The sequence below is a fragment of the Tasmannia lanceolata genome, unplaced genomic scaffold, assembly GCF_043159265.1.
Source record: "Tasmannia lanceolata isolate RefF3 unplaced genomic scaffold, GAP_Taslan_0.1 ptg000007l, whole genome shotgun sequence".
NCBI classification, from domain to species: Eukaryota; Viridiplantae; Streptophyta; class Magnoliopsida; order Canellales; family Winteraceae; genus Tasmannia; species Tasmannia lanceolata.
This window is the reverse complement of record NW_027518684.1, coordinates 16,431,865-16,489,408: the sequence shown is the minus strand read 5'-3', so window position 1 is coordinate 16,489,408 and position 57,544 is coordinate 16,431,865. Positions and strand designations below refer to the sequence as shown.

The 57,544-nt window shown below is 40.0% G+C and overlaps 4 protein-coding genes and 1 pseudogene across 8 annotated transcripts; 4 read left to right on the top strand and 1 right to left on the bottom strand.

Moving 5' to 3' along the window:
- Window positions 1-4,836: 4,836 nt before the first annotated feature.
- LOC143881072 (uncharacterized) lies at window positions 4,837-6,772 on the top strand. The gene is made up of 2 exons (XM_077384068.1): window positions 4,837-6,396; window positions 6,521-6,772. The coding sequence occupies exons 1-2, from the start codon at window positions 4,843-4,845 to the stop codon at window positions 6,527-6,529; spliced, it is 1,563 nt and encodes a 520-aa protein (XP_077240183.1). The 5' UTR covers window positions 4,837-4,842; the 3' UTR covers window positions 6,530-6,772.
- Window positions 6,773-20,965: 14,193 nt separating this feature from the next.
- Window positions 20,966-21,784, top strand: LOC143880629 (glucan endo-1,3-beta-glucosidase pseudogene; annotated as a pseudogene).
- Window positions 21,785-22,550: 766 nt separating this feature from the next.
- On the top strand, window positions 22,551-24,774 carry LOC143881071 (glucan endo-1,3-beta-glucosidase-like). Its single transcript, XM_077384066.1, has 2 exons — window positions 22,551-22,685; window positions 23,748-24,774. Exons 1-2 carry the CDS (start codon window positions 22,595-22,597, stop codon window positions 24,689-24,691), a joined length of 1,035 nt encoding a protein of 344 aa, XP_077240181.1. The 5' UTR covers window positions 22,551-22,594; the 3' UTR covers window positions 24,692-24,774.
- Window positions 24,775-27,693: 2,919 nt separating this feature from the next.
- LOC143881069 (putative inactive purple acid phosphatase 16) lies at window positions 27,694-31,790 on the bottom strand. Of its 5 annotated transcripts, XM_077384064.1 has the most exons (6): window positions 31,519-31,790; window positions 30,934-31,152; window positions 30,128-30,413; window positions 29,879-30,047; window positions 28,266-28,303; window positions 28,048-28,073 (listed from the first exon to the last, which is right to left on the bottom strand). In XM_077384064.1, exons 1-5 carry the CDS (start codon window positions 31,760-31,762, stop codon window positions 28,271-28,273), a joined length of 951 nt encoding a protein of 316 aa, XP_077240179.1. In that variant the 5' UTR covers window positions 31,763-31,790; the 3' UTR covers window positions 28,048-28,073; window positions 28,266-28,270. The 5 variants fall into 5 exon arrangements, with proteins under 5 accessions (XP_077240176.1, XP_077240177.1, XP_077240178.1 ...); XM_077384061.1 differs by lacking the exon at window positions 28,266-28,303 and having other exon boundaries at window positions 27,694-28,073; XM_077384062.1 differs by lacking the exon at window positions 28,266-28,303 and having other exon boundaries at window positions 27,694-28,073; window positions 30,128-30,398.
- A 9,943-nt stretch (window positions 31,791-41,733) lies between these two features.
- Window positions 41,734-43,986, top strand: LOC143882107 (glucan endo-1,3-beta-glucosidase-like). The gene is made up of 2 exons (XM_077385515.1): window positions 41,734-41,821; window positions 42,942-43,986. The coding sequence occupies exons 1-2, from the start codon at window positions 41,734-41,736 to the stop codon at window positions 43,883-43,885; spliced, it is 1,032 nt and encodes a 343-aa protein (XP_077241630.1). The 3' UTR covers window positions 43,886-43,986.
- The last annotated feature ends 13,558 nt before the right edge of the window (window positions 43,987-57,544 follow it).

Genomic DNA, 57,544 nt, shown 5'->3' with positions numbered 1-57,544 from the left:
TCGTTTCTCGAGTCCATTTGTGAATGGTCATGTGTTCTCTTTAAGCCCGTTTGTAAACGGTACCTCATTTTCGAGTCCATTTGTGAATGGTCTCGTCTTCTCCTTGAGCCTGTTTGTGAACGGTACCTCATTTTCTGAATCCATTTGTGAATGGTCTCTTATCCTCCTTGAGCCCGCTTGTGAAAGATGTCTCATTTTCTTTTAAAAAAAAAAAAAAAAAAAAAAAAAAAAAAAAAACCCGCTTGAGAACGATCTTTGTTCTTTCTGTTCGGAATCCATTCGAAAGTGGTATCTCATTCTCTCGTTGCCCGTTTGTGAACGGCACCGCATCAGGATTTCTTATTATGTTCTAATTCTAGGATTTCATTTAGGGCCTTGCATTAGGTAGTAAATGTTTGCGTCTAAGTTCCGTTTGTGTAGAGTCTTTTGTCGATTAAAGCTACGCAAAATGGCTCTGTCATTTTGACTTTGGTATTCGATGACTACGTCATCTCTACCAAAGAGGGGCATCTGTAGACACCCCATTTTGCTCTACCTTAATCGATAAAGAAATTAGGGTTTGTTTTCCGTCGGTTTTCCAATGTCTTTCTTTCCCGCATCCGTTTGTTACATTTCTAAATATTTTTGGTCGTTTCCGTCGTGTTTCGTATTTTCCCGCTAAATGTTGAGAAGGATTATTCAGAAAAATCTAAACCAGAGAGAATTGGGACCCGTTTGGTGGGCCCGCATTGGGTGCTTCGATTAAATTTGGATCGAGAAAGTTGGACCCATTTGGTGGGGCCGCATGATGCATTTTGATTAAATTTGGACTCGTTTGGTGGGCCCGCATTGAACATTTGTTTAAAATCGAATCAACCGAGGGCCCACATTGTGGGGCCCGCGTTGTGGGGCCTCAGTGGGGCCTCTTGTGAGGCCTCTTACGAAGAGCAATGATGGTAGCTCTCCACTAAGAAACATGATGGGCCCTCCACTAAGAGCAATAATGATGGACTCTCCACTAAGAAACATGATGGGCCCTCCACTAAGAGCAATAATGATGGACTCTCCACTAAGAAACATGATGGGCCCTCCACTAAGAGCAATAATGATGGACTCTCCACTAAGAAACATGATGGGCCCTCCACTAAGAGCAATAATGATGGACTCTCCACTAAGAAACATGATGGGCCCTCCACTAAGAACAATAATGATGGATTCTCCACTAAGAGGGACAACATGATGAGCTCTCCACCAACATATCTCTCTCTCTCTCTTTCTCTCCCTATATATATCTCCCTTCCCATCCATAAGAGAGAAGAAAAGATAAATTTATCTTCCATTATCTCTTTCTCTTCCATTATCTCTTCTAATCACTCCCTCCAATCCCTTTCCTCAATATATTCTTCCATCCCTCTCCCTAATATTCTTCTTCCATTATCTCTTCACTCCCTCAATCACTCCCTCTAAACACTCCAGAGAAAGCGAAAGACGGCGGAGCGGATCGGCGGCGGCAGGATTTTTTATATTTTTTTGGATTGGGCGGAGATCTTCACCACAGGTAGGTGCATTGTTCTCAAAATATTTCTGTATTTTTCCGAATTTTTCTGATTTTTTCCGCAAATTGTGTTTTAAAAATGGAAAACTCTTCAAAAAACATCTTTTGACGAAGAAAAATTAAATTATATACCAAACAGATTCTAAAATTAATGAAATTTCGTGGGAAAATAATATGTTACTGATTCATTTTACCATGAATTTATAAAGATTTTTGGAGTTTATTTGGTATATTATTTAATATTTTCTTTGAAACTTATCAGATTTTAGGAGAATTTTTACTAACATCAGATCATCATTAAAATTCATAAAATTTTTACAGTAGTCTTATCTTCCATATTACTTGTTACTGTAAAAGTTTCGTGTGATTTGAATCTGTTTTAATATGGGATGTAGTGTTAATTTATAATCTGGTCTGGAAATTGTAAAATCCGAAATTGGTAGTAAATAATTTCTAAAATTCATGAAAATCTCACTGCATGCTATTTTGATTCATATAGTATTTCTGTAGACATTTCATAGAATTTAGAGTTATATTTCTACTAGTTTATGTGTTAATTGTGCAATCTGGACATTTAATGGTTTAATCAAGATTAAATGTGAATTTAATGTAAAAATATGCAAAACTCATCCTGTAAGCTACATACATTTTCATCTTGCTGCTGTAGAAATTTCAAATCATTTCGAATTTATTTGCAACAATTTCACTTGTAAAACCGCTCATATGCTTAAAATTGATAAAATCCATGGAAAATTCGAAATTAATTGAAAATCATATAAAAGTTCCTAAAGAACTTTAAAATTCTGTCACATGTTCACTCCTTAATCCATTGAAACAGAAATTTTAGGATCTTTAGATTTTCCTGGAAAAATGGCCAGTGCATCCATAATCGTATCCCAATTGCAACTTGATCTTTGACAATTTGAATATTTAAGTTATAGCATGTTGTTGGCTCCGAGGTTATTGTCCACGGAAATCCTGAGATTCTGCCAGGCAATAAGATGCTATAACCTAAGTATTAAATTGCACAAGGAAAGAGCACACGATTCCCTCCTTTGGATGCCATTCAAGGCCGAAATTGGTGAACCCTAGAACCATTGGTAATCCTTAAATGTCTAGAAACTGAAAATCTTCGAAATCTGAAACTCATTAACCTCGAGAACTTAAATCGATTTATCTTGTGTCTTTCGGAACCATTGGATTATGGTTTCCAATCTAAGAACCATTAGAGCCCAATTTAGGAACACTGGTGTCGTGCCGTGTCCTAGGTTTTAGGGAGTCCTAGAGTTAGGAGTCCAGCCTCATCACGGACGCTTGCTATGAATAGCAACCGTACCATAGGTCTAGTTACACTAGTCACCCGATCTTTCCCTAGGACAAGCCTAGTAAACTAGGATGTAGGCAAAACCTGCATTAGTCTAAGGGACAACTTGCATTCAGATAAGAATCATATAGCATCTTAGATGAAATCCTAAGATAATAAAATCCTCAACTTGAATTAAATAATTCCTCTTAAAACTGTTGAAACAGTCAAATCCGTCTAAGTCGGTGTCCTAGTTGAGTTAGGCATATATAGCTTAGCTTAGGTGCACCGAACTACGTCGACTCTGATCCCAGTGAGGCTTGGGTACGTAGGCAGCTTGGATGTCTGATGGCATACCACCCGCGAGTCGGCACCACAACAAATTGTGGTGTTTTGTATATTAATTTTCTTGTAAATGCTTAATCAAATCACTTAGGTTTTCCATGAAATTAGAATTCTAGGAGAACTTGCACTTAGATTGAATCCAGACAAATCAAGAAATCAAAATACACATTTAGGATTCACATTGAAATTAAATCATAGGATGCATGTCCCGTAGATAACATATTAACATAGAGTTGAATGAGCCATTTAAAATAAATTTAAAAGAGTTAGCTTTTGGAATCGAAGACCGATTATCGGGCAGGAATGGTGCATGTGGTGGATAAATCCCCATACCTTCCATTCTTGTAACCAGGTAGCGAGTCTAGATTTCTGGTTAATTACGGGTCCTAGATCCCACATCTAGGTGGCGACTCTGTCAGTCTCTTTTATGTGGAATTCGGATTGCCTTAGTGATCCCAAGTTCACATAAAAGACGAATCTAAATCAACACTAAGAAGCACATGCCAATCGCGTGGGTACTAGAGACCAAAGGAGAGCGCGCGGCGGCTCGCGCCCCACCCCTCTCGCGGGATCATGTCCCACATGTGGGCTATCTCCTGAGCAAATGGCCAGGGTCTTTCCAATGTCTCTTACTGGGGTGGCGAAGAAGTGGTTTCTACGTCGAAAGCCCGAAGAGGTGAAGACCTTACAAAGCATCTCCAACAAATTTGTAGAGCAGTTTTCTATGGAAGAGGGGATAGAGGTTACCAAAAGGGATCTCAAGCAGTTAAAGCAAGGTCCTCTGGAGACCTTTACTTTTTTCATCCGTCGTTGGCGTCGAAAGTCTGCCCAGCTAAGCGAGAGGCTATCAGAAGAAGATCAGATCAAGCTGGTGATCAAGGGTTTGTCGCCGCAGTATTTCCATTTTTTGTCCCCTCAGCATTACACCGATTTTGACCATCTAATTAAGACTGGGACGAGGACTGAGGATGCAATAGCTAAGGGTCTGAGGGCCAGGCTCCCATCAGAGATCAGGGAAGGAAAGAGACCCGTGGTCGCACAGAAAGAAGTTGACCACGTAAACTATGTTCGCCCGGAGGCCAGGACTGTAACAGAGGTGGCGAGACCAGCCCCAGCCCCAGTAGAACAAAAACCTCTGAGACACTTTGATCCGCTCCCATACCCTTTACCTCTGATTCTGAAAAAGTTGATAAGGGATAAGAAAATCAGGCTACCTGAAATTAGGCCAGTACCTAACCCGTTACCCCCATATTGGAGAGCAGACCAGTATTGTGAATACCACAGAAATTCGGGTCACCTCACTGAAAGATGTCTGGCCTTAAAGCATGCGCTCCAGACTATGTTAGAGAACGGAAAGCTTGAGGTGGAAAGGCCCAATGTAACTCGGAATCCCCTTCCCAATCATCGTGCAATTCCTCCTCCTGCGACGAATGCCATTTTTGTCGAGGAGCCAGTTCTTGATCCATCCATTCTCATTTGTGCAATCACTCCTGATGAACCTTATATTCTAAGATTTGATCCTGAAGAGATCGAGGAGATGGAAAGAGAAAGGTCTTATGCCCTCTGGAGGGGGAGCACCAGCTTGGCAGAGGCGTCCTCTCCATATGTCCTTCGATGTGAAGATGTCGAGGCAGAAAAGGAAACGCATTATGTTCTAAGGATGGGTGATTTTGAAGAAGAGGAGGTAATTGAAACTCCGTATGTTCTGAGAATGGATGCAGATGATTTGCTTCTGTTAGAAGATCAGTGTGACGAGCTTCGTCATGTTACCAGGGGTGGCCGTGTGTTCAAGCCCGCGGAATTGAGAGCAGAAAACCCTGTAGAAGCAGTAAGAGCAGCTGAGAATCAGGGGCAGAGTAGGCCGAGTGCAGATGAGGAAGAAGATAATCTGTTGAAGCAGCTGAAGAAGACCCAAGCAAACGTTTCCATTTGGGGCCTACTTATGTCTTCGTCTAAGCACAGGAAGGTTGTACTCAAGGAGTTGAATGCTGCTCAGGTGTCAACTGAGATCACTCCCGATGAGTTAGTAAGCCTAGTCGCGGTAACTAGGACTTCCAAGGTAATATCTTTCACGGACGATGATTTACCTCCTGAAGGGAGTGACCATGCCCGTTCACTCAAAATTACTGTGATCTGCAACAAGAAAAGGGTACCCGAAGTGCTAGTCGACAATGGGTCCGCTCTGAATATTTGTCCTCTAAGTACTGCAGCAACTTTGGGCTTCGGGCCCGGGGATTTCATTCCTTCTGAGCAGGGTATATTAGCGTATGATGGCACCCGGCGAGATGTCATCGGAACCCTGGCCACTGAAATCCAGATTGGAGGAGAAGACTTCGACATCGAATTTCAAGTATTGGACATTAAGGCTTCTTTCTTGCTGTTATTGGGTCGACCTTGGCTGCATAAGGTCGGAGTTATCCCTTCTACCCTTCATCAAAAGTTGAAGTTTGTTCATAACGGCAGGGTAGTGACTGTAAAGGGTGACCCGGACTTAGAGATTGGGCAGATTTCACAAGAGCTAGTAGTTGGGAAGGAAGCCGATGTCAGCTTGACAGGTTTTTCACTGGAGGTGTCGGTCATATCCATGAAAGAAGCCATGGGCGAGGAAGTTTTCTTCTTGACTAGCACCAACTCGAATGTAGTCAGGATGATCCGTAAACAAGGTTATATTCCGGGCGCAGGGCTGGGCAAATATCATCAAGGCCCTACTGAGTGGCCTGTGATCAGAACTTTCAATGGTCTCTTTGGCCTGGGATATGAGCCGACCGAGCAGGAGGTCAAGGAAATGAAAAGATACATGCTGAAATGGGCCGAGTGCCGCCGCCGGGGACTAGAATTGCCTATGGGATCAATCAGTCTGGTCAGAAACGGCATTTTCAGAAAAGAGGGGGCAGATTTTCCATTTTGCGGGTTTGCTGAGCCATGGACCGATGATGTGACAGGGCAGAGGTTTCCGGGTTTCGAAATATTCTTTAACCTGGAGTTATCAGAAGCGCCAATGAGTGTTCGGATTACTGAGGAAGCATCGGAAACTGATTGGGCCGATGTTTTAGAGCCGAGCTGTCTGAATGTCATGTTTCAGATTGAATATCCAGTGGTTGGCGGTGAGACCGAAGCGTCAGAGGTGGCAGTTGTAGGCAGAGATGCATTCATTCTGAACCCCGCAGAGTTAATCACCCCAGCCGAGGGACCCTTGACCAACTGGACCTCCCAGGTTTTACCTCGAGTAGTCTTTCAGTATAGTCCCGTTTCCTCAAAAGAGTCAGTAGTCTCTAAGTATACGTCTACTTCCCAGTCTGATATTGAGTTTGTTTATTCTAACGATTCTTTTGATGCAGGTACCGTAGAAGTTGGATCTGGTTCCGGAGTCGGTGACAAGTCTCTTTCTAATAAGGTCGAGTCCAAGAGTACTTTAGATGATGAGTTTATTTCTTCAACTGCACATATGCCAGCGTTGGTTGAGTTCAATGTTGAGTTGTCTGTTGAGTCTTTGAATACATCGTTAAAGTCCAATGCAATGCCTGCTGTGGGCTATTCCATTCTTGATGTAACCAATTCTATGAATGAAATGAAAGACTCTTTTACATACATTCCTGTTTCTGTTTCTCCTGTTTCCATTTCAAGTACTGAATATGCTCTTAAAACTGATAATATTAATAATGATAATCAAGATTCCTTCTCTGATGAGGATGCCGACGAAACTCCCCTTGAAATCAAACATATGATTCAACAAGAGGAGAGTCGCCGAGCAAGACCGCTCGAAGAGGAAATTGAAACTGTAAATATTGGTGACGAAACCTTAATTCGGGAAATACGAATTGGCAAAACTTTATCTCCCGAAGAGCGTGAGGAATTAATCACTTTACTTAAGGAGTTCAAGGAGGTTTTTGCTTGGTCTTATGATGACATGCCGGGATTGAGCGAAGACATTGTCCAGCATCGATTGCCTCTAATCCCTGGCGCAAAGCCAAAGAAGCAAAAACTTCGAAAACTTAAAACAGAATGGGAGTTAAAAGTTCATGATGAAGTTAAAAAGCTATTGGAAGTAAAATTCATTCAAGTTGTTGAATATCCAGAATGGCTAGCGAATATAGTGCCGGTGCCCAAAAAGGACGGAAAGGTCAGGATGTGTGTGGACTTCAGGGACCTCAACAAAGCAAGCCCGAAGGACGATTTTCCGCTTCCGAACATTGATCTTCTGGTGGACAATACCGCTGGTCATGCTCTGTTATCTTTTATGGATGGGTTTTCAGGATATAATCAGATTAAGATGGCTCCAGAAGATATGATCAAGACAGCGTTTACTACTCAGTGGGGAACTTACTGTTACAGAGTAATGCCTTTTGGGTTGAAGAATGCAGGTGCTACTTATCAGAGAGCTGCAACTACTCTTCTTCATGATATGATCCACAAAGAAGTCGAGGTCTATGTAGATGATATGATCGTCAAGGGAAAGACTCGACCAGAGCATACTGTCGCTTTAAGAAAATTCTTTGAAAGAATCAGAAAGTATCAGCTTCGTCTAAACCCCAGCAAGTGTGTATTCGGGGTTACTTCAGGAAAGCTACTTGGATTCATGGTGAGTGAAAGGGGAATCGAAGTAGATCCTCAGAAAATCAAAGCGATTCAGGAGATGGAACCGCCGAGGACCGAAAAGCAGATCCGAGGTTTTCTCGGGAAAGTTCAGTATCTGAGACGGTTTATAGCTCACCTGACCATGACCTGTGAGCCTATTTTCAAGCTTCTGAAGAAGAATTCATCGAAGAAATGGACCGAAGAGTGCCAGGTGGCTTTTGAAAAGATTAAGCAGTGTTTATCCTTACCTCCTGTTTTATCCCCAGTCATCCTGGGTCAGCCATTATTGTTGTATTTGTCCATCACAGATACGGCGATGGGTTGTATGCTTGCTCAGCAAGATTCAGGGTCAAAGAAGGAAAGGCCAGTATACTACATCAGCAAGAAGATGCTAGAATACGAAGTGAAATATACAATCTTGGAGAAGACCTGTCTAGCATTAGTTTGGGCAACTCAGAGGCTCCGGCATTACTTGTTATCAAGTAAAGTACTTCTGCTTTCACGAATGGATCCGTTGAAGTATCTGTTTGAGAAGCCTGCTCTTACTGGAAGAACCGCAAGGTGGCTGTTATTGTTATCTGAGTTCGACATTACTTATGTCACTCAGAAGTCTGTTAAAGGGCGGGTCATTGCAGAACAGTTAGCTGATTCCCCTGTGGAAGAGAATGCATTCCTAAAGGTTGAATTTCCCGATGAAGAGATTATGGATGTTGAAGAAGATACTCCAAATACCAGATGGACAATGTATTTTGATGGTGCAGTCAATAACCAAGGTCAGGGAATAGGAGCAGTACTCGTATCACCTCAGAAGGAGTATATTCCTATATCTATCAAGTTGCAGTTTGAGTGCACCAACAACATGGCCGAGTATGAAGCTTGTATTGCCGGACTGGAGGCAGCCTTAGCTTTGCAGATTCAAGACATTGATGTGTTTGGAGATTCCATTTTGATCATTTGCCAGACTAATGGAAAATGGAAGACTCGGGAAGATAAATTGATCCCGTATAATGCATATCTCGAATCTTTGGTCCAGAAGTTCAGGAGCATTACGTTCACTCACTTGTACAGAACAAAGAATCATTTTGCTGATGCTTTGGCTACACTGGCTTCTATGTTAGACATTTCAGCAACAATGGAGGTCCAGCCACTTACAGTGCGACTGCAATGGGAACCAGCACATGTGAACGTTATCGAAATAGCAGCCAGGTGCCCAGATGGAAAGCCCTGGTATACAGACATCGGGAATCTCATATCTGGTGAAGGGCATCCACCTGAGGCTTCTGGAAAAGAGCGAAGAACCCTTCAGAAATTAGCTGCCAATTTTGTTATTTGTGGTGATCAGTTATATCGCAGATCCTTTGACGGAATCCAGCTTTTGTGTGTTGATGAAGACAAAGCAGTTGAGCTTATCGAGCAGACCCATGAGGGAGTTTGTGGACCTCATATGAATGGGAAAATGTTGTCAAGAAAGATTTTGAGACTTGGATTCTATTGGCCCACAATGGAAGCAGACTGCTTCGCATTTGTGAAGAAATGCCATAAGTGTCAAGTCTATGCAAATCTTATTCATGTACCTCCTTCGGAGTTGCACTCTATGACTTCTCCATGGCCGTTTTCAGTATGGGGAATTGACATAATTGGGAAGGTTCATCCGAAGTCTTCGAGCGGGCATGAATACATTCTGGTCGCAATTGATTACTTTACGAAATGGATTGAAGCCGCTTCATATGCTTCTATTACTTCGAATACAGTTGCAAAGTTCATCCGTGCCAACATTATTTGCAGATATGGAGTACCTCATGAGTTAATCTCAGATAATGGTTCTCACTTCAAGAAGAAAGTAGCGCACTTGTGTGAAGAGTTTAAAATAAAGCATCACAAGTCGTCTCCTTATAGGCCGCAGACGAATGGAGCCGTTGAAGCAGCAAATAAGAACATCAAGGTAATCATCAGCAAGATGACAGAAACTTATAAAGACTGGTCAAACAAGCTTCCTTATGCTTTGTGGGCTTACAGGACGTCGATCAGATCTTCTACAGGTGTCACTCCATATTCTTTAGTGTATGGAATGGAAGCAGTTTTGCCTGTTGAACTCAGAATCTCATCTCTAAGAGTGATGATAGAGGCAAGCTTGCCAGAATCTGAATGGGCGAAGGCCAGACATCAAGAACTGCAGATGATAGATGAGAAGAGGTTACGAGCTCTGTACCATATCCAGGGGTATCAAAGGCGGATTGAAAGGGCGTTCAATAAGAAGGTTCGTGTCCGAGATTTGAAGCCAGGGGATCTTGTCTTGAAGTCCTATAGGGCACCGGTATTTGATCCAAGAGGGAAGTTTCGTCCAAATTGGTCTGGTCCTTATATTGTCGATGAAGTCCTGCCAGGAAAAGCCGTAAGACTCCTCAATGAAAATGGAGAAAAATTAACAGAACCTACAAACCTGGATCAGTTAAAGAAATATTACGCCTAAAACACTGGAAGGCCATCTTTGGACGACTTGAGCCTGTTAAGCCAATAGCCCAGATTTCAAAAATGAAAACCCCTTTTTGCTAAACTCCTTTGAGCCAAAAGCAAAATCTCTTTATCAAACTTAAACCAGGGGCATCTTTTATGACTCTCGTCATAAAAGATATTAACCTCGAACTACGCGGGACCTGATTCCCATTTTCTTTGGGGATACGTAGGCAGTCTGGAGGATCCAGATTCGGTCTAATTGCTCACAACTTACCAAATGTTATCCTGTTTGAACCCGAGCCTACCTAAAAGTCCTTCTGGTGTTATTGGCCCAGGTTTGTAAAAAAAAAGAGAAAAGAAAAATGATGGAGTCTTGGACCCGCTAGACTGAAAACCCGCAAGGGCGTTCTAGGCAAAAGTTAGGGTCATTCACCCGCTAAGTTGAAAACCCGAAAGGGCGGCTTAGGCAAAAATCAGGGTGCTAAGCCTGCTGGATGGAAAAAGCTGCAAGGGCAGACAGTCCAGACAAAAATTAAGGCGTGCGGTCCGCTGAATCGAAACCCTAGAAGGGGCAATTCGGTATGGCAGTGATTTCACAGAGGATGGCTTTTGAAAGCCGATTGTGCTTCCATTTTGGGCATTACATCAGAGTCTGAGTAAGCGCCAGCATAATTTCTTTCGATACTTCTTCAAGTTAAAGTGGTTAAAGCTAAGTAATCCAAAGGAGGTAATAACCGTGACTGAAATACCGAAAAGAGGAATGAAACACTTTTAGATGCGGTATTCAAAAGATCCTAAGAGCGGTAGACTGTTACCACCTTAAACATTTATCAAATTAAGAAGCAGATTCAGTCTCTTTTAGAGTCTATGTAGTGCATTTGTCAAAGTTTTCGTCTGTCATTTGTCAAAGTCTCGTTTATCGTGTGTCAAAATCTTTCATTGTCAGGTCAAAGTCAGGTCTTTAAGGTCAACTTTAGCCTTTACTTCTCTTGAGGCTGGGGTGATAAGCTTTAAAAGTAAGAAGTTGCATCTCCTGCGGACAGAGCCGAACAGAGCCGAACAGAGCAGAGTTCAGAAGGGGCAACTTTTCAAGTTTATTCGGAATGTTATCACGAAGTGCAGGAGGAAGAATGCTTTGAGCAGAACCCATTTTCCTATATTTGTAAAAGCTTTGTAACCTCAAGCATTTCTTTGAAATGAAAGCCTTTCAGTTGAACCCTTGCGTTTGGCTCTCTTATGAATCTTGTAATGGAAATAAAATCATACTAGGGGCATCTTTTATGCCTTGGTTTCCCAAGTCATAAAAGACGTCGAACAAAACTTTAGAGTTGAGATGGCTATTCTTGTCAAATAAAGATAAGAGAAGCTCAAACATCCCTTTTCGAGCTAGGCTCCTTGATCAGTTTCTTCAGAAAAATCCAATCCTCGTTGGAATTTAAAATTGAGTTTTGCATTTTTCAAAATATAGGCTGAGTTTTGGTTTATTTGTTTAAAGGGGCCAATGCCCGCGAGATTTCGTCAAATACCTTTGAGTTATACCTGTGGTAAAGGTTATGATTTCCAGATCTATTCCAGCTATGCTATGTTTTAGCTATCTTTCCTCCCCTCTGATCTCTGGGAGGTTATGATAGGAGCGACCTGACCATCATTTTTTAGAATAAAAAGCTTGAGATAGCATCCTCTCCGGTCTTGAAAATTTGAGTCTTCTCAAATATTCTCTACCCGTCCTGTAATCCGGTATTGAAAGTTTGAGTCTTCTCAAACATTCTTTACCCGTTTTGAAATCCGGTATTGAAAATTTGAGTCTTCTCAAATATTCTCTACCCGTCTTGTAATCCGGTATCGAAAATTTGAGTCTTCTCAAATATTCTCTACCCGTCTTGTAATCCGGTATTGAAAGTTTGAGTCTTCTCAAACATTCTTTACCCGTTTGAAATCCGGTATTGAAAATTTGAGTCTTCTCAAATATTCTCTACCCGTCTTGTAATCCGGTATTGAAAGTTTGAGTCTTCTCAAACATTCTTTATCCGTTTTGAAATCCGGTATCGAAAATTTGAGTCTTCTCAAATATTCTCTACCCGTCTTGTAATCCGGTATTGAAAGTTTGAGTCTTCTCAAACATTCTTTACCCGTTTGAAATCCGGTATTGAAAATTTGAGTCTTCTCAAATATTCTCTACCCGTCTTGTAATCCGGTATTGAAAGCTTGAGTCTTCTCAAACATTCTTTACCCGTTTTGAAATCCGGTATTGAAAATTTGAATCTTCTCAAATATTCTCTACCCGTCTTGTAATCCGGTATTGAAAGTTTGAGTCTTCTCAAACATTCTTTACCCGTTTTGAAATCCGGTATTGAAAATTTGAGTCTTCTCAAATATTCTCTACCCGTCTTGTAATCCGGTATTGAAAGTTTGAGTCTTCTCAAACATTCTTTACCCGTTTTGAAATCCGGTATTGAAAATTTGAGTCTTCTCAAATATTCTCTACCCGTCTTGTAATCCGGTATTGAAAGTTTGAGTCTTCTCAAACATTCTTTACCCGTTTTGAAATCCGGTATTGAAAATTTGAGTCTTCTCAAATATTCTCTACCCGTCTTGTAATCCGGTATCGAAAGTTTGAGTCTTCTCAAACATTCTTTACCCGTTTTGAAATCCGGTATTGAAACTTTGAGTCTTCTCAAACAATTCTTTACCCGTTTTGAATGATCTGGCTCTCGATTCCAGGATAAAAACTCGATATATCTCCTTGGCTCCTAGCTTTGCTAAGTTATAGCCATTGTTTCTTCCTTCGACCTCTAACTTTGTTATGTCAGGTGTTTTCTGGCTATCGACTCCAGGATAAAAACTCGATGTATCTCTTTCGTCCTAGCTTTGCTATGTTATAGACTTTGTTTCTTCCTTCGACCTCTAACTTTGTTATGTCAGGTATTTTCTGGCTGTCGATTCCAGGATAAAAACTCGGTGGTAAAATGAAAACTCTTTGAGTGATTGGAATGATTTGTTTGTTTGTTTGGTTGGTGCTCTTTGAGCAATTGTTATGTTTACTTTGGCTTAGCCTGAAAAAAAAAAAAAAAAGTGTGTTTGTAATTTTGCAATCGTTCGTTCGTCTTTTGTTAATTAGTTTAGATAGTTGAGTCATGAGTATTAGGGAGAGACTATCTCTTTTGAGATGTCTTACTTGCTGAGTTAAGAGTCTGTGAGAGGCTATCTCCCTATTGTTGGTAGAGTTTTGTGAATATAATTTTAAAACTGAAAACCCAAAAATTTGCTTTGCTTTGTTTTCTGGTCAGTCAAAATGTGTCGTCTGTTCAGCTTTGCCATTCGCGTGTTACACACGCTCTGCCAAAGAGGGGCATCTGTAGACACCCCATTTTGACCGGACCCAAGTTCGCTATGCTTGAGCGAAACCCCATCCAATCATTTCCGCCATGTTTCGCATTTTTCCGTTAAGTATTGAGAGGTTGAGAGAGATTATTCATAAGAATCCGAGCGAAAGAGAATTTAGACCCATTTGCTGGGCCCGCATCGAGCATGTCCTATTAAAATAAGATCAAACGGGTGTGCCCTGCATTTTTTTTTTTTATGAAGAATATGGTTTTGTTTATTTATTTATATGGACTCTTTGAATAAGATCAATTTCTATGGTGGGCATCGTGTATTTTTACCAATCCGGTGGGGGCTCATTATTGTGAAAAATTAAAATTTAAACTTATGGCTTGTCGGCTTGTCAAATTGGACAACATGGATCATCCTATGGAATAGATTTAATGAGTGCGACCGATTTACATTATGGCCCACTATGATATACGATTTAGATCACTAAATGAGGTGGGCATATTGTATTTTTTTTATGCAACCCAAATTATAGCATGATCCGAGCCATTTAATTTATGGTCCAACTTCTAACTCGTCGGAATTATTGAGCAAGGTGGGCTCCAATTTGAGTTGGTAGGCATTTTTTTTTTTTTTTTTTTTTTTTTTTTTTTAATATATTGTGCAAACCATTAGATCAACCTCTCTCTCTTTTATTTTTGGAAGAGCCATGTGTATAGATATTGGTGGGAAAAGTTACACGTGAAACTCTGGCTTCTCATTGTTTCATATGAAAGATAAATGGACAGGGAAGGCCTCATTCATAAAAGCAAGTCGGCATGTTTCCATTGCATTGCAAGTATCCCTCACCTCAATCATTATTTTGCTGAGCACAACCAATTTTTTTAAAAAGGAAAATGTCTAAATATATAATTGTTTACAATGGCCAAAGGTAAGTACAGTTGAGAATAAAGGAAATTTTCTAAAGCAAGGCAATAGTTAATTTGGGTAGTGGAGGAAACCTTGGGTAGTGGAGGAAACCAAGCGTGAGAGGGTTACTTATTTTATTGAGATTCTACTTTTGAGGGGGTAATGAGAAGGAAATTGGGTCTTTCTAAAAAACAAGGAAAATATTATTTAATAGGGAGAAAGAGAATCACATTAGAGAGTTTTTTGGTTTTTTCTCTTTTCTTATTCTTGGACGGTGGAGGTGAGTAATTTTTTCTATTCCAGATGCTTTTTGATTTTTCTCTCCTTGCTCTTATTTATTCTGATTTTCTCGATCTCCCTAGGGGACAGATCTGAGATACCTCGAAGAGAAAACTCTCTCTCTCGGTCATTAAGGTCGCATCCCATCCTCTCAACTAAAACCCCTTTTAGACCAACATCCTCTCTCTTGATCTATCTAAATTTTCAACAGGCAGTCCTCTTGCTCTTGCATTTCTGATTTTTTTTAGAAAGAAGCTAAGTCCCCATTCTTCATTCCTTGGTAGAAAGCATACTGCTGAAATTGGTTTTCTTGGATTCTCATCTCCAAAGTGGGCGAATTTTCATTTTTTAATTCATGTTTCATCCCAAAGCATATAAAGAGGGATCACTTGGCTGCTCATGGATCAAGATCGATTCTCACTCTACTCGTTGTTGAATTTTGACCCTGTGATCACTCTCTCTAAGATTTTGATAACCCTTCTTTTCAAAGAATAATAGAATTGAACCTTTTATTCCTATTTGGGTTCTGTTACCTCGTCCTCCAAATCTCCTCTCATTCAGCTGGGCGTTTCTTCTATCCACTTTCTTGGTTCTTGATCGACCAAACTCTTTTGGATTTTCTATTCTATTCCATATTCCTGGATAAGCAACATATCGGACAATAAAGAGTGAGAAAAACAAATAAGAAGGAAAGAGAAAGCGGAGCGGATCAAGCGTCGGCGGGGTTTTCGGATTCTTTCGGCGGCGGGGATCTCCATTTCAGGTAAGTACAAATTTAATAAATTTCGTTGTATGATTAGGCTTTTTTTTTAGTCATAAGTTTTCATATGCTTCAATTCAATTTATGTCCCTTACTTGCATATTCTAGTGTTAATCATTGATTAAAAGATTGTTTAATCAATACCCAAATTGAAAAACCATTAGGATTCCCCAATTTAATTAGGATTTTTGGATTTATTAGCTCTAGGGATTTTTCGAATCTTTTGGACAAAGCCATCAAAAATAAAATAAATAATGATTTTTTTTTAACCTAAAAGATCATAAACAGACAGCCCATTCCATATTGATAGAACTAGCCCCCACTCCAAATTGATAATTACAGCCCCTATTCCATATTGATAGAACCAGCCCCCACTCCACATTGATAATTACAGCCCCTATTCCATGTTGATAGAACCAGCCCCCACTCCACATTGATAATTACAGCCCCCATTCCATGTTGATAACAATAGCTCTAATTCCAAGTTGATAACAACAGCCCCCACTCAATCTCAAGAACCCAATAATAATAGCCAATTCCATATTGATAGAAATAACCCATTTTTTATTTGATATTCACAGCCACTCCATAAAGCCATGTATCCCATGTAATGTCCAAGAGCATCTATAGACCTCTTTTGTCTAAAGTTTACACAAGCCCACCTTATTCCCATAATCATATTACCCATACCATCAACCCATCTCATCCGAATCTCAATTGTAATATAAAAAACTAATCAAGATAAAATAACAGCACATACAAAAATGTAAAAAAAAAATATATATAATAATATAGCATTCAAACAAAATTAACAATTAAGAAAGATAGCATAATGAGACAAAAATCCATAGGTACAGTATAACAAGACAAGATGACAATCATGGCATAATAAATAAATAAAAAAGAGGAAGCCACAAGGTGAGTTTGTACAATTATCAAAACGTGGTAGTGCCAATATTCTTCCCGCCATAGTGCTGGCTGCCCATTTTGTGACCCGATTTCGAACCTCTAAACCATAGATTCACAGAAAATAGTAAACTACAAAGTTGTAGCCTTTTAAAAGATCTTTACAACGCATATCTGTACATTAAATTTGGCCAAGCGGTTAAAGAATTATGATAGTTTTAGTGGGCTGTCTTCGTTAGACATTTTAATGGTCAATGTTTTATCAAATTTGTGCAATTATCAAAACATGGTCGTGTTAACATCATTTTGCAAACAAAAATCAAAAGACACTAATCTAAAATACGCCCAACCTAAAAGACACAAATCCAAAATTCACCTATTAAAAATTACCGATTTAAATCTGTTAAAAGCCATTAACCAAAAGACCACTAAAAGTCACAAGTGAAACTAAAAACTTCTATTCAAACAACTTAAAAGACACCACACACACTAAAGGCCTCAAGATAATTAAAAGCTCCAAGAAAATTCTAAAAGTTTCTACAAACCCGAAAGAATTCGAGCTTCCTAAGAGCCTGTAGATTCAAAATTCCTTTAGGAACCTTTAGAGCCCAATTTAGGAATACTGGTGTCGTGCCGTGTCCTAGGTTTTAGGGAGTCCTAGAGTTAGGAGTCCAGCCTCATCACGGACGCTTGCTATGAATAGCAACCGTACCATAGGTCTAGTTACACTAGTCACCCAATCTTTCCTTAAGACAATCCTAGTCTAGAAGGCCTGCTGGCCTCATTTGTAGAATCCCCTCTCATTGCGAGGGCGATGAAGGCGCTAGCCCAAGCCCACCCTTAGGGGGCGTGCTCAATCCAAGTAGCATACCCCTCATTTATATATAGGATACTTGCCTAGTCTTGCTAGCATTTTTCTCTATCCTACCTCTGTGTCTAGGAGACTTGCCCAGTCTCTTTCTCTTGCTAAACCTCCTCTTTGTGCGTCGTTTGGTTTTGGGAGAACACCCTACTCGGCTTGGCTTCATACCCCTATCCTATATGGGTATCTGGTTGCACATTTGTTGCACCCTAGGGCTAGGTAGCTGTCCGGCTCGGCTGGGTGTTTTACCTTTGCCAAATATGCGCAGGGTCTCTTATTCCTTTTACGTCATTTGTGTCTCGGAGACAAGCCTTGTCTCATGTAGAGAGTTTCCCCTTTAGGAGGCTTACCTAGCCTCATGTTAGAGTGGCCTCCTCTTTTAGAGTGAGTCTTTGACTCGATAGTGTTATTAGAGAGTCTCTGACTCATTTATTCCCCCTCTTTAGTGTAGTTAGTTCGGAGTTTCTCCTTTAGAGTTGTTGATTACTTCGCTTTGACTAGAGGCTAACTCAGTCTTATTAGAGCTTTGCTTGCTTGGGATCTTGGATCGTTTTCTCTCTTCTTGGGTCGCTATCTTTCTTGTTGTGGTTTGTCTCTTTGAGACGCCAGTTTCTTATTGTGGTTCGTCTCTTTGAGGCGTTAGTTGCGTATTCGGGGTTTCCCCTTTGGATTTAGGGCTTTGCCCTAGTTTATGGTGTTACTTGCGTGTTCCCTTTAAGATTGAAAGCGTTTTAAGGTTTAGAGCATTGGAAAAGCTTTAAAATCCAAAAAAAATTAGAAATTTAAAACTCAAAAACATTTGAAAACTTTAAAAATATCAAAAACATTTGAAAATATAAAAAACCTTAAAAAATCTGAAGTGTGAGTGTTTCTTTTAGAAGCGTAGTTTGAGAGTTCGTTTCGAACTACGTTGGCTTGATCCTCTTCCGAGGTACGTAGTGCAGCTTGGGATTTACATCCCAAGTCCAGCCAAACTTTTTTGTAAATAAATGTTTTAAACCTTCTTCAAAAACCTTTAAAATCTTGTTTTCAAAAGATCTTCCTCTAGAGTTAGGAGTTTCTCCTAGATAGAGAGTTTTAGAGTTAGGGTTTTTCTTTTGATAGGTTGTTTGATTGTTTGTTTGCTGTGTGCTTGTTTTAGAGTTAGGGGTCTGTCCTAGAGTTATAGGAGCGCCTCCGTCCGGTCAGTTGGCGATTCACATCGCCGACTGATGACTAGGTCTTGGATACGTTAGCGATCCCTTGGTTTTCCTTAGGACACACAGCCTAGCTACACATAGGTTGTAGGAACCACCTGCATTAGCTTAGGGCTAACCTGCATTTAGCTAGGACATATAGGGTGTCCTAAAATCTACAATTCACTGGAATTTAAATAATCGTTCAAGAAGCTTTAATAATTAGTCCGGTCTTTTAGATCGAGTCTAGGATAGAGGTCTAGGTGTCTTAGGCATCCTAGCTTAGAATAGGTACGAAGAACTACGTTGCCTTGATTCTCGTGGAGGCGGGGATACGTAGGCTTCTTTGGATGAATACCAGACCATCCGAGGACTCGGGCTAATAATTTAGAGTCTTAGGATTTGTTGTATTGTTATTGTGTGTTTTGATGTGTTTTTCTTATTTTCTAGTACTGATCCTATACCTTTTAGCTATAGCTTGCATGTGTTTGCACATCAAAATTTAGACACCCATTAGGTATGTCACTCATAACCTAGCTATGCTTAGGTGACACCTCTTTCATTTATTTTTTGTGTGCTTATTATTTCTATTCTCAGGAAATGCATGCTTAGATAGACGATTCCTGAGGATCGTTCCCATTTCACATGATTTTTGCCCAAAACTCTTCGAGGTTAATAATAAATGGCATAAGAGACCAAGTGTTCGCACTCGGGCGAATTGGGGGCGCTCTTCGGACCTTCTCCATTCGTCATCAGGCACGGACCTTTTGTATCTCTGGTTATCCATTGCAAACAGAGCATTTGTTTTGGTTCCATGGCTTGTCCATGGATGGCGACTCTGAGTTTATTTTAGGTATGTCTCGGTTTCGAGCCCTGGCTCCGGATCAAGACATATCTCTTTCTTTTTACATCGCCACTCGAGCTATGCTATGAGGGTGGCATCAGTTTCGAGAGTTCCTTGGCAGAGCTCTCCTTCACGTTGTGGAGATCTTAGAGGATTGCAGGAGGGATCTCGCGTCCCTCGGCACCGTCCTCAGGATCGGGGTCCACACACGTTTTTGCAGATTTCCCCTTATTCATTTACATAGGGAAATGTTGTGAGCACCACCATGTTGAAATGATTTCAGCACCACCATGTTTTAATAATTGCATAACCCTAGCTCGTCTTTTCTTTTTTAATTGGCTTGTGAGAGCTTTTTGGGAACAGTAGTATTTACATATCTGTAAATGATGAAAGACAAGATGGGTTAGTAGAAATATTAAAACATGGTTATGCCATATCATTTCCACGCGTGTATAGGGATTTGATATGCAATTTCACGGAAAACCATTCCGTGGCTCACTTTTACAGGAGAGTAGGCTCACTTTTTATCAGATTTTGTCGTATAATTCATTTCATTCATCTCTGGTGGCAGTTCTCTCCTACAAAAGTGAGCCACGGAATGGCTTTTCACGAAATTGCATAGCAAATCCCCTATATAATCTTAGGGAGATGATTTTTTCGCCCCCTCTGTACGATTATGCGCCCCCCTTCAACGTGAATTGTGGCAGACTTTAATTTTTTTTGACATCAGATCACATTAAAAGGAGTGGCGCATAATCCTACAGGGGTGAAAAAATGATCACCCTAATCTTATCGGTGAAATTATGCATGTTGGGCATAATAATAGTGGCACCCTTGATATTTGATCCAATGTTAGCCTATGAAGAAGTCGGCGTGCCGTGCCATAGAAAAATTTGTGTTTATAGGGTAGTTCGACCTGTCCGATCAGGAGCCCATGAATGAAGAGACAAAAAGAAAAGTAAAAACTACCAAAACCCCAGTTTATAAACCGAAATCCCATTTCGTTTTTATACCCAAAGATTATTTCCTACCATGCCAAAACTACATATTAGTTCTTTTCCAATTGTTGAATATCCCAATCACTCACTTACATTTATAAATTATAATTAGTATTTTCTTCCAATACAATTTTTTTAAGAATATGTATTTAATTAATACAATATTTTCTTCCAATACAAAGCGCAATTGCCCATCTTCTACTAGGACCTTTCGATCCCTGCTCACCAATTCTCTAGTTTTTCATTTTTATGTTTGAATTTGGATTTGATAAGGAAAAAAAAAAACAGAAAATCAAGAAGCTGATTTCTCTTAACCACGTGGTGCATGCTGATTGTTGGCTTCTCCCTCGGTCTTATCTTCGGTTCCCCATCTCATTTTTCTTTGGTTATCGCTTGAAAGTTACCTAGATTTCGATCTAGAAAATTTGATCAAGGACCATTCCAATAGTTATTCCAAAGAAAAATATCGGCAAAGCTCTACAACGGACCAACATTTATCCACCCGAAAAGATTTTAGAATGATAACCAATCTAATACAATTTGGTCATTGCCATAGTGTTTCCGCGTTTGGTGGGGACTCGATCTCTATTCCTTGTTTTCTTGTGCATGTATCAAGATAGAGGATCCCATTTTTTTCAAAACGGAATTCCATTTTACTAGTCATCTCAAAAGAATAACAATCTGAAGATCAATGGTCTTACGTGTAGGTGGACAATCCATCGGTGTTTGCTATGGAGACCGCGGAAATGATTTACCCCCAGCGCAGGAAGTCATTGATCTTTATAAATCACATAACATCGGACGGATGAGACTCTACTATGAAAATGAGGCAGCTCTCCAAGCACTCAGAGGATCCAACATCCAAGTCCTCCTCGACATCCCTAATGAGAGACTCCAAGAATTCGCAACCAACCCTTCTGCTGCAAATTCATGGGTCCAGATAAACATAAGGAACTATTGGCCCGATGTTAGGTTCCGATACATCGCCGTTGGTAATGAGGTAATCCCTGGTGGGTCCGCCCAGTATGTACTTCCCGCCATGCAAAATATTCAAACTGCAATCGCATCGGCGGGTCTCCAAGACCAAATCAAGGTGTCCACCGCGGTCGCGACTGGGGTCCTTGAAAAGTCCTTCCCTCCCTCCCAAGGTTCTTTTAAAGGTGATGCACTAACTTACTTACAACCAATTGTTCAATTTCTAGTCAACAATGGGGCTCCACTATTGGCCAATGTGTATCCTTACTTCGGCTACGTCCTAGACCCTAATTCCATCTCCCTTGAGTATGCTTTGTTCACTTCGGCGTCCACTGTAGTTTCAGACGACCAATTCCAATATCAGAACCTTTTTGACGCGACCATGGATGCTCTCTACTCTGCTTTAGAGAAGGTGGGCGGGCCCAATTTGGAGATTGTTGTTTCGGAGAGCGGTTGGCCATCAGCCGGTGGGACCGCAGCCACGGTTGCTAATGCTCAGATGTACAATGCAAATCTTTTTAGCATTTTCAATTAGGGAAATGGTATCCCCCCCTTAAACAGGTAAAATCCTCCCTTTAAAACTTAACGGATAACATTTGGGAGGAGGGGGGGGGGATCATTCCCCTTAATAAAACACAAATCAAGTTTTTATTGACTCATGAGTTACTCTGTCCCATGGATCAAAGAGGGAAAATAAAGTATGAAACCCAAAATGAAAACCGCACACACATAAAAAAAAAGGGCGGGCCAGTGCACGAGGCTCCCGCCGCCGTTGGGGGGGGGGTCTCGGGAGGGCAGAGTAATGAAAACCACACAATTAGGAAAAAAGAGATAGTTGCAAATTACAAGTCAGGAAAGATAACTCTTGACACATCTTAAGAGAAAAAAAAGGATAAACGTGAAAAAAGGTCAGACCTTGATCTAATTCCGGAGTCACAGGTAAAAGATTTGAAGAAAACGAAAGGAGTCACCGGTAAAAGATTTGAAGAAAACGAAAGAATTTAGAAAAGAAATGAAGGGATAAATACAAGAGGAAAAACATAAACCTGGAGAGAAAGGAGAGAACTTGAAGAAAAAAGTTGCGTATTCGTTGGGTTATAATTAAAGATAACAAGAGAAACGGTTGAAGAAAAACGTTACGTAATCGTTGGGTTATAAAGAAAAGAAAAATTCAAAGGCAATAGGGACAAAGAGAGTCTCAATTAAATCAAGTATTGATGCATTTGACGAGGCACAAAAGTGGGGCAGTTGGGTGTTAGTCACACGGCAATGTACATATGACAGTGCTTCTAATCCTCTATATATAAGCGGGTATTTTGTAGGAGGAGAGCTATGAGTTATCTCCATGACTACCTTCTCTATTACTAGTGATAACCTTTTCATGGTTTCCTTACTGTTTCTTATTGGGCTTCTCATGCCCACCCTACAAATAGCAGGTCCTCTCTCTCTCTCTCTCTCTCTCTCTCTCTCTCTCTCTCTCTGACACACACACATTATATCGTATATGTGCTTAGCTGCACCTAATGGGGGCACGACATAGTCACCACCTTTCTTGTTTCATCCAATGCACTTCATCATTTTAACTTGCGAGTCGTTCACGTTCTGCTCATGTCAACATGTCATTCACATTCTGACCCACACTTGATGTCGCGTTTGGAGGAGCCCTGATTATGTGAAGTTACACACAAACACCATATCAGCACTCCTCTTTCTTTCTCTCTCACACACATATATTATATTGTATATGCTCTTATCTACATGTAATCAGGGTTTTTTAAATAATATTTTCTTCCAATCCATTTTTTTAAAGAATATTTATTTAGTACAAGTCTCTAGGATTACAAAGCCCAATTGCACACCATACACATGTGCTAATCAAAGTTCTACTAGGAAAACTAAGACGAACTAAGTTGGGGACCCTTACCGGTCGCCTATTCTCTTGATTTTTCATGTTTTGTGTTTGAATCTGGATTTAAAAAGAAGAAAAAAAGAAGGAAAATCACAAAGGTGATTCCTCTTAACCAAGTGGTGCATGCAGATTGTTGGTTTCTCTATTGGTCTGGTTCTTGGTTCCCATCTCATTTTCCTTTCGTTATCAATCAAAACTTCAGAGTTTTTTATTGAGAAAACTTGATCAAAGGCAAAGTACTATGTCGGACTAACAAATATCCAATCAAAATTATTTTAGAGTGATAAGCAATCTAATGTCTATATTGACGTTGGGACCATCAACATGTCCATCGATTGTTATTTCAAAAGAAGGAAAACACTTTAAAAATGGAACTCCTTTCTGAAAAAAGAGACGAAAGTAAAAATGACCAATGATTTGGTCAATTTGAAAGTGTTACAGTGTTTGGTGGGGATTTGAGAGCTCTCTTCTTCGTTTTCTTGTGCAAGTGTCACGATAGAGGATCCTTTTTATTTTTACAAGCTGGATTTCCATTTTACTACCTATCTCAAAAGAATAACAATTTGAAGATCAATGGTTTTAAATGCAGGTGGACAATCCATCGGCGTTTGCTATGGAGACCACGGAAATGATTTACCTCCAGCACAAGAAGTCATTGATCTTTATAAATCACAAAACATCGGACGGATGAGACTCTACTATGAAAATCCGGGAGCACTCCAAGCACTCAGAGGATCCAACATTGAAGTCCTCCTCGACGTTACCAATGACAAACTCCAAGAATTGAACGACCCTTCAGCTGCAAATTCATGGGTCCAGAATAACATAATAAACTATTGGCCCGATGTTAGATTCCGATACATCGCCGTTGGTAATGAGGTAATCCCCGGTGGGTCTGCCCAGTATGTACTTCCCGCCATGCAAAACATTCAAAGTGCAATTGTATCAGCGGGTCTACAAGACCAAATCAAGGTGTCCACATCGGTCTCAACCGTGGTCCTCGGAAACCCCTATCCTCCCTCCCAAGGTTCTTTTAGTGGTGATGCACTAACTTACTTACAACCAATTGTTCAATTTCTAGTCAGCAATGGGGCTCCATTATTGGCCAATGTGTACCCTTACTTCAGCTATGTGGGAAACACTAATTCCATCTCTCTTCAGTATGCTTTGTTCACTTCACCATCCATTGTGGTAATGGATGGCCAATTCCAATATCAGAATCTTTTCGATGCGATCATGGATGCTCTCTACTCTGCTCTGGAGATGGTGGGTGCACCCAATGTGGAGATTGTTGTTTCAGAGAGCGGTTGGCCATCAGCCGGTGGAACCGTAGAAACAATCGATAATGCGCAGACGTACAATGCCAATCTGATTAGACATGTGGCGCAAGGGACTCCTAGACGGTCTGGAAGGGCTATAGAGACTTATGTGTTTGCCATGTTTAATGAGAACCAGAAGGATCCAGGGATAGAACAGAATTTTGGGCTTTTTTACCCAAATAAACAGCCAGTTTACACAATCAATTTCCCTTAGTGAGTGAGAGAGGAATTTGTGAGGGTCTAGTTTTATAAAACTTGTATCTTAAATAAGACTTTCAGTAACGGCTAAGGTCACTCGATTGAATTACATAAACAGTGACAAGCAGGTGCACAATTTACAGTTAGAGTGCCATTTCGTATGTACTAATTGGAAAAATTTTGATTACGAGTTGAATAAATATATGTTAATGGAATGAGTATGCATTAATTTTAGTACTCTTTTTGGCGCTATTGCAAGAATTTTAGTTGCTCTAGCTTTTAGATTCCAAGTTTACACACAAATTGCATCGAGAACACTCATGTGGGCACTTGAAGAAGAAAATAGCTTTGGATTTTGTTGGCATCCAAGAAGTAAATTCATGAAAATTCAAAACTTTTGGAATTCGTAAAATCTTTTTTGAAAGATTTGATGAGTTATTTAATCCCTTGCAAATTTGTTGACTATTTAAAGTTATTTCCATCGTAATCTCAATATAATTCAAAATACAATAATGGGACTCCAACTATTCTGTCATTAACCTGATCTTTTGTTAGCATATCTTCGGTTAGGTACATGATAAGGAAGTTAGAAGATCAATACTTCAGTTCATCTTATTTTCTATCTAGAGATTAGTAGTTGATTTAAGGATAGGAAGTTAGCATTATCTCCTGTGTTTTAATTGTAAAGGGTGTAGTAAGAATTGAATAAATAGTGTTGGAAGAGCACTTACTCTCTAAATTTAATTAGCGTTTCCGTTGTTCTTAATACTAAAATATATGGTATCCTATTATTTGGTATCAGAGCGCAGATTGTTTGCAATTGAAGTAATAAATTGGATGTGTTACATGTAGTAGTTAGAGGTGGGCACCAAATTTAGTTGTGATACTCTGTAGAGAGATTCAAACTCTCTATCCGTAGCAAGACACCTTAGACTACATGCCCAAGATTGTAAAAGACAAAGGCCCATACCGAAAATATAACAAGAAGAGCACGCACAATTAACGAAAATATAAAAAGAAGAGCACACAATGGGAAAAAATCAACAAGAATAACTTCTATTCAAATCAGGAGACTCTATAGGTATATATAAGCCTAAATTTGTCTTTTTCTCTTGTTGAGGAAGACTCTATAGGCATATATAAGCCTTAAGAAGGTTAAACCTATTATATATCATTTATTTGTACACACGGGATTCTACTTCTACTAAAAAAATTTCTTGCATGGCACTTTTGCCTATTGCCTAAGGACTTTTACTTATTTATAGATATACCCCTATGAGAAATGACTAAAAGATTCGAGCACAGAAAATTAGATTGATAAACAAAAATGTAAAAATCATTCAAGTTAGCATGACATTGAAATAGGTCGCATATGACGACTACAAATTTGCCTCATTATGAACTTGTAGGAACTATACTACATAGTTGCCTCTCGATAGTAGGGGTGGACATGGTTCCGGTTCGAACCAAGGAACCGAACCGAACCGGCAAATTTGGTTCGGTTCGGTTCCATTTCTATATGGTTCGGTTATGGTTCAGCAATCCGGGAACCGATGCAAATTCGGTTCAGTTCTGGGTTTGGGATCCCTGAACCGAGAACCGAACCGAGAATCGAATTGGTTTAATGTGATTTTTGCTTGGGATATTAGGGCCTTTTTGCTTTGGATATTAGGGCTTGATTATTTCCCAAATTTGTAGTTCATGGCTTCATGCATTGCCAAAATTTGTGCATGATTATCCCACCTGTTTGTACTTCTTCATACTTCATATAAGTTTTGCATTGCCCAAATTTGTGCCTGTTACTGTCACTGTTAGTGCTTGTAATTCATATATAAACAGGGCCATTGGTGAAGGTTGGGTAAACCCAGAACCGAACCGAACCGAACCGATTATATATGGTTCTGGTTCGGTTTGGTTCGGTTCCACACATATATGGTTCGGTTCTGGTTCCAATTTCAGGGAACCGATTATATATGGTTCAGTTCTGGGTTTAGCCCAAAACCGAACCGAACCATGTCCACCCCTACTCGATAGGGTATAATGCAACATAACTAACATTCCCTGAAATTGATATGCCTTCTGATGACGACCAAAATCTGACTGCGCAAACTAGCTTGGCAGAACCTGGAATCGTGTGTTCACAGAAAAAGCGTCAGTGGGCCCGGAGTTGCAGCTTTGGACGGCCACTTCGACACTCAAGTCAGAAATAGGCAATCACAGACAATGAACGATGAATGGAGGAAGGCCAAATCAAGTTACCATACCAAAGGAGGAGAAGGAGAAGTGATTGAATGCCCTCGCTTGAGTGTGTAGACCCCTTTTTATAGGGAGGGAGATCCACGATCTTGGAGATATCAATTAGGCCTTTAATTTAGCCCACGTGGAGCATGATGGATGGGGAATAAAATCGTGGAGATATGATTTCCGATAATTCTGGGTAGAGATCTTGGATGGTGGCCTGGGCGGGATGTTTGAATTTTGAATATTTCGCCTGACGTGCAACGGGAGTCCGAATTGGTCGCTCAATGACGAGATTCCCATGATTGTGTTTGACTTCTTTTGAGGTTCGTTACCGTATGAAGGTGTAATCTTATGGGTGTGGTTCGTTAAGGAATGCTGCTTGTGGAGGTCAACGGGATCTAGTCGAATGACGAATGATGGATTTGAGGGTTGGTACCATGTATACCGATTTTACCCCTAATACCTTTTGCAAAATTTTCTTTCAATCTACTCAACATTTTTCATTATTATTTGATTCCTCTTAAACAAGATCACCCATTACATATTCTTCTCTGCTATTCTACATCAACATGCAAGTTTGCTTCATCTGCCTCTGTTTCCCTAGTAAAAAGAAGAAAAAAGATCCCATTAGAGAAACTACTTCTCAGAATAGCATAATGATAAGCCATTACCTCCAAAATTCTTTTGCGTATTCTCACCCTTTTGGACAGTAAAACATCATATAAGCAAAATATTATTTTGCTCATTAAGTAATAATGCTTGCCACATTGTTTTTTCACTTGAAGAAAATTTCTGTAATTTCCTTCGTAAGAAGAAAACATGCAATACACTTTTTAACGAAATTAAGAATTAAATTCCATACATGTACATATCATGCCATTTTCTTTCAGTCTTACATTTTTATCTTCTTCAATTGAAGATTTTGAGCAATTGGTACAATAATCTCATGGGCTCAAGACAACCTCACTATGTTTGAAACCATCTTCCATCCTTATCCATGATTTGAGAGAGAAAGGATGTTCAGTAATCTCAATGATTCTGGCTCCCCTCGGCCAATTTCCATAGCCACCGTAACCAGTATGGCGAGCAAAACATAGCCAAAGCTTCTTGTAGGGGCAACACCAGTCCAACCCATGATTATGACCAGAAAATACTGCCTGCAGATCCGTAAATATGAAGTCGATGATTAGCCATGATGAATACCTCCATTTAGAGCATATTGCTATGTAGACTCCTACACATAAGCTATAGAGCACATTGATATGTAGACTCCTACACAAATGCGTAGATATATGTGTAATTCTGCATCTTAGTAATCTTGAATTTAAGATGAGAAATGATATTTCCACCTTTATCAGCATATCCACCCTTTTGTTTGTTTTTTTCCCTGAAAATGAAGAAAAATACAAACAAAAGGAGGCGAAAATATAGTTATTTTTAGGGAAAAGGACAAAGAAGGGATGGAAATGCTGGATAAGGGGTGGAAATATCGTTTCCAATTTAAGATATGCACAAATGTAATGCTATTAAAAGAATTCAAAGCATCTCATTAAACCTTTCCCACTATAAAAGCTGTTGGCAAAATCCAGATTTAACTTCTTTTCTTCTCTCTTCTAGGAAGTAAAAGCTTTGATCATTTATAGCAGTTTGTGTTTGATCAGATGGACTTTGGAATAAATAGATGGCATTGAACCATTGGTTCCTTTTGATAGCAAGGAAATCAATGGTGATTAAACAATTCGCCAATATGGTTCCTCAATCACCAAGACAATTTAGTTGATAATCAACTTTCATTGTTTTTTTTTTTTTTTGGTTCATGTGGTATCAGCCCTCAATCGAAGATCTATGATGGTGACGATCATCACATGGCAATTCCCGGACACGTATTGCACATATGCCCATGCATTGATTTATAAATTTTATTATATTTATTATTTTGTATAGAAAACTGATTTCCAACTAGTGAGAGGGTAGTTGTCCTAGGTGCGTGTTTTTTTATTGGTGGTGATGGAGCCAGTGTGAGAATGAGAAGTCTCTACAAGTTTGGAGATGAAAAGTCTTCCTAGGGAGTTAATCTTGGACCTTGATTGATTGTAAATGGACCTAATACATAGGCCATGGTTAAAAATGAAAAAATCTCTCCTTAAAGGAGATAGAAAAGTCTCTCCAAGAAAGTTGATGGGGAATTAAGCAACCACCATTGTAAGTGAGCAAAAAAAAATCTTCTAGTAAATCAAGAAAAGTCATTCGAGAAGTTGACGAGTCCACACACTCCTGAGAGAACGCCAGCGTGTCTTTTTGGATTATCATACCCTAAACTCTTTCCCTTCTTCCTTTCTGTGCATCCATCTGCATTGACCTAGGCACCCGAGTTTTACAGGCACCCACGTATGCTTGTAGGATCTTCATTTTTCTGGGGTACATTTATGCATAATAATTTCAAAACTCTGTCACATCATCATCAACTCACCCCCGAGTTCACTCTTTTTTACCCTGCTCATGATTTTGTTTATAAATCCACCATATGCTTTTTTTCAAAAAAAAAATAAAAAATAAAAAATATCCACCATATGCCCTACAATGTCAATCAAAACTTCTTAACTCTCCAAAGTTATGACCGCAACAATTGAGTACTCAATCGGGGCATGACGAGTTGACTAGAATTTGCTTTGGCCATGTTTTGGCCCACATCTATGTTTTAAAACATTGCATTTATGTGTTAATGACCGAATATAACATGTATGCATGTCATGTTAGTTAACCTCAGACATTGCATTTCTATATACTTGAGAATATAGGTTTCGACAGTAACAAGATCGATGTTGATTAAATGATTTAGCCACATGGTTTCCTCATAATCGAAAAGATTATTGGGATCTTCGTGTTGATGGTTTCTAGCATGGATTTCTGCATAGATATAATGTATGTATTTATGTATGTGTGTATAATGGTTCTTCATTACCTTAACAGAGGGCCTTTTTACAAGACTGTTCATGATTCCCCATTCTGCTTCTTGGGCAGCAACACTCTCCTTGTTGATAGAACCAACACAAGGCTTTCTTATTCGAAACATAGGAGCTACTTTCTTATAAGCTCTACTCGGTATATGCCACAAAATAATCTCTGGAACCCTGCAAACCAATTTCCTACCTTAGGAAACTAACATCAAACAATCCAAGAGAAGAATCAAACCGCCATTTTTTATCCCTACCTTGAATCAGGATTGATCTCTTGAGATTTATTCTGAAACCAACTCGCCTGTGCATTAGATACAACTTCTGGGTAGGACCCACCACCAGTGTCAAGAAAATACAGTAATGCAATGGCTACTTTCGGATCTTTAGACGATAAGACTTTTAGTACGTAATTTGAAACACTAGGCCAAAGTTCCTTAGGCCCCTTTTTAGAATAAGATAACATGTTCTCACTCTCCTTCTGCATCAATTCCAAACGTGTTGTCCCCTTGAAACTACAGCCTTCTCCTTCCCCATCAAGGTCTATAGTTAGAGGAGTGTCAATATCAGAAAGAGGGGGAACGATATTATGGGGAGTTGGAGTATAAATGATTAAATAACACCAACTCCAACAGCTTTAGCTTTTGGAGTAATTGGTTGTTTCACATGGTATCAGAGCTTTTGCCTTGGGCACGTCGGTACTGGGTTCAAAACCCAACAGCTACTTGATATTAAAAATCCACGTGTAGCTTTAAGCTCTGTTCGTTTAAGATTATGACAACCAATTGTGAGCCCCAAACTGATTGTTGAACTCAAAATTAAACATAATTTTGAGTCCAACAATTGGTTTGGGACTCACAATCAGAAATAATCTAAAATGAACAAAGCCTGTTTGTTTTAATAGGTATTGTGGAGTCCCCAACCGATTATTGGACTCAAATTTAGTGCAATTTTCGGTCCAATAATTGGTTGGGGACTCCACAATCGGTTGTCATAATATAATCTAAAACAAACAGGGCCTAAGCTTTTGGTGTGATTGGTTGTTGCACACAGGGAGCAATACCTGATGAACAAGTCGGAGGGCAATAAAGTTGGGGAATTCCGGTGCCGGAAAACCATTCCGACGGCCACTCGAAATGGGCATCGTCATGGTTTCCGAATACGCTTGCCCATGGTATTCCTCTTTGCCTTGTGGGAGAGATGGCTTCGTCCCAATATAAACTTGCATTTGGAATTGGTAGATTGTTCGCCGTAAGGACGTCTCCCAGATAAACCACAAAATCTGTAACAATTTTAATTTGAAATTGGTGTTAGAACAATTATCAACAGAAAGTGCCAATTTATGAAGGATACTAATATTGGCACGCCCTGTTTTAATAATTGCACGAACTCAGCCTGTCTTTTCTTTTTAAATGGGCTTCTGATAGCTTTTTGGTAACTATAAAAGACCAGATGAGTTAGTGCAATTATCAAAACAAATGAATGGTTTGGATCAACAAAGAGGTGGGCCCCATCTGTACTTCTACCTACTGGGTGCTAACAATAGGATCCAAATTGAAAACCTTCCAAAACCCAAAAATGACTGCAGAAAAAAAACTGAAAATCTAACTGAGAATAGAAGATGAATAGGGGGGTGAGCAAATATCACCTGGTGTTTCTGTGTCAAGAATATTAGACATGACCCTGTTGGAGTTCACATCTTGTTGTGGGCCCCACTCCGTCCACGCATCTTCTCCGTAGTGTAGATCGGCAAACAAGCTGATCTTGAAGGAAGAATCCGAGGAGAATCCCAGGGTTTTCTCTGGAACCGTTTGGAGAGTGGAGGTGGAAAAGAAGAGGAAAGAGAGAAGCAGCTCAAGGAGAATGTAATGAGATGAAAATGGAGATTCCATCGTCTAATCCAAACAGGGTTTTGGTGGGTTTTTAGTTTTGGGTTGCGTTGCGTGCATACACCAAAGCGACATCTATAATTCTTTATCATGTCGGGCCTTGGAAGCAACACAAATTTTAGAAGAGGATCAGGCTACCCTTATTAATCTAACATTTCCAGAATACCCCCTCTTGTTTCAAGCTAAACTTATACACTGCATTTCAGTGTAGGCACCATGTACTGCCCTCGTTTACTCTCCGTTTGATTGCCGGAATTTTTTTGGTTCTTGGGATTTTTGTGGAACGAAAAACTTGGTGGGAAAAAAACTTCCTGGCCCGGTAAAATAAAAATCCCATGTTTGGTTGACCGGACTATGGTGAGAAAAAAAAGCTTTGTTTGGTTGCTTGAACTGTTGGGAAGAAAAAAAATTCTTCTACAAGCTTATTTTTGGCCCACCAACCAAACTTAGGTTTCTGCGGAAATTTCACAAAAATCCCAAGAATCAAAAAAATTCCGGCAACCAAACGTAGGAATTAATTGGTTTCCACTTTCCTATTCTGAATAAATGGAATGGTAAATTTTTAAATTAAAAAAAAATCAATAAAATTTCATTATGATCGGTGGAGAATCAGAATGCCACCTCCTAGGTTAATTTTGCTAGGTGTCAATTCCGCCTCTTTGGTTCCATTATTTTTTTTATTTTTTTTTCCGGGTGAGAATTGGGCAAAATCGGAATAAGATGTGGGTTCCCTGCACTTGATTCTGGCTATCAGAACTCATCCTTGTTTCTGGCTAAGTTATTATACACTGAATATTCAGTGTATACGCCATTCTATGTCGTATGTATTAAACGATGGGTGTATCATTTATGCATGGGGATATTATGGTCATCATGCAAAATTTGGAAAAGGGTACTTCGGTCATCCTATAGAAAGAATATCCGGAATATTCCCCCTCCCGTACGAGTTAGTTACTATAGCAGATTGATATCTGCACTACTATATTTTGTTTACACTTCCTGATTCATGAGCATTGCAAAGCTAATTAAAAAGAAGTTAAAAGAAAGTGAGCAGGTAAATGAAAAGTCCCCTCCTTATATTGTGTACGTATTTCCTTAAGCCCTGTTCGTTTAAGATTATGAAAACCGGTTGCGAGTGCTACACCAATTATTGGACTCAAATTTAAACGTAATTTTGAACCGTCTAGGGGTGTAAACGAGCCGAGCCGAGCCAAGCTTGGCCAGGCTCGGCTCGGCTCATTAAGCTCAAAAGCTCGGCTCGGGCTCGGCTCGGGCTCAAACCAGGCTCGGCTCGGCTCGGTCAGGCTCGCGAGCCTTACCGAGCTCGGGTTATATTAAGTTCACACCCCTCATCTTCCCTGGACAGCCCTATCTAGTGTAATTTGACTACTTTTTTTACACTATAGGGGGTGGTCCAAGTAACAAATGGGGTTCCAAAAATGAAGTGACATATTTTGCCTCCCTCTTTCACTCCTGGATAACCCTTTTAGTGTATATATTAATATAATATATATATATATATATATATATATATATATATATATATATATATATATAAATATGTTAAATTCTTAACGAGCCGAGCCGAGCCGAGCCTAAATCGGGCTCGAGCGAGCTTCCGAGCCCGAGCCAAAATTGACACCCTTACTCGGGTCGAAAATGGTCAACCCTAGCCCAACCCGCTTCTAAATCTCTCAGCCCTTACCGAGCTGTCTAATCTGTCTTTTACCAAATCGGGTCTCAACCCTAACCCGACCTGTCTAATCTGTCTTTTACCAAATCGGACATGGTTGAGTTGGGTTGGGGTTCGCCTATAGGAAAAACCGAAGAAATTAAAGAAACAAAATATGAAAAAACATGGCCCTAAGATTCTGTAAATCACGATCAAATTAAGAATGGAGGGCGGATTCACCAATGTCTGGGACACGATCCCTTAGAGAAGTGGGATTTGAATTGGACCGCTTGTGAGACCATCCTAGATCCAATAATAAAAAATTTAGACTAAAATGTCGTAGCCCATCAGATGGAAACAATACTTTCAAGTATCATATTTTGAACTGGAAGCAAAAGGTTTGAGTGTAACCAAAAGGTAGATATGTCCACATTAACATGAAATTAGGAATGTATCATATATAAGAATGGAAGCTAAAAGTTTTGGAGTGTAAGCAAAAGGTAGCCTATCAAATGGACAATAATTTTGGGTGAGTCTCTGGGCTAAATCCCGGACCTCCAATTTAACTTAGGTTTTAGAGTGTAAGCAACAAGTCCCGGCCAAGATCAGAAGATTCAAGCCCTATCAGGAAGGTTTCTGTGCTACTATTGTGTTCCTAAGTACTATTACTACATTTCAGTGTCATGTTAGCTTCTTTTGCAATACTCTCATGTCTCTTTCGGGGTTCTGCATCCCTGATCACGAGAATGAGTCTTGCCTCAGGTAAAAAACTAATGGACTACTTACAATTGCAAGTACTTGGTCCTTGCAATCACAAAATTATGTGCAGTCGCAGACTCATATTAGTCATTTCGATGGCATGCTAATCTTTGGCACAGTTGCAAGTTCCGGATAACTTCCTGCTTTTGACAGTCTCTCCTTGTTCCCCGAAATTAAGCTCTAGGAAGCGAAAGGTAATTGCTACATCTTTGAACCCCGGTTAATGCAACCTTTGTGGCATGATCTATAGCCACAACTCAGACTAAAATATTCTATTTAATAGCTACAAAGTAACTTACATTTATAAGGTACTTAATAGCTGAAGATGGATAAAATTTCTTATGCATTCCTATATAAAGAAGCTATTTCTAAGCTAAAATATTATATTACCTACATGAAGATCAACAAGTGTATAAACTGAAATAGAGAGCAAAACCTTGAAGAAGAGAGCTCGAGTTTGGGGTTTGCCACTCCTACTTGCCACATCCAACAAAATGGATTTCCATGTTGTCTCAACAAAGGCTATAACTGGTCAAGGAAACAATACCCATCCTTTAGATGATACAATAGCAAAACTAAAGACAATGTGTCAAAAATCAACAACCAAAGTATTGAATGTTTAAATGCTTAAATCTGATTCAATCAACTTTGGGGTATGAAGACTCTTCTATCTTCATCATAAAAACTAAGACATACTCTCCTGTATCGATAATGGCACTCACTTTGTTTTAGTTTTTCTGATCAGCTTTCAGGAAATGCAATCACAAAATTAGAGAATGGATGTCATTTCTTTATTATGGTTTTATAAAGAAGGCCCCATGGACCTTTTATATTATAGCAACATCCTCCTAAATCTTGAAATCCAAGCCCCTGTTTTTTACACATTTTGTAAAATATCCTCTTCTAAGTGTACAATATTTAGTCTACAAAAATATCTGAATTCTTAAAACCTTGAGGCATCATAACGGGTTTTTATCATTTTGCAAGTTCAGGAATGAGGCTTATCAGTAGAGATAAGGGCATTTTCAGAATTATTTAAAGGAGGAGGGGCTTTTGTTATAATCTCTATTTTTAGGATGTTACAATATAGAAGGTTCATGAGAAAAACCAAGCAAAAATCCTTATTATGAAGTGTATCATTAAGTTGGTATGATGGAAGTAGTGTAACGAAATTAATACAAGATTGAGATACTTTTCATTTTCAATAATCATAATGATGGACTTCATGAATTGTCGACAAGGTAGATATGAGGCAAACCTAGTGCATACCAAGGTTCTGAAAATTGGAATCGAATCATAAATCGTGACCGGGTTCGAATCGTAAATCGTAAGATTTTTTCAGATTTATATATAAAAATGAGAAAAAATATTAAAAAATATAAAAAAGGTCAAAAAAAAAAAAAAAGAAGAATAAAATGAGTAATTATCTATTTTCCATTTGAAACTATTAAATTAAATATAAAATTCCATAATTAGTAATCCGAAGCACAAACCATATTCATCGCACAATAAATTACTAAACAAAGCACAAACTATATTCATCATATAATAAATCATTGTATAATTTATCACAACAGTAAACAAAGCACATACTCAAATGTATAATAATCATCATACAAAGAAATGTCAGCAATAAACAAAGCATTTTGAAATCACAATCAATTCTCAAAATCCAAAACAGATAGAATCATAAAAATCGCATATTTCAAAGTCGAATCGTACCTGAATCGTAAGATTTTTACGAAAAAAGATTTTCCATCCAATTTGACTCGTTCAACCCACAAATCGATTTGAACCGTAAGATTTTAACAACAAAGGAGTCTGGAATATATCTTATACCAACTCCTAATCCTAGTACGACAGACCGTGTTACGTAAGTATGACCCTGGAATTCTACAGATATGGTTCGAGGAGTCTGGAATGGTAAGGGCAACCATTTTGAAGTGTTTTGACTCACATAGGAGGACTGACTGTACAATGACTCGAGGGGGTTCCAATGCTGCTCATCTACAACTCTAGAAGTGATAGTGAAGCAACCATCAGCCCATGGAACTAAATTCGAACTTTCAGTTCCTGATATCAAGTTCAAGGTGTTCTCATAAGCCTGTGAGTGCATGCGCTCGAGTTCAAAGACTTTTGACAACAAAACTATATTTGACCATCTCTGAAACTAAGTAGGTCATTTCTTTGCAGTTTTTCTTTAATGGTAATTTCTTTACAGTTTTCTCATTTCTGTGTATCCTATAGAATTGTTATCTGTTTCTGGGTAGCTGTAAGAGCTTAACCACATATACTCCTCAATAACCATGTATAGGGTTCTGCAGTTACAGCCATGGTACAGCTAAGGAATATATAAAGTTTGTGTGTAAGTTTTAGTTCCATTTGAAGATAGTCTCATAAATAAATAAAAGTATAAAAGTAAAGAGTTCAGATAATAGCTGAACATTATTGTCGTTCAGCTTCAGCTTCAGTATCAATTTCTAGCAGACCCCAACTAGTTTGGGACAAAGGCTTAGTTGAGTTGAGCTTCAGTATCAATTTCTAAAAGAATGCATGTTACCAAATCGCAATGAGCAAATATAATGATCAGATAATCTAATCGTTTAAAAATTATCAGATAATCTAAATCAATCAGTACAGACAACAACCTATCTTTCTCTGATCTTCCCAACATTACTTAATAACAAACATATGGAAACGCCCATGTTGCAGAAAGAATGAAATTCAGAGAGAAGATAAAAATTTCAAAACCCAGTTAATTATTTTTTTTTGAAAAGGGCAACTGAATATATATATATATATATATATATATATATATATATATATATATATATGTAAAAACAGAACCGAGGTGGTCCTGAAGGAACAAAGATAATACAAAGATAGCAGTACAATAATTCAAGGAGGTAGATAGTCAAAGCACTCAAACGCGGCCCGAAAGACTCCTTTCTTGGCAAGGGTGTCTGCTTCCGCATTGGCTGATCTCCTGACATGGCGAAAAACTATTGAGGAGCCCTTAGCTCTGTCCTCTATTTCCTCTAAGAGAGGCAAAAATCGCCAAGGGGGAGAAGCGTTACCCGAAAGCCAGCGAATAACATTTAAGGAATCCCCTTCGACGATAATTTTGTCGCACTCTAGACGAAGCATCGAGAGAAGCCCGCTATGAACGGCTTGGACCTCTGCCTCGTTTGAGTCTGCCACTCCGATAGGCCCCGAGTAGGCCCAGAGGACTTCCCCTTTGTGGTTTCTACATAACCCCCCTACTCCTGCCATTCCTGGATTGCCGATAGACGATCCGTCAAAGTTAAGTTTCAGGGACCCCGGAGGAGGAGGAATCCAGGAGGGGAGGATTTTCACTTTGGTAGCCGATTCCAAGCATATGATTGACCATCCTTCCCAGAGGTCGAAAGCTGAAACAAAACGAAACAGAGGAAGGCTTCGAGCCCAGGATATGACCGCAGCTATCAACTGAATATAAATCCAATAGGGAGATCTAGCCTTCCCTTCAAAGATACAAGCATTCCTCTCTTTCCACAAGAACCACCATGAGGCCAGGAGACACATCTTCCACAGCGTTCTGCCTTTCCTTTTCCAAGGAGTCCAGGCCCAACTCTGAATGAATTCAGCCATAGAGTTGGAGGGGACCCAACTGATTCCAAAACGAGAAAAAATAAGACCCCAAATATGGCGAGCAACCTTACAGTGTATGAAAAGGTGGTCAATGGATTCCCCAGCGGATAAACATAGAGGACAGTGATCTACCAACCACATTCCTCGTTTCCTCAAAAAATTCATAGTTTGAATGCGGCCCCAGCTAACCGACCACCCAAAGAAAGCAACTCTCGGAGGGCAAGATTGTCTCCAAACCGAGGAGGACACATGCTCCACTAAAGAAGGGATCAGATGGTTATAAAAAGATTTGACTGAAAATAAAACCCAGTTAATTATAAGAACAGAAAACACATGCTACGAAAAGATTGCATACCATTCTCTAGTTCCACTTCTCAAGATGCATTGCTCACCATTCAATGTCATAAAACACCAGTGGTTGAATAAAAATCAACCATCCATAACTACTGCAGATATAAAGCAACCAAAAAATACAAATAAAGGAATACATAGAATTGGCAACATCTAGATACCACATCCCATTGTAGGAGTGTCTCATGTCCAAGCAACCATTAAAGCTCACAAAAAAGCCTAAGAAACTGGCTTCTCCCAACACCAAGAACCGCCCGATTCAGCTGGTAGATGATGATTTATGGGCCCACAAGAATGCATTGAATCCCACTTCCATGAATCCAAAGGCCTATTATCCATTACCGGCCGCTCATAAATAAAATTAACTCGTTTCCTTCCTCTGCAATTCCTCCACCCACTATTCGACTGATAGTCGTCACCTTGAAACCTTGAAGTCTTATATCCTGAAGCATAGTGGCCACCCCCTTCTCTCTTCCTACAATTTCCATTATTTGTTTCCCACGTCCAGTCATTTTTTCTGGATTCCCAATTATCCTGCTTGTTAATATCGCTCTCCCAACGTCCCCAACCCCATGATTTACCCCCACCATTTTCCCATAAATTATTCTCCTCGACTTTACTTTCCCAACCACTCCAATTCTGTTTAGATTTACCCCCACTATTTCCCCATGAATTATTCTCCTTGGCTTTACTTTCCCAGCCACTCCAATTCTGTTTATTACTATTATCAGCATTTCTATCACAATTGCCCCATCCTTTAGCCCCACCATTTTCCCATGAATCATCCTCCACAGCTTTGTTTTCCCAGCCACTCCGATTCCGTTCATAGTTAGAATCAGCATTTTTATCACAATCCCCGCGCCACTTACCCCCACCATTTTCCCATGAATCAAGCAGTCTATTTTCCCAACCATTGTAATCCCGCAATCCCCGGCCCGACCCTGATTGACCCTAGTGCAAATACCTGTTAAGAGTGCAAAAAATAAAGCAACCACATTTCATATAGAACAAAATGATCAATAAACAGAGAAAGGGAACAAAATAAGACAATATGAATTCGACAACATGACAGGCAACAGAGACAATTAATAATAATAATCCAAAGAAACATCAGTCCCAGATAATAAAAAACATTAGCAAAAGAAACTTGCACAGATGGTTCAATTCTATAATAGAAAACTTAGGGTCGGACCGGGTCGGGCTGACCCGAGGTATTAACCTTGAACCCGACCCAACCCTGAGTCAGGGCCTAAAAAATGAACCTTCACCCGCCATCAGGGTTGGAAAATCCAGCCCAAACCCTGTTCGGGCTCACGGCGGGTCAGGGTTGACAGGGCCAAACTTGCACCCCTAGTTAGGAGGGTGACAAGAGGGTCAAGCAAGCCTTGTTGGTGTAACAATACCTTCCTCTAGGGGCTCAACTTGGGCGGGGCGGGTTCGGGTTGAAGCCAACCCGAAGCCAACCCGAGCAACCATTTACTCAACCAGAACCCGACCTGAACCTGAGTTCCAACCCGACGAGGTTCAACCCGACCCAACCCGAGCAGCCCTTTTTGCCAACCTGAACCCATCCCAACCCGAATTCAACCCGACCCAACCCGAGATTTTATGCTTAAAAACTAAAAAAATTATTAAAAATTCCGGGTTGAACTCGGGTCGGGTTGCCCAAGCCCTCAACCTGAACCCGAACTCAACCCGGGTTAAGAAAACCCAACCCGAACCCGACTTGCACTCAATCCAACCCGAGTTTTTTCAGGGTTGAACCCGCCGGGTTTGGGTTGAGCCTGCCCGTGTTGCACCCTTATAATCCTCTCATTCTTACTCATTTCATTTCCTATTTGAACTTTCTCCACCAATTCTAATATTCTGTTGCCCGCATTTAAGTATTAGTGCCTTGCACATGTTCCACGTCTATTTGTAGGTTCTAGATAAGACCAGTTTTTTCTTCTTGGGTGTAACATCGGGCGAACAACAAGAATGACCTTAAACTCCTGTTTGGATTGCGAAGAATTTTCCGGAAAAGTTTGGAAAGGAAAAATATTTCTAAAATTTCATAATAGTTTTACACAATAAAATAGATAACATGAACCAACCCTATTCAATTTTTATTTAGAGGAACCTTTAATTTATGATGAAGTCCTTCTATATTATCTATAATCATATTATTTGTCTCTAAATTGCAGAAAGAAAAAAAAAATGAATTAGAAGGAGAAATGCAAGGGAGAAGGAGAAATGCAAAACCCTAAAACAAACGAAAAACAAAACCTAGATATAGAGAGATAGATGGGAATGAGCTCACGTTTCAAGTTTTCGAGCTTTCCCGCCTCCAATGGTAGCTAAATGATGAAGAAGATGACTGGTAAGATAAAAAAAAACAAAGTTGAAAAAGAAAAAGTAAGAAAAAGAGGGAAAGAAGAGAGAAGAGGGAAAAGTGGAAAAGCAAAACATGTTGCTTAAGAAAAGGGCATTTTCGTCCAGCTTTTAATGACAAGACCTCTTTTGTCCCTCATTGATAATTTCTGAACAGCATGGTCCTGTTGATAATTCCGCCTAATTCAGCCTAATTTTTGTCCCCCATTGGTAATTGGTCCATTTCCAAAATTCCCTCCTGCTCACTTTATGTGTTTCTTGGCTCACTACTATGCTTATGTTTCTTGGCTCTATGCGTGCCTCTCTCTCCCTTTGTCTTTTGCGTTCTTTCTCTATGTGGAGAATAGAAGAAGGGCAAGAGGCTACGCGTGTGCAACTCTCTCTCTCTCTCTCCCCTCTTAATCCCGTGGGGCCCATATCATAGGATGATCCAAACCGTTCACGTGATGACTGGCAATGTAAATAGGTTGTTCTTCAAAAAAACATTTAAAAAATCTTCCAGAAAAGTTTGGAAAGAAAAAATATTTCTAAAATTTAATAATAGTTTTACACAACCCTATTCAATTTTTATGTAGAGGGACCTTTAATTTATGATGAAGTCCTTCTAAATTAACTATAATCATATTATTTCTCTCTACAGAAAGAAAAAAAAAAATGAATCAGAACTGTTTTTCTTGCAATCTAAACAGGGCCTTAGGAAAAATGAAATAAACACTAGTAAGGAAAGACGACTCTTTGAGTCTTGACACATCTAAAAGAAAGAAGGTAATGGTGAAAAATGTACAGACTTGACCTAATTCTAGCCCAAAGAAAAGATGGCATGAGTTGGGATCTTTACAAAGAAAAGAAGAGATAAATACAGGAGGAGAAACATAGACGTAACGTTATCCTTGGGTTAGAAAGAAAAACAAGAGAAAAACGTAACGTTATCCTTGGGTTAGAAAGAAAAGATCAAGAGAAAAATCCAAGGCTATAGGGATAGAGAGATGAGAGGTTCAAACAGCTCAAGTACTTAGTTGGAGACCAAGCATTTATGGAGAGATTGACTTGGCACAAAGGTGGGGGGTTGCTGAGTGTTAATGTCACACAGTAATGTAGATATGATGTAGGGCTGCTAATGCTAAAATAGCAGTGGTTTCATTTACCTATAAATAAGAGGCAATGTGTAGGAGGAGAGGTATTAGATATCTCCATGGCTACCTTGTCTATAACTAGTGGCAACCTCATGGTTTCCATAATGTTTCTCATTGGGCTTCTAATGCCTACACTACAAATTGCAGGTCTCTCTCTCTCTCTCTCTCAAATTGTATGGTACAACATAGTTGTCGCCCATGGTGTTTGATCAACGGCAGTATATTATAAGATATTTTGTATGGTGTAAGCCTGTATAGTCCGGTATTTTTCAAAAAAGTACGGTACGTATTAGACTGCAGGATTATCCAAACCGTCAATTAGGTTGTTCCCAGAAAATCATTTCCATAGGATGATCCTAGCCCTCCGATCAAACAATGAACTGCATATTATTAAAACCTCTATAGAACGGAGGGTTCGGATCATCCAATGGAAATGATTTTTTGTGCACAACCTTTTATGACTCTTTGGAAAATCATCCAATGGAAATGATTTTTGGTGCACAATCTTTTACGTTGCACCCCCCACTCCCACTCACCAAATGGATGGCTTAGATCAACCTTTGGTGTAAGCCGTAAATTCGGTTGTTGCTGATCAAATATAAAGAGTTGCACGGCTACATATCCTCTCTCTCTCTCTCTCTCTCTCTCTCTCTCTCTCTCTCTCTCTCTACTCACACATTTGATAACCAATTTCGGGGAAACCCATAGGGGCTCACTTTTTCAAGAGAGAACAGCCACAAAGGCTCACTTTTCTCTTGAAGCTGCAGGTTTTTGCAAGGGTGCCCTTCTTCTAGCATTCCTTCCCCAGCTATACACCGAATTCCCATTACTCTTTTTTTTTGACATGGACAAATTCCCATTGGTTTTTAAAAATAACTAGGATTATTGCCTAGCATCCCAAAAAGTACATTAGTTCTTTCAATTGTTGAATATACCGATCATATATCCCTTATATTTATAAAATCGAATCAATATTTTCTTGCAATACAATTTTTTTAAGAATATTAATTACAAAGCCAATTGCCTACGTTACATGTGTGCTAATAAAAGTTGTTGATCTAGTGACTAAACCACAAGTGTGGCAATGCAGGCATCATGCCAAATAAAGATAGTAGTCACTCAATTATAAAGGGGTGTTTTTTTAGTTATGAGTTCCACTAGGGAAACCAAGACTATAAAAAAAAAACAGAAGAAGACTTCCACTTTATTAGTCATCTCAAAAGAATAGCAATTTGAAGATCAATGGTTTTAAAGGTTTTAAGTGCAGGTGTACAATCCATCGGCGTTTGCTATGGAAACAACGGCAACAATTTACCTTCGGCACCGGAAGTCATTGATCTTTATAAATCACGAAACATCGGAGGGATGAGACTCTACTATGCAAATCAGGCAGCTCTCCAAGCACTAAGAGGATCCACTATCCAAGTCATCCTCGATGTCCCTAGTGACAGACTCCAAGAATTCGCTGTCAATCCTTCAACTGTAAATTTGTGGGTCCAGACAAACATAAGAAACTATCCCGATGTTAAGTTCCAATACATCGCCGTCGGTAATGAGGTAATCCCCGGTGGGTTGGCTCAATATGTACTCCCCGCCATGCAAAACGTTCATAGTGCACTTGTATCAGCAGGTCTACAAGGCCAAATCAAAGTGTCCACTTCAGTCGCCACCGGGGTCCTAGGAAACTCATTCCCTCCCTCCCAGGGATCCTTTAGTGATGACGCCCTTACTTACTTACCAGCAATTATTCAATTTCTAGTCAGCAATGGGTCTCCACTATTGGCCAATGTGTACCCTTATTTCAGCTATGTCGACAACCCTAGTTCCATCTCTCTTCAATATGCTTTGTTCACTTCGTTGTCCACTGTAGTAAATGACGGCCAATTCCAATATCAGAACCTTTTCGATGCGATCTTGGATGCTGTCTATGCTGCTCTAGAGAAGGTGGGTGGGTCCAATTTGGAGATTGTTGTTTCAGAGAGTGGTTGGCCATCGGCCGGTGGGACCGCAGCCACGATCGATAATGCGCAGACCTACAACACAAATCTTATCGGACACGTGGCGCGAGGTACTCCAAGACGATCTGGAAGGGCTATAGAGACTTATGTGTTTGCCATGTTTAATGAGAACCAGAAATCAGCCGGGATAGAACAGAATTTTGGGCTTTTTTACCCAAATAAACAGCCAGTTTACCAAATCAATTTCACTTGATGAGTGGGAGAATGATTTGTGAGGGTCAAGTTTTATGAAACTTTTATCTTAAATAAGACTTTTAGTAACGGCTATGTCCAGTCAATTGAATAAAGAAGACCAAGAAGGTGCACAAGTTACTGTTTGAGTGCCCTTTTGTATGTACTTCTTAGAAAGAATAAATATATGTTATTGGAATGAATGAACACTTAATTTTAGTGCTCTAGATTTTAATTAGATTGCAGCAGGAACACCCATAAGAAGAAACAAACTTTTTCTACCAAATTTTGATTTGAAGAATGCAATTGTTGTACAAATTGTTATCATTCAAAACTTAAAGTGACTCGGTTGATCTTTTCAAAATCATGGTTTTCATCTCATCCCGAATAGTGGCTGACAACAAAAAAATAGGCAACGACTTCCCTAATCAAATCCCAAACAATCAATCTTGCATAAAATCAACACCACTTTCAGAAAACTTGATCAGGTTTCGATCCTACCTCAACATCAGTTTCTTGGCTCCAAGAATCCTTCTCCGACCGTTGATCTTCCCTCCTCTAGTTTTTTCCTATTTGAACTACTCCTCATTGAATTACTCTCTGCTGCACCAATGGTCTTGCATGGGTTGTCCATTGCCCAAAAATTGCACTCACCAAATCGCCTTGACCATTCTCCGCTCTAGGGCATGTCTATATACATTGGGACCCTCATTATCAACTGATCAAATCATACTGACTATTCTCTGCGCTAGGGCATGTCTATATAGTGGGACCCTCATTGCCAATTAGTCCCTGCACATGTGGCATAGTGTGTTGTACGTTCTAGACAACGTCCTAGAATTTTTTTTCCTTGTGTAAAATCGTCCGAACAACGCCCTGTTTGGATTGCAGGAATTTTCACAAATAGTTTGGAAAGGAAAAACATTTCTAAATCCTCCTTTCTAAATCTTCCTACTTTCTTTACGCACTATAATGATAACTTGAACCAACCCTATTCAATTTTTACATAGAGGTGTAATACTAATATAGCGTTGTCAAACCATAAGTATGTAATTATACAAAGTAAACGTGAGAGGCGATTGGGCATAAATACCTCTATTGACGCTTCAGTGATTGAGAATGCATGATTTATTGTGGTTCCAAAGTCTGCAAAACAAAGAATGTTATGAGCGGTCTTCCACTCTCTCCACTTCCTTATGTGTATTCCAATGAGAGAAACAACAACCTTCTGTGTGAGAGCAGCGATAAATCTCGTATTTATAATACCATAAAGGAAACCCTAGAGCCGACCCATTACAGACTCTTGTTTCTCAAATAAGCTCACAAAACCGTATTGGGCTTACAACGGGCCCACACATTATTAACCTATTACCATACCCCTTCCAACGTGAACACACGTGGCTATCCAACGTGAACACACGTGGCCCAGGTGTTCCCGGCGCCAAACCTTATTGATCACTAACTGTATATGAACCGAGCTGGATTACTCTTTACCATAATCGAACATTCTCTACAATCTAGTTTTACAAAAGATAAAATATGTACTGTGCAAGTCCATAAAAAATCTTACAAGAGGGGCCATCAAGTTATGTTAATATCTCTAAATTAATCACAATCATATCATTTCTCTATAAATTGTTGAAAGAAAAATTTCCCCAAGAACCATTCAACAAAAAAAATATTCCCAAGAAAAAATTCCATCCATCAGAAATATTCTTCTTGCTATCCAAACAGCCATAAAAGAAAAAAAAACTAGGGATTTGCTAGTGTCCATCGCAGAAGGCATTTTGCGGATGGGCTGTTGCATGTGAGAGGTAACACACATGCTCACTTAATTTTCAGCAGATTTTGTCTTCATTCATTTGTGGCTGCTCTCACAAGCAACAGCCCATCCGCGAATTGCGATGGGCGCTAGCAAATCCAGAAAAACTAATATGAAATAAAGAAGAGTGTTGTTTATGAGGGATAAAATCTTTGTCACAAACGATTAATATTTAGGTTTCCAAGATGAACAGCATATTATGGAAATCTGTATAGGTCTGAGGGCTAGGATCGTCGTATGGAAATGATTCTTCGGGCACAACCTATTTACGTTATGGTCCATAACATGGACAGTTTCGATCATCTTATAGTGTGGTCCGTACAGTACTTTTTGAAAAATAAGGGACTATAAGGGCTTACACCATATAAAATCTTCGGTGTATTATTGTATTACCTCATGGATGAATCGAAGCTCCTTATTTTATGGCCTAGTATTTTTAAGGAGAGTGTGGCCCTAAAGTAAAATATCTAAAAGAAGCTACTCTCGCGTCCAAAGGGGAAAAAAAAACACGTAAACATGAAAAAGAGGGCAGACCTTGACCAAAGAAAAACAAATGGGCGTAGAAGAAAGTATGACACAGTGCTAGCAAAGAAAAGAAGAAGAAAGAAAAGAAGAGAATAATGCACGCGGTAATGTACAATTTATGACAGTGCTAGCAAAAATTGAAATAAGGGGAGTTCCATTTATCTATATATAAGAGGCTGTTGTGGAGGAGGAGAGGTAAGAGATATCTCCATGGCTACCTTCTCTATTGCTGCTACTGGTAACCTTTCCATGGTTTCCGTATTGTTTCTTATTGGGCTTCTAATGCCCACCATACAAATAGCAGGTCTATCTCTCTCTCTCTCTCTCTCTCATTATATGGTACACTCACTTAGCTGGACATCATGGGGTACGCCCCGTGTTGGTGTTTGATCCAACGACAGCCTCCGCCTCAGTTTGTTGGATTAAATATCGAGGGTGGCACTCTGAATACACACAGCTACGTGCATACATCATATCAAAACACACACTCTAAGGCAATTTCGAGGCTGACTTTTGCAAGAAAGAACAGCCACACTGGCTCACGTTTCTGCAGATTTCCCCTTAGTCATTTACATAGGGAAATGATGTCAGCACCACCATGTTGAAATGATTTCAGCACCACCATGTTTTAATAATTGCATAACCCTAGCTCGTCTTTTCATTTTTAATTGGCTTGTGAGAGCTTTTTTGGGAACAGTAGTATTGACATATCTGTAAATGATGAAAGACAAGATGGGTTAGTAGAAATATTAAAACATGGTTATGCCATGCATATCATTTCGGCACGCGTGTATAGGGATTTGATATGCAATTTCGTGGAAAACCATTCCGTGGTTCACTTTTACAGGAGAGTAGGCTCACTTTTTATCAGATTTTGTCGTATAATTCATTTCATTCATCCCTGGTGGCAGTTCTTTCCTACAAAAGTGAGACACGAAATTGCCTAGCAAATCCCCTATATAATCTTAGGGAGATGATTTTTTCGCCCCCTCTGTACGATTATGCGCCCTCCCCCCCCCCCCCCCCCCCTCTTTCATGTGAATTGTGGCAGACTTTAATTTTGACATCAAATCACATTAAAAGGAGTGGCGCATAATCCTACAGGTGTGAAAAAATCATCACCCTAGTCTTATCGGTGAAATTATGTGTGTTGGGCATAATAATAGTGGCACCCTTGATATTTGATCCAATGTTAGCCTATGAAGAAGTCGGCGTGCCGTGCCATAGAAAAAATTGTGTTTATAGGGTAGTTCGACCTGTCCGATCAGGAGCCCATGAATGAAGAGACAAAAAGAAAAGTAAAAACTGCCAAAACCCCCAGTTTATAAACCGAAATCCCATTTGTTTTTATACCCAAAGATTATTTCCTACCATGCCAAAACTACATATAAGTTCTTTTACAATTGTTGAATATCCCAATCACTCACTTAAATTTATAAATTCTAATCAGTATTTTCTTCCAATACAATTTTTTTAAGAATATGTATTTAATTAACACAATATTTTCTTCCAATACAAAGCGCAATTGCCCACCTTCTACCAGGACCTTTCGATCCCTGCTCACCAATTCTCTAGTTTTTCATTTTTATGTTTGAATTTGGATTTGATAAGGAAAAAAAAAACAGAAAATCAAGAAGCTGATTTCTCTTAACCACGTGGTGCAGGCTGATTGTTGGCTTCTCCCTCGGTCTTATCCTCGGTTCCCCATCTCATTTTTCTTTGGTTTTCGCTTGAAAGTTACCTAGATTTCAATCTAGAAAATTTGATCAAGGACCATTCTAATAGTTATTCCAAAGAAAAAGGCAAAGCTCTACAACGGACCAACAAATATCCACCCGAAAAGATTTTAGAATGATAACCAATCTAATTTCCACATTGATATGGGACCATCAATATGTGCATTATAATCATTATTTCAAAATGGGCAATGATATTTTCACCCTCCTGCATTACACATTCACCCCCTTTTCACCCTCCTGCATTACACATTCACCCCCTTTTAACGTGATTCCACGAGATACGTAGTGCAGCTTGGGATCCATATCCCAAGTCCAGCCAAACCTTTAAAAATAAACATTTCAAACCTTTCCCAAGATACAAAAATCTTCAAAACCTTTTCAAAAAGATCTTCCCCTAGAGTTAGGAGTCTGTCCTAGATATTTGGGGTGTTTTAGAGTTAGGAGGCTGTCCTGATTTGTATTGATATGGTGTGTCCTGTCGTGTGAGTGTCCCTAGAGTTAGGAGGCCTCAAGTTGATCGATTAGACACTTAGTCGAACCGATGGCTAGACTAGGAAGCATATAGTCAGCCCATGATTTTCTTTAGGATGCACAGCCTAGTTACACATAGGATATAGGGCCCACCTGCATTAGCTTAAGGCTAATCAACTTGCATTAGTTAGGACATATAGAGAGTCCTGAAAATTACAATTCACCTGAACTTAAGCAATCGTACAAAAAGCTTTAAAAATCAGTTGAGTCTAGTGGATCGAGTCTAGGATAGCGGTTCTAGATGGTTAGGCATGGTAGTTTGGAATAGGGCATCGAACTACGTTGACTCCGATTCTTCCCGAGGCCGGGATACGTAGAGCAGCTGGGATGGACGGCCATCTTGGTCCGAGTCAAGTCGCATTAGAGTTTTAAGATTCATTTTCTCCAGTCATGTATAGAATTGAATTGTGTTGTATGTTTTGCTGTGTTTTCTTACTTTCATGTACAGATCCTATACCTTTAGCTGTAGCATGCATGTGTTTGCACACCAGAACTCAGACACCAATTAGGTATGACACTCATAACCTAGCTATTATTATGCGACACTTCTTTCATTTCTTTTATGTGTGCTTATTATTCATCTCCGAGACATGCATGATTAGATAGACGTCTTCTCAGAGATATTTGTTCCTATTTCATATGACTTTTGCCCAAAACTCTTCAAAATTATTAAGTAAATGGCATAAGAGACCAGGTGTTTGCACTTAGGCGGATGAGGTGCTCTTTGGACCTTCCGAATTCGTAACCAGGCACGAACCTTCTTTTATATCTCTGGTTATTCGTTGCAACAGAGCATAGTATGGGATCCTTGGCCCACTTCCTTGGATGGCGACTCTTCTTTGTTTAAGGTACGCCTCGAATCTGGGCTAGTCCCCGAATCGAGGGGTATCTCACCTTTGTATCGCCACTCATGCTGTGAGGGGCATTTTTTCTTTCGAGAGTTCCTTGGTAGAGCTCTCCATTCACGTGGATGATCCAGAGAGACTCGCGTGGGGACCCATCCCCCGCCCCTCTCGGATCGGGGTCCACACACCTACGATGTCTCTTGCGTCCGCATATGTCAAAGAATTGTTCGCCATTACAGAAGCCGTTAAGAAGTGGCGCCAATATTTGCTTGGACAACACTTCACCATCTATACAAACCATCGGAGTTTAAAAAGTCTAATGGCACAGGTCATTCAGACCCCGTAACAACAGCAATACCTCTGTAAATTACTGGGTTACAATTACTCTATTGTTTATAAACCAGGGAAGGATAACCCAGTGGTTGATGGCCTCTCTTGCATTGAAGAAGTGCCATCTGAATTAGAGCACAATGCAAGTTCCAACCTACAAATGGCAATGTCCAGTCCAGTTTTCGATATTATAAGTCAAATTCAATTAGAAAACACCACGGAATCTGAGCTCATAGCTAAACATGAAGAGATTGCACAAGGACATGCCGCCCCAGAATTTTCAGTTCGAAATGGCCTTCTGTTTCACAACCACAGGTTGTTTATTAGCTCCACATCTCCATTGCGATTTCGAATCATGTATGAATTCCATGGTTCACCTCAAGGAGGCCACAATGGGGTGTTGCGAACCATTCTTCGCATTTCTGCAAGTTTTTATTGGCTGACAATGAGGACAGACGTCAAGCAATTTATACGACAATGTCTTATTTGTCAACAAACGAAGTACACCACTTCTCCTCCGATGGGTTTACTACAGCCCTTACCGATACCCCGGCAAATTTGGGAGGACATTGCCATGGATTTCATCACCGGCTTACCTAATTCTAATGGGTTCACAGTTATCTTGGTCGTCGTCGATCGATTGTCGAAGTATGCACACTTTGGAGCTCTTCCATCCTCTTATACTGCTGTCAAGGTTGCTCGTTTATTCACTGATATGGTAGTTAAGCACCATGGCATCCCTAAATCTATTGTGTCGGACAGGGACCCCATTTTCACTAGCAAATTTTGGTCAGAAGTGTGGAAGCTAAGTGGAACCACTTTAAAAATGTGGTCCGCCTACCACCCTCAAACAGACGGGCAATCAGAAGTGTTGAATCGCTGTCTTAAATAATATCTCCGAGCTTTTTCTCAGGAAAATCCCAAACGGTGGCAGGCTTCTTTGCTATGGGCAGAGTACTCCTATAATACCTCATTTCACACTGCCATTAAAATGACCCCCTATGAGGCTGTCTATGGTAGACCTCCTCCGGCTATACCAACTTATATAATGGGGTCTTCAAAAATTGCAGCAGTTGATGAGGAACTAATGCAACGAGACACGATTTTGAGTCAGCTCAAAACCAATCTACTTCAGGCCCAATCACGTATGAAATCCTTAGCGGACCAGAAACGCACTGATAAACAATTTGAGGTAGGGAATTGGGTCCTTTTGAAACTTCAGCCCTACAGGCAACAGTCAGCAGCTCCACGATCCACCCAGAAGCTAAGTACACGTTTCTACGGACCGTATAAAATTGAGTCCAAGGTGAGCGCGGTAGCATACAAATTGAAGCTTCCAGAGCATAGCCGCATTCACCCTGTGTTCCACATTTCACTGCTTAAACCGTATTATGGACCGACACCCCATACTCTCTGTGAACTACCATCCCAAAGCTTTAACAACCAACCTCTCATTTCACCACTGGCCGTTTTGAGTACCCGCACTGTCCTCCGTGATGACTTTCCAGTTAAACAAGTGTTGGTTCAATGGCGGGGACTGCTCCCTGAAGATACTTCATGGGAGGATGAGACTGTACTTCAACGGGATTACCCTCATTTGGACCTTGAGGACAAGGTCAGTTTCCAAGAGGGCGGCAATGATATAAACCCAAACCATTCAACTATTCCAGAGCAAGAAGACAACATAGCAGAAAGAGTCAGGAATAGGCCACAATGGATGAGGGATTACGTGGAGGGTTAGAATAACTAATAGATGAATTAGATTAATATATAAGCATTTCCTTAAGCACTTCTGTTTTGAAGTAATCAATGTAACACAATGCAGGTGTTGCCCTATTAAAGGAGCTCACTCTGTCAGTACAAAAGGAGAAAAAACAAGAAAAATATTCCCAATCTCTCTCTCTCTCTCTCTCTCTCTCTCTCTCTCTCTCTCTCTCTCTCTCTCTCTCTTTTGCCCTAACCCTACCTAATTGATCTTCAACTGCATCAGGCTCTTATCACAAACCGTCCATACGATAGCCCATAGCATAAATAGGCTGTGCCCAAAAACTCATTTCTATAGAACGATCCCAGCCCTCCGATCCAAGATGAACAGCATATTATGGAAATCTGTATAGATCGGAGGGCTAGGATCGTAGTATGGAAATGATTTTTCGGTTATGGTCCATAACATGGCCGGTTTCGATCATCTTATAGTGTGGTCCGTACAGTACTTTTTGAAAAAATAAGGGATTATAAGGGCTTACACCATATAAAATCTTCCGTGTATTATGGTATTACCTCATGAATGAATCGGAGTTCCTTATTTTATGGCCTAGTATTTTTAAGCAGAGTGTGGCCCTAAACTAAAATATCTAGAAGAAGCAACTCTCGCGTCAAAAGGGGAAAAAAAAAACACGTAAACATGAAAAAGAGGTCAGACCTTGACCAAAGAGAAACAAATGGGCGTAGAAGAAAGTATGGAATTAAGTTGAAGAAACGTAACCCTTGTGTTACAAAGAAAAGAAGAGAAAATTCACGCGGTAATGTACAATTTATGACATAGTGCTAGCTAGAATTGAAATAAGGGGAGTTCCATTTATCTATATATAAGAGGCTATTGTGGAGGAGGAGAGGTAAGAGATATCTCCATGGCTACCTTCTCCATGGTTTCCGTATTGTTTCTTATTGGGCTTCTAATGCCCACCCTACAAATAGCAGGTCTCTCTCTCTGTCCCTCTCTCTCATTATATGGTGCACTAACTTAGCTGGACATAATGGGGTACGGCATAGTTGCCGCCCCGTGTTGGTGTTTGATCCAACGACAGCCTCAGTTTGTTGGATCAAATATCAAGGGTGGCACTCTGAATACGCACGGCTACGTGCATACTTCATATCAAAACACACACACTCTAAGGCAATTTCGAGGCTGACTTTTGCAAGAAAGAACAGCCACACTGGCTCACGTTTCTGCAGATTTCCCCTTATTCATTTAGATAGGGAAATGATGTCAGCACCACCATGTTGAAATGATTTCAGCACCACCATGTTTTAATAATTGCATAACCCTAGCTCGTCTTTTCTTTTTTAATTGGCTTGTGAGAGCTTTTTTGGGAACAGTAGTATTGACATATATGTAAATGATGAAAGACAAGATGGGTTAGTAGAAATATTAAAACATGGTCATGCCATATCATTTTGGCACGCGTGTATAGGGATTTGATATGCAATTTCACGGAAAACCATTCCGTGGTTCACTTTTACAGGAGAGTAGGCTCACTTTTTATCAGATTTTGTCATATAATTCATTTCATTCATCCCTGGTGGCAGTTCTCTCCTACAAAAGTGAGCCACGGAATGGCTTTTCACGAAATTGCCTAGCAAATCCCCTATATAATCTTAGGGAGATGATTTTTCCGCCCCCTCTGTACGATTATGCGCCCCCCCCCCCCCCCCCTTCACGTGAATTGTGGCACACTTTAATTCTTTTTGACATCAAATCACATTAAAAGGAGTGGCACATAATCCTACATGGGTGAAAAAATCATCACCCTAATCTTATCGGTGAAATTATGCGTGTTGGGCATAATAATAGTGGTGCCCTTGATATTTGATCCAATGTTAGCCTATGAAAAAGTCGGTGTGCCGTGCCATAGAAAAAATTGTGTTTATAGGGTAGTTCAACCTGTCCGATCAGGAGCCCATGAATGAAGAGACAAAAAGAAAAGTAAAAACTGCCAAAACCCCCAGTTTATAAACTGAAATCCCATTTGTTTTTATACCCAAAGATTATTTCCTACCATGCCAAAACTACATATAAGTTCTTTTACAATTGTTGAATATCCCAATCACTCACTTAAATTTATAAATTCTAATCAGTATTTTCTTCCAATACAATTTTTTTAAGAATATGTATTTAATTAACACAATATTTTCTTCCAATACAAAGCGCAATTGCCCACCTTCTACCAGGACCTTTCGATCCCTGCTCACCAATTCTCTAGTTTTTCATTTTTATATTTGAATTTGGATTTGATAAGGAAAAAAAAAACAGAAAATCAAGAAGCTGATTTCTCTTAACCACGTGGTGCAGGCTGATTGTTGGCTTCTCCCTCGGTCTTATCCTCGGTTCCCCATCTCATTTTTCTTTGGTTTTCGCTTGAAAGTTACCTAGATTTCGATCTAGAAAATTTGATCAAGGACCATTCTAATAGTTATTCCAAAGAAAAATATCGGCAAAGCTCTACAACAGACCAACAAATATCCACCCGAAAAGATTTTAGAATGATAACCAATCTAATTTCCACATTGATATGGGACCATCAATATGTGCATTATAATCATTATTTCAAAATGGGCAATGATTTTTCACCCTCCTGCATTACACATTCACCCCCTTTTCACCCTCCTGCATTACACATTCACCCCCTTTTAACGTGATTCCACGAGGTACGTAGTGCAGCTTGGGATCCATATCCCAAGTCCAGCCAAACCTTTAAAAATAAACATTTCAAACCTTTCCCAAGATACAAAAATCTTCAAAACCTTTTCAAAAAGATCTTCCCCTAGAGTTAGGAGTCTGTCCTAGATATTTGGGATGTTTTAGAGTTAGGAGGCTGTCCTGATTTGTATTGATATGGTGTGTCCTGTCGTGTGAGTGTCCCTAGAGTTAGGAGGCCTCAAGTTGATCGGTTAGACACTTAGTCGAACCGATGGCTAGACTAGGAAGCATATAGTCAGCCAATGATTTTCTTTAGGATGCACAGCCTAGTTACACATAGGATATAGGGCCCACCTGCATTAGCTTAAGGCTAATCAACTTGCATTAGTTAGGACATATAGAGAGTCCTGAAAATTACAATTCACCTGAACTTAAGCAATCGTACAAAAAGCTTTAAAAATCAGTTGAGTCTAGTGGATCGAGTCTAGGATAGCGGTTCTAGATGGTTAGGCATGGTAGTTTGGAATAGGGCATCGAACTACGTTGACTCCGATTCTTTCCGAGGCCGGGATACGTAGAGCAGCTGGGATGGACGGCCATCTTGGTCCGAGTCAAGTCGCATTAGAGTTTTAAGATTCATTTTCTCCAGTCATGTATAGAATTGAATTGTGTTGTATGTTTTGCTGTGTTTTTTTACTTTCATGTACAGGCTCCGATCGACGGCATTCCGGAGGTAAGACGACGAGATTCCTCTGAGAATCGGGTACAAGAACGTATTGTCGCCGCAGTTAACGGAAGAGTCCCCGAGGTCATATACCTTTAGCTGTAGCATGCATGTGTTTGCACACCAGAACTCAAACACCAATTAGGTATGACACTCATAACCTAGCTATTATTAGGCGACACTTCTTTCATTTCTTTTATGTGTGCTTATTATTCATCTCCGAGACATGCATGATTAGATAGACGTCTTCTCAGAGATATTTGTTCCCATTTCATATGACTTTTGCCCAAAACTCTTCAAAATTATTAAGTAAATGGCATAAGAGACCAGGTGTTTGCACTTAGGCGGATGAGGTGCTCTTTGGACCTTCCGAATTCGTAACCAGGCACGAACCTTCTTTTATATCTCTGGTTATTCGTTGCAACAGAGCATAGTATGGGATCTTTGGCCCACTTCCTTGGATGGCGACTCTTCTTTGTTTAAGGTACGCCTCGAATCTGGGCTAGTCCCCAAATCGAGGGGTATCTCACCTTTGTATCGCCACTCATGCTGTGAGGGGCATTTTTTCTTTCGAGAGTTCCTTGGTAGAGCTCTCCATTCACGTGGATGATCCAGAGAGACTCGCGTGGGGACCCATCCCCCGCCGCTCTCGGATCGGGGTCCACACACCTACGATGTCTCTTGCGTCCGCATATGTCAAAGAATTGTTCGCCATTACAGAAGCCGTTAAGAAGTGGCGCCAATATTTGCTTGGACAACACTTCACCATCTATACAGACCATCGGAGTTTAAAAAGTCTAATGGCACAGGTCATTCAGACCCCGTAACAACAGCAATACCTCTGTAAATTACTGGGTTACAATTACTCTATTGTTTATAAACCAGGGAAGGATAACCCAGTGGTTGATGGCCTCTCTCGCATTGAAGAAGTGCCATCTGAATTAGAGCACAATGCAAGTTCCAACCTGCAAATGGCAATGTCCAGTCCAGTTTTCGATATTATAAGTCAAATTCAATTAGAAAACACCACGGAATCTGAGCTCATAGCTAAACATGAAGAGATTGCACAAGGACATGCCGCCCCAGAATTTTCAGTTCGAAATGGCCTTCTGTTTCACAACCACAGGTTGTTTATTAGCTCCACATCTCCATTGCGATTTCGAATCATGTATGAATTCCATGGTTCACCTCAAGGAGGCAACAATGGGGTGTTGCGAACCATTCTTCGCATTTCTGCAAGTTTTTATTGGCTGACAATGAGGACAGACGTCAAGCAATTTATACGACAATGTCTTATTTGTCAACAAACGAAGTACACCACTTCTCCTCCGATGGGTTTACTACAGCCCTTACCGATACCCCGGCAAATTTGGGAGGACATTGCCATGGATTTCATCACCGGCTTACCTAATTCTAATGGGTTCACAGTTATCTTGGTCGTCGTCGATCGATTGTCGAAGTATGCACACTGTGGAGCTCTTCCATCCTCTTATACTGCTGTCAAGGTTGCTCGTTTATTCACTGATATGGTAGTTAAGCACCATGGCATCCCTAAATCTATTGTGTCGGACAGGGACCCCATTTTCACTAGCAAATTTTGGTCAGAAGTGTGGAAGCTAAGTGGAACCACTTTAAAAATGTGGTCCGCCTACCACCCTCAAACAGACGGGCAATCAGAAGTGTTGAATCGCTGTCTTAAATAATATCTCCGAGCTTTTTCTCAGGAAAATCCCAAACGGTGGCAGGCTTCTTTGCTATGGGCAGAGTACTCCTATAATACCTCATTTCACACTGCCATTAAAATGACCCCCTATGAGGCTGTCTATGGTAGACCTCCTCCGGCTATACCAACTTATATAATGGGGTCTTCAAAAATTGCAGCAGTTGATGAGGAACTAATGCAACGAGACACGATTTTGAGTGAGCTCAAAACCAATCTACTTCAGGCCCAATCACGTATGAAATCCTTAGCGGACCAGAAACGCACTGATAAACAATTTGAGGTAGGGAATTGGGTCCTTTTGAAACTTCAGCCCTACAGGCAACAGTCAGCAGCTCCACGATCCTCCCAGAAGCTAAGTACACGTTTCTACGGACCGTATAAAATTGAGTCCAAGGTGAGCGCGGTAGCATACAAATTGAAGCTTCCAGAGCATAGCCGCATTCACCCTGTGTTCCACATTTCACTGCTTAAACCGTATTATGGACCGACACCCCATACTCTCTGTGAACTACCATCCCAAAGCTTTAACAACCAACCTCTCATTTCACCACTGGCCGTTTTGAGTACCCGCACTGTCCTCCGTGATGACTTTCCAGTTAAACAAGTGTTGGTTCAATGGCGGGGACTGCTCCCTGAAGATACTTCATGGGAGGATGAGACTGTACTTCAACGGGATTACCCTCATTTGGACCTTGAGGACAAGGTCAGTTTCCAAGAGGGCGGCAATGATATAAACCCAAACCATTCAACTATTCCAGAGCAAGAAGACAACATAGCAGAAAGAGTCAGGAATAGGCCACAATGGATGAGGGATTACGTGGAGGGTTAGAATAACTAATAGATGAATTAGATTAATATATAAGCATTTCCTTAAGCACTTCTGTTTTGAAGTAATCAATGTAACACAATGCAGGTGTTGCCCTATTAAAGGAGCTCACTCTGTCAGTACAAAAGGAGAAAAAACAAGAAAAATATTCCCAATCTCTCTCTCTCTCTCTCTCTCTCTCTCTCTCTCTCTCTCT

Coding starts and splice junctions, on each gene's coding strand:
- LOC143881071 (XM_077384066.1), top strand. CDS start 22,595: ATGACTACCTTCTCTATTACTAGTGATAACCTTTTCATGGTTTCCTTA. Junction 22,686..23,747: donor GCCCACCCTACAAATAGCAG/GTCCTCTCTCTC, acceptor TTTTAAATGCAG/GTGGACAATCCATCGGCGTT.
- LOC143882107 (XM_077385515.1), top strand. CDS start 41,734: ATGGCTACCTTGTCTATAACTAGTGGCAACCTCATGGTTTCCATAATG. Junction 41,822..42,941: donor GCCTACACTACAAATTGCAG/GTCTCTCTCTCT, acceptor TTTTAAGTGCAG/GTGTACAATCCATCGGCGTT.
- LOC143881072 (XM_077384068.1), top strand. CDS start 4,843: ATGGGTGATTTTGAAGAAGAGGAGGTAATTGAAACTCCGTATGTTCTG.
- LOC143881069 (XM_077384061.1), bottom strand. CDS start 31,762: ATGGAATCTCCATTTTCATCTCATTACATTCTCCTTGAGCTGCTTCTC. Junction 31,153..31,518: donor TCTTGACACAGAAACACCAG/GTGATATTTGCT, acceptor AAATTGTTACAG/ATTTTGTGGTTTATCTGGGA. Junction 30,048..30,127: donor GAGATCAATCCTGATTCAAG/GTAGGGATAAAA, acceptor ATTGGTTTGCAG/GGTTCCAGAGATTATTTTGT.